Raw genomic sequence first — 72,089 nt, forward strand, 5'->3', positions numbered from 1 at the left:
GTCATAAACTTTGATGTTGACATTAGCCTTTCTGTAAAGTACTGGTGTGATTTAATATTCAGCCATCTTAGAAGTTTTACTTAACCTTAGGAGTTGGTTTGCTATGATAATGGTTGTTATGGCCCCAGGGGACTTTATGCATAGAGGCATTAAAACATGATGGTGCATGATATATGTCTAGAAAATTAATAACAATATTTTATATCTTCTAATCCTGTTAAAATGGTTGTGGACTTAACCTGGGGGGATGCAGCTAGGCAAGAGCTTTAATCTTCATGACACCGCATACAGTACTGATCTGTATTCATGGCCCTCCAGAAAATATAAATTTGATTTATTCATATGTTTTCGCAGCTGAACTATTGAGAATTTCTTATTATATGATGTAACCATATGTGGTTTACCAAAGAGAAATAATATTATAAGAACTGTTCTTACAAAGAACTCAAAAGGAAATGGGTCAGTGCCTAAATAATCATGTTTAGGGATGAAGGTCATGTGCCACAGGTGGCAGGTTCCGGCATAAGCAGAAATTTCAGTGGGTATCCCTGTCCTTTCAGACATGATTTGAGTACCATACTGTAACGGTATGAAACCAACATACTGATCTTTGGTACCAAAAAATGTACCATGCCAATATGGCACCAGTTGGCCAGTATGGGTACCGAAACTGGTACTCAAAGACTTTTCTTTCAGTTTTTTATGTGAGAGTTGTTCACAACATTACGTTGCTATTTGCTAAATACTTCTTTGTGCTCTTCCCTGTGCAGTTAGCATTATCTGCATCTTCTTCCTTTAACCATCAGTGAGATATTTATCTTTTACATTTTGCAATTAATATCTTTTGAGGGAATTCTGCAATTGATATTTGGAGATACAATATATTGAATTTTTTTTTCCATTTTCTGTGCTTTGACATGTTATTGCGTTTTATGCAATTTTTGTAAATAGTTCGTTATTTGACAAAATCTCATAAGAAGAGCAAATTTAAACGTGTTGTCAACACTATAATAATTTTTGCTTTCTTAGGTTTAAAAGTTCCTTCTTTTTTTTTTTTTCCAACTTTGCATGAACTTAAGAAAGTAATTTTGAAATATTAATTTTTTTTCCTTTTTTCAGATTCTTGATGAGTGTTGTCTGGGTTGTTGCGTGGTCCTCTTGAATCCAGGTGAGGTGGTATGAACTTATGGTTATACATTATTGATGCCTTTTGTTATTAACAATCTGCTCATTCTCTTCTTTTTTTTTTTTTCCAAAAAAAATCTGCACCATACAAGTTGTTAGTTTTGTGAATCCTTGAGCATGCAACCATATATTTCCTAAGTTTTACCTGTGCCACTGGTCATTCTGTAGTATTAACGTCAGATTTTTAGTCTTTTGACTTTATTACCTTTTTGTCTCACTAGTTGGATCTCTGTGTCTTAAACCGAGTGTTGAAAATCTTCAGAAAGTTGGGTGCTTCCCATGCATTCTGATGAACGTGAATTCCTATATCATTTGCATTTTCCTCCGGTCTGTACGATGACTGTGCACCCACATCTTCATCCATAATCATTGGTCATCATCTTTTCTTGTAGTGAGATTATTAATGCTTTAAAACAAAAATTCATTTTTCCTATTGGCAGATCTAACTGATGAGGTATTTTGTTTTTCGTTAAAGAAAGCGAAAAGCCATGAATCAAATGGAGGGAACTAGCTTGAGGTTTTTGTGGAGGGGACTCCGCTATGTGTCCAAGTGGTGCTAGTGTTACTGCTATCCCCTGTTTCACTTGTCAATTGCCTCTTGTAAACTGGATGAATGATGAGTATCTTTACTTTTGGGTTGGATTGTCCTAGGTCATCCAAAGGTTTACTGCTTTCTCCTGTGAAACAATTATGCTGTTGAAACGTTGCCCTGCTGTAATGTTTGTCTCTCGTTTGAACATGTACTTTTAGTTGGTGCACACTTGTTACTTGTATAGTTATCTGTTTCTTCCTTATTGCCAAAATGGCTACTGACGATATAGAACCATCTCTTACCGAGCTTTAAATGTTAGATTTCAAGCCAAAGCCTGTATCGGTGAATCTCTTTAAAAATATGCTGAGGTCTATTTCAAACAACGTCCGGAGCTTGCCTGCTGCTGCTTCAAAGTCTCTAGCAGGGCCACAGATAAGGACAAGGGAGATGCATCTCACAGAACATGAAGTGAAACCAATTTACGGAGGACAGTATCTTGGTATCAAGGGAAAATCTTGATGCGAACAATATCGTTTCAGATTGTGATGTAGGTTTGAGTCTATTAAGTTTAGGGCTCTGGAGAGGAGTGGAACGGACAGACCTTAATGTAAGGGATCATTAACAATATGAATTGGCTTTGTTGACCACAAATGTCATCTAAAATGTCCATAATTCCAACTTGCAAAAGGGTCCTGTACTAGACCCACATGTCTCTCTAGCACCGCCAAACTGCCTTCCAGATCTGGCTGGATCAAAGGTATGGTGTGCATCTCAGGATTGCCAAGTCTATTCTGGTATCTGCAAATTTCTGCTTCAAAAATTAACAGCTCTCGTTGACCTGCTTGCTAGCTTGGCGACTGGAGTTTTGAATGGTGCAATCCCTTGAGATTTTACAAAACTTTTCCCAAGTAAAAATCCTGGGTTTGAGACTCAAACCAGTCCGACTCCGCTCTAGCCTCAAAAAGTGAAAAAATTAAAAACTCTCAGTACTGTATGGCGTTTGCCGTGAGGTAATCTTCCGACCGGAGAAGGAGAGCATGTCTGCATGTTGGAGGCAGGGGGACAAATGGCATTAAAGAAGACATGAGCATCAAGGATGCACCAAGGCTAAAGGCTCTCTCTCTCTCTCTCTCTATATATATATATATATAGAGAGAGAGAGAGAGAGAGATGCCAGGATCTCGAAGCCGGATTCGAGCATCAAGAACCGGCAACCAAGAAAATGCCGCCTTAACCCAGCAACAGAAGAGAAGCCTTCTCAATTGGATTGCACAAACACTTCTTCAAAATTGAGATAAACATACCGCGCATTAAATCAATGACCATTGAAGGATAACACGAGCATGACTCAAACTAATAGTCCAGCTATGATTGTTTACTATAACTAATAACCTGATCATTATTCCAAAACATAATAGTAAACCAGAACATTCTGCTAGTTATTCAGCACATGGACATATAAAATGGCTCGCAGGACATCAGCCACTAAAACTAAAGCCATGCATGACTACTCATGGGCATGGCAAAAGAAATTCAGAGCGCTCCCTCACTGGATTCGTTGTATAGGCTTGCTAGACTGCAAGCTTAATAGTTTTCATGTCCATGTTGGGGACATGATCCATTGTCTTGAATCTGGGCACCGATTCCAGCTCGTCGATGGCTTCGAAGGGTTAGTTGATTGACCATGGTTCGATGATGACTTGTGAAGGGCTGCACCAAGGGATCACCGCCCTGAGTTTTTATGTTCTAATCTCATGCTACGATCAACCTAATTAGAGTAAAGTGATCGAGTTGGACTATCCAAGATTTCTTTTGAGCTGCTTATTCTTACTCCCTGCTTGTTGTGGAAAACAAGATGAGGGAGAAGACTTAATAAATATTTTTCAGCTGCTCATCTCCATCATTTTTTTAGGCAGGATAGCCTTCCAGATTTATTGCTTGCAAGGAACCGTGATTATCTTCCAGTTGACCAAGACCTTTCGAAGTAGAGATTTTATTGGAACACAAGTCAAGAATATTCAATTTGAGAAGACGGTGGAGGCCTACAAGCTCACTGATCTTGTTACCAGCTAAAATATAACTCTTTCAAAGAAGAGGAAGAGGCCAGACCTTCAGAAGGTTCAAGATATGTGTGTCCCTCAGGAAAAAACAGTTTTTCAAGTCTATTTCTCCATTTCTTCGCTCCAAGTTTTACCTTTTAGGGTTTGTTCTTTTATAAATAAATATCATAAAAAAATTGATCAACTTTTTTATTGACCAATTTAACCATATTCTTACATTTTTTAAGATGAGTAAGTTATTTTACCATAGGTAATATTTATCTATGAAATGGTAAAAATCTTACCCACCTAGAGAGTGTCTAAATCATTTTCCCATCAACTAAAAAAATAATCTTTCTAATTCATTCTTAATATATCCTTAACCTTATAATATAATATAATATAATATAATATTATGTTATAATATTATAATAAAGTATTATAATATAATATAATCTACTATCTTATAATATATTATAATAATAATAATACTATAATAATAAAATAATATATTATTATATATTAATATATTATAATATAGTGATATAACAATATATTATTAAATATTATATTATTCTATATAATAATATTTATACAATACTATAATAATATAATATATTATATTATTATGTATAATAATTTTATATAATATATATAATAATATATTATAATAATGATATAATAATATATAATAATAAAATAATATATTATAATATTATAATAATACTATATATTATAATATATTATATTATATTATACTATTATATATAATAATATTTATATAGTAAAGGATATTATAGAAAATATGAATAGATCTCAGCAACTTATCTAGGAAACTAAAATGCAAAAGAACATGGGTAATAAATTCTTGACCTATTTTTTAATACATAAAAAAATATGAATAAATTATTTTTCTATCTAAATATTACCTATGAAATATTTATCTAGAAAAATATAGATTTTTAGGTAAATTTTTATCCTCAAAAGAATAAGCCCTTAAGTGATAGAAAAAGAAATAAGCATATAATGCCAGAAGCAATGTCAGGGAGTTGGAGGAAAAACTCAAAATCTCCCTTCCCTCCGATGGTTCCTAAAGTTTTGTTATGAGTTTAGTCCCATATTAAAAATGGACAATCTCTTCTTGATATTTATATACCTTCTTTCCTTACCACCTTTGTTTGGATCGATGGGGGAAGTGGGTCTTACACCTCACACACACATTGGCCTGGTCTGATGTGGCTCATAGGCATGTGAAAATGTGGTGTGATGGTACAATAATTTTTATTTTAAATTATCTATAAGACTAAGAGTTCGGATGGCATGGAGCACTGAAAAGTAGCGATCATAGAAGGTATCCTGATCGTATCTTGAGATATAATTCCTATTAAACACTGACAAGAGAGTTAGAAATTTATCTTAGGATAGTGGTTACGTGCTTCCAAATTTTCTCTCTTTTATCTATATCGTAAATTAACGAACCAATCTGCTATTGGTAAGTCAAATTTATTTTTCTTATCTTTATCATATAGTTAAGATAAATTTGAAATTTATCAAAACTATTATTTAAATACTTCTCTATTTGATAAAATTCTCTCATCGGAAGGATTTCTCCAATAAGCAAGACTTCACTCTTAATTGGGAAAGGAAATTATTGTATACGGCATCACAAAGATTAAAAAGTAGTTATTTTCTCTAGATTGATAAAAAAAAAAGATTAAGAAGTAGTATAAATCTTAACTAGTATATAAGATATATTACAGCTTGATAACTTCAATTTTGCATGGCCAATTTTCAGCATTTAGCATCTCTACTTATCTTGGATTGACTCCTAAGTTGATGCAAGAGCTTTTAATTGTCCTATAGCTTTCATCCACATATAAGATGAGCTACATGGTCACATGTCTACAAGACTGTAAAATCTATACCATTTACATTAGGAATTGCAATGGTTCAGATATGGGTCGGGTTGGCCCATACCCATATCCGCCCTACAATTCAAAAACTATATCCATATCCGTCTTAGGTCGGATCAGGTTGGGCTCCAAGGATAGGTTGGATCGGGTATACTCATATCGTCTTCTTCTCCATTCTCCATCTCTGCCATTGCCCCACATTCACCTGCCGTCCCATCCCCAAACCCCACAAAATATCATGCTTCCACCAAGATTAAGCTCTCAAAACCTCAAGGGACCAACTCACACCGCCACAACTTGCACAAAATCCCATATGCTCAAGAAAAAACCCTAATCGAAATCTAAAAACCCCTCCGATCTCCCTCAGGTGCTCTCCTTCCCCACAAATCATCGAAAAAGAGAATGAAATGAAAAGAAAAAGAAGCAAAAATGAGAAAAAAAAATCAATCTATGTGGGAAAAGGTCTTACCTTTTAATTTTTCTATCTTTCCTTTGTTTTGATTGATTTTCCCTATGTTTTTCACTAGTATTTCCTTTGTTTTTTAGGTCCTCAGGAGTCTCAGTCCGATAGGAGGCTTGAAGCAGCCGAATAGGAAAGCTTAGACAGTGGCTAGGGTTTTGGAGGTGGAGACCCATCGTTACTGTCGCCACCGCCGCCTCCACCACTGCTAGGGGTGGGGGGGACTAGCCGGGCCACCGCTAGGGGTTGGGAGTGAGGGGTGGGGACCTATCAGCCATCGGGCCGCTGCAGGTGCTGGGGTGGTTGGGGGGTGGGGGCACGAGCGGATTTTGGATTTGGGGGTGGGGTTGCGGATAGGGCAAGTGGGTTTGGATTTTATGTAAAGAGGAGAGAGGGAAAGAACTTTAAATATATTTAAATAAGAAAGATATTATTAGGATGGGTTCGAGATGGAGCATATCATTATCCGTATCCGACCAGCATCTACTTTGGATATTTTTTCTAAAATTCATATCCGTTCTGCCTCTTAATCGGATCAGATAAAATCCATCCCGTTTGGATCAGGTCATGTTAGGAATCAATCAGATCAAAAAAAATTATCACCCCTAATTTATATGAGTTAGGCTGACAACACAATGGTTAAAACTTTAGTATGGCACAGCCTCCACCTCAATGTTTGTCAACATAGGTGAAGTCAGAAAATCATAGCAATGGATGAGTAAAATAAATTTTTTTTGGTTTATTAAATTTTTTAATTCAAAATTTTGAGATTTTAAGTATTCCATAAATATAAACAACCTTATTTAATTTAGACTCCCAAATAATTTAATTTTCTAAAAGAGATAAGATGTAGTATTATCTTTATTTCTCTCTCATCTTTTAAAATTCTACAGACGCAACTCTTAGTTATTTGTTATGAGATATCTTAAAAAGTTCTTTCTCTCCATAAATGAAGAGATGCATTTTAACATAAAGATGCATCCAATTTGATGGTGATTCTAAGGGATGTAACTCTTGATGAATAGATGGATTAATGAAGAGATGTATCTAGTAAAAGAATGCTTAAGCATCCAATTATACACATCTTTTCATGTCTATAAATAGAAAATGGATTGTACTTCCAATCCGTGAGAACAACATCCCCTTCTATCTGAATTATATTATTAGATTAGAAGAGAGAGTTGAGAGTACAAATTGAGTAAACTCAAGTGCATCTATTAAGCATTTGAGAAGAGGATTGTGTTCACATAAAAGAGGATTGAGAGAGATTATTTCAATCAAGTTTGCTGATTTGACTAGTTCGGATTCGACCCTGATTCTTCTTCATTAAAGTGTACTTCAAGAAGAACACGAAGCGGTTTGTTGTATCTTAGGAGCAGACCGTCATCAACTATTTTCATTTGAATAGGATGAATTCTACTCTAAAAGAAGCGCCTTCCAAAGTGTGCCTCGAACGGATATATCAATTTTAATTTATATATTTATTATGTGCCGAAAGCTATTAATTAAGTATCAAATATAAAATTATAATATTAAATAATTAAAAATTTTTCCAACAAAATTTTCATCGAAGTCAAGCAGAGACAACCATGTTGTATCCTTATAGGTGTAGAGAGAGAGAATCTATGGCACCTATCTCTATCTCCCCTTTTTGTCCATACTTATCTTTTAATTTTATTCCCTACCATAAACAAATATCTTCAGTAAGTCTATGATACTACTGTACCAGTTATTAATTCCACAAAAGCCACATAAGACTATTGCTATTATTAATATCTTTAAATGTTGGATTTAGGATGCTTCTTTATATTACTTTATTAAAATTTAGGAGTCATCTGGACCCTCCAATAGAATAGAATATAATATTTATGATATTTTATTATTAACAGATTACCAGGCTCTTCACTTTTTTATTATTTTTCTCAAAAATATTTTATTATTTTTATTAGTTATCGGTCTCTATTTTTAGTATTTTTTGAAAAAAATATTTATTATACTATAAAAAAATATACTATTAGCGATGACTAACTAGCCATCGCTAATAACGGTATTTACTGATAAATTATTACAACGAAAATTTTTTTCATCGTAATAAGTTTAAATAATTATTAACAATGGTGATTTGTTATGAGCGATGGTAAAGTCATTGCTAATAATTAATTATTATTAATGATGGCATTCATGGTGAAATAATACCGTCACTAATAATTAAGCCCTAATAATCCCTCCGGGTTCCCAACGGGCTCACATAAACCCTCCCCTTGCTCCCCCGCTAGCTCTCTTTCTTCAGTTGCTATTCTCCCCCGTAGCACCGCTGGAGCCCCCGGCCTCCTCCCACCAACCTTGCGCCGCCATCCCCACCTTGGATCCAACGTCCCCGCACCGGATCGAAGCTTCCAGAGCCCCCACCTGTTTCTTCCCCAGCACTGCCGCTGCATCTCGGAGCCAACATCTCACCGCTCGACCTCCCCTCTTCTTCCCAAAGCCCGCATCCTTGAGCTCCCCCTTCTTCCCGGCCACCTCTCGGAGCCGACGGTGGGCCTTTTCCTTCCCCGCCCCTCCCCTTGTTGGATTAGACCCCCCGCTGCCTCCCCTTTCTTCCCCCGCCGCTCCCCTTGCTAGATCGGACCCCCCGCCGCCTCCTCGTTCTCCCCCCGCCCTCCTCTTGTCGGACCAGACCCGCGATAGCCTCCCCTTTCTCCCCCCGCACCTCCCCTTATCGGATCAGACCGAACCCATGGGCCCACCTCCCTCCTTCTGAGTGCCTAAGCACCGGAGTGCCTCGCTATCGGACCTATGCTGTCAGACCCATGCCGTCGTCACACTATGAGTATTAGCGACGGCGATAGTGACGGCTCTGCCGTCATTGCCACATCCTATTCTCATCTTTTTAAATTTTAAATATTTAAAATTAAATTTATCTGATTATCATAAATTAATAATATTTAAATTTAAATATTAATAATATTTAAATTAATAATATTATTAATTTTAATAATATAATTAATAATATTATTTAAATTAATATTATTCTTAAGAGGTGGAACCACTCTGGAAAGCTCTTTGGTGAGAGTAGCCCTACTGGCTTCGACGATAGGGGTTCGAGATCGGGCCACCGTCGAACTGATTTTGGCTCGTTCATCTATTCTGATGGCGGTCGAAGCAGCTCGATGATTGGATTCTAGGCTCTAGGCCCGACCCGAAGTCCAAAAAAAATTTTTAGGCTGGACTCAAGGAGGGTGTGGCTCGGCCCAGCCTGGCCCATTTCCAGCCTTATTTGTAATGCCGCTCGGTATTTTGAAATCTCTAGAATGGGATTTGCCTAGATGCCATGCTGGTGTGCTTGTGCAGCTTAGTCATCTACCACGCTCCAAATCTGCATGCACGGGATGTGCGTCCCGACTGTCCCCATTTGCAATGATGCTCTTTACTTAGAAACCTACCAATTTAAAAATTTTAAAAATATTGTATTGCATATAGATCTATTTTTTAATTAATGTATATATTCTATAGCATCTATATATTTATATATTTTTGTATGGATGGGAGAATTATGTACATTGATCAATTGATTGTTCAGTATAGATAATTTAAAAAATATAATTAATTTTATAGGTCATTACAGTAATCAAACGGTATGTTGAGGGTTCAAGAGAAATTTCGGACAACGTTTCTTAGACTTCTCTTTCAAGTCCAAGCACCTCTCAATGACTGCCTCTACCTAGGCATCCAAGCTCTTATATCTCACATCTGGAACGCCACCTCCGACCACTCTCATTCTCTCGATTTTAGCCTTGAGAGATTTCTCTCACAAACTCAGAATCGCCATGTCCTTCTGGTATTATTTTATTTCTTATATTATCTTGAATCATTTTAAATACTTATTTTACATCATTTTAAATCTTATATTGCCATCCATAATTATATAATTAATTCATGAATCTATTTATTTTTATTTTTAAAGATTATAGATTATATCTTTTAGAGATCAGAGCCGTCACAGATAAGGAGAGAGCACTCAAGAAGAGAGCTCTCATGCAGCCAACTCGCATGGTTCTGCGACACACATACCACACGGTAAACTCTAATACTTTAAATATTCTTTTTTATATTATTTTATTTTTTATTATCTAATATAACATTCATTATGATGTCTTGATACTCTCATGTTCGGATGACATGGGGTCATCAGTGACCTCACAGTCACACGGAGCAGCACCTGGCTCTCAGAGTCAGCAACATGGTAGAGGACCTGTCTGGCTCACGGCACCTCCAACTCGACTGAAGGATAGAGAAGTTTACATTCAGAGCCGCTCGTAAGTACTATATCTTCACTGAATATGTTTAAAATTTAGTCATTTTAGAGTTTAATATTTATTATTCAAAATCAATTTTGTAGTACATTTAGAGAGCTTGGGGTGCCTCATATGGTTATTGGGATTATCCGATGATTGATGTTGGAACCAATGAACAAGTTCTTCAGTTGGCCATCGGAGGCTCATGATGCAGTCTTGGAGATGTTCCTGATAAGTCAAAGGTGTTTAATTTTTAAATTCACGATAAGTTTATATTCTATTTATTAATATACATTGCTTCTACTTATAGGAGTACTATCGATTCGAGACTTCTCAGTATGAGGAGGCTGGCCATCAGACCTTCAAGAAGGTGGCCACATGTAGGCTCTGAGATGGGCTATACAGCCTTAGGTAGTCTACCATAGAGCACTATAGTTTCGAGTTACCATCAGATTGAAAGTCTTATATAGATCATTGGATGCGGACAGACATATGGGAGGCCCTCTATGATCGGTGCAACACTGAGGAGTACTTTGATAGGTAGCAGAGGGTATAACAGAATCGGACCATCCAACAGGATCCGATCAAGTACACCGGTGGCTCCATTGGCACACATATTATGATCGATAGATTGATAAAAATTTTATATTTAAATTAATTTCATATTGAATTAATCATATATATATTTTAATTAATTTAATTTTATTATTTATTTATTATAGGCACGGCAGCTGGATTGTGCACTAGGGCAGCTATAGATATGGAAGGTCACACACCAATCTAGGAGGACTGATGATTACTTAGATCCTAGATCTTGATAGATTGCAGTAATGACTTAAAATATTATTTATTAAATTTTTATATATACTGATATATATAGACTAATGAATTTCTAAATTGTATAGACAGATTATGCTGAGTATCTCATATCGTGGTATGGTGAGGATCCATCCTCTCAGCCCATCAACCTCGAGGAATGGCTCAGGGCTATCGGAGGGATGAGTAGGAGTCGGGTCATAGGATTCGGCCATAGCTTCGACCATCCAGCAGCTCGATACTCTTTGACATCCTCCTCTCAGGCCTCGATAATCTAGATATGGGGTGATGCACATATGGAGGAGGTCATACAGAGACTTTAGAGCTAGCGACTTCAAAGCTTTTGAGACACTATCTGTAATATGGTTATTGCACGATCAGCTAGGCTCGTTGTCACAGCTATCACAGCAGGTAAGTTTATTAATAATTTTTTTTATTTATTTAAAATTTTTATATTTAGAAGCATCACATGTTTAAGTTTGAGTCTGAAAAGAAGACTTAGAGGGTAAAAATTTAATCTAATTATCCAATTGATGGATCGAAAAAATCTATAGCTCCGTAGCATCGAATGAAATATGTAAAAATAATCTGTTCGAGAATCAGAGTAGTATATTGAAATATACATCTCTGTATCGACATATACACTTTCATATCAAAATTTATTAATAATATTTTATTTTTCTTCATTACAGAATGCTGGAATATTCGGCTCTCATCCACCAGCTACTGGAGAGGACATATAGGAGTAGGAGGAGGATGAGGAGGATCTCACATGATTTTTTTTTGATATGTATATAATTTTGATACTTGTAAAGTAGTATATATTTATAAAATTATATAATTTATATTTTTAATATAATATAATTAATTTTATATTTATGATTATGATAGATAATTATTATTTTATTTATAAGAGATTTTAAAAAATATAATTGCTTATTACTATGATTAAAATAGATTTTAAAAAATTTAATTATGAATTTTTAAAAAAATAAAAAATCTTTGGCGACTGCATTAACAATGCTGATTGCATCGGTAAAGATTATTACCGATGGTATTACATCGGTAATGCCATCGCTAATAATTTTTTAAAATTTTAATTAAAAAAATAAAATAAAAAAATATTAGCGATGGCTATATTGTCGCTAATACCATCGCTAATTATACATATTATTGACGAGCTTATTGTTATCGCTAATAATAGTAATTAGCGATAACTTTATTTTTGATAAACTTTTAGCGACGGAGATTGGGTTATTAGCGATGGCAATTAGCCGTTGCTAATAATATAGTTTCTTGTAGTGTTATTATTATTTTTATTTTCGTTTACTATCCCCTAAATCATCTCCAAAGTCTTTTTCGATAAGATTTTTTTAGAGAATTTTGGATTTATCTTGGACTGTATGTTGTTGGCCTAGGCGGCGAAGTGGTGGTAGAGGAAGAGGAACGCAAGGGTGGCTCTATTAACTTGGGGTGGCTTTGTAGATGGGTAAGTCCAGCATTGAAGGGTTCCAGGAAGGATGGATCAAAGGCGAACTGGATATTGGGATGATCGACAGAGATGGCAACATCGATATCGAAGGTAGCGAAGATCATAATGACGAGGTTGTAGAAGAAGATGATGAAGATCATGGCATGGACATTGGAGAGATAAAGGACCTCATGAGGGTCATTGGAGGAGAAGTTGGATGGAGGGCAAAGGTGGGATGCGATTCAAAGATTTGGGAGTCTTTTCGACATCGTCATTCATGATGATGAGAATGAAGGGGTGAAAGGCTGAGGTGGCCCAGCATTTCTTGGAGGGTCTCTGGAGAAGTGTGGAGGCAGGCTCATCTAGAGCCATGGGGATTTGAGCTGCTTATATTGCTTATCATATTTAGCTGATCAAGAATAAGGGTGTCTTCGAGGCGACATGGCAGATGGTAAGACTTACCCAGGAGCAGATGATAATTCAGGCTGTGGAGGTCATAGGCTGCTCATCTCATGATTTGACCTCGACTATCTGGGACATCTAGGCCCCCCCCCCCGATTGCTTCAATAGTGACTCGAATGGTGTTTATTACTTGAGAGCCCTTACCCTCCGAATTTCTCAAGATCAACTTTGATAGCAGCATTAGATGCAGCAGAGGGGGTGCGGGCTTCGAGATTCATGGATTTGATTCGAGATTCATGGTTGCTAGCGGACACCACCTTATTGGGAACATGGTTTCATTGGCCAAGCTTTAAGTAGTTTGAGCCGGTATTCTTTTTGCTAGATTGAGACTCGAAGCTAAGAGGTTGTTGGTGGATAGGAATTCAGCTACCGTGATCGCTTGGTTTCAACAGTACTCACCTAGGGTGAATGCATACCCTATACTCCACGATATTTGGTGCTTAACGAGGAACTGCATCTCCTTCGACATTCGCCACATTTATCGCGAGGCCAATAGTGCTGCTAACTGAATGGCTTTCTATATGGCTAAACATACTATGGAGACTGTGTCGACAGATATGGGGGATATCTCTCAGGTATTTTGGGAGACTTTTCCTTCTGATGTATTCATACTAAAATTGTATGAGCAATCCATTCTACCAAAAAAGAAAAGACTGAGACGATGGAAAGAAGGGCGGAAGGCAAAAGATGGAGGCCATGGAGAGGCATTGTGGATTATTGGAGAAGGAGAAGGACCGAGAAGAGGGGAGTAGGAGAGGGAGAAAGAAGAAGGGTAAGAATAGGCATCCAAAAAAAAAATCCTTCAACTTTAAAAAGAATTGTCATACCAACGATTAATATCAATATGAAACATCCTTGAACTTGTATGCAATTATCTATACTAGGCTGGCTATAGATAGTTGCCGATATATAGATCTTGACCATCCACGTTGAATCGGATGGCTAGTATTTTTTTTTCCTTCATCAGATGACATTTCTACCCTTTGGAGCATCTTAGCAAACATCTTAGACATTATATAACCAACAAATCATCATAATAAATTATTTTACATGCATCAAGCATTCACATTAGCATCTATGTAAATACTGGATAAAAAATATTTTTCAAAATTAAAAATTAAACTAGCATGAACAATTTTACGTAATACATAATAGATATTACAGAATAGAATAATTACAAATAGTGAGTATTTTTAGGTACAAGTTAACATGTAACACAAATTTGGTGAACAAGTGATTTGCTAAATAACTAGAGGAATATTGTGATAGTAATTATTCATCGTTAAAAAAATAAAAAATTATGAACATTCAATGAAATACAAAAAATATGCAAAAAATAATTTATATTTTTATGATTAGATTCCTTATTTTTTTAAATCTTTCATTGGAATTATCGCATGAAATTATGAAAATAGAGGAATATTAGAAGACTTGACGTCCAACCTTGAGAAATATTAGAGGACTGTTCGTCGATGGCGATATTCAACTGAATCCACCTCTAGTTTGGTTGCTGACTTTTGGGATTTGAAAAAAAAAATTATAGGGACATCATCTCAACTTTAATCTAATTTTATTTATATCACTATATTTTAGAAAATATCAAACTAATCCTTATAGTTATTGATTGTTCCAATATGATCCAGCCATTCATTTTACCAACAAACGATGTTAGGTTTTCTTTTCAATGGATAGATATGCCCCTTGCTCATGGATGAACTTAGAGAAGAAAAAGGATGAAAAAGAGAAGTGGATAAGGAGGAAGGGGAGGAGGGAGAAGAGCTGCCGGCAAAAAATAGATTGGAGGAGAAGAACAAGAAGGAAAAGAGGGTGGAAAAGAGGAAGAGAGAAAAGGATGGGTTGCCGGTGAGAAGAGACAGAGATAGAAGGGGCCGCTATAAAGGAAGATGGCTTATAGGCGGGTTGGACGAGGAGAAGAATGAGGAGGAGAAATGAATGAAGAGGAAGAGAAGGAGCGAAGAGATGGGTGATTTTGGAGGAGAAAAATGATGAGGAGGAGAGAGGATGAGAAGTAGATAAGGAGCAAAGAGATATGGGAGAAGGGCCATCGATAAGGCATAGATTGAAGGAGGACATGAAGGAGAAGAGGATGGGAAGGAAGAAGAGGGAGAAGACAAGAAGAGACAAAGATAGAGGGGGCCGCCATAGAGGGGGTTGGTTTTTAGGCGGTTTGGAAGAGGAGGAGGATGAGGAGGAGAAGTAGATGAGAAGGAAGAGGAGGAGATAGAGGAATGGGTGGAGGTGGAGGAAGTTATTATGAAGAAGAAAAAATGGGTGAGAAGGAAAAAGAGGAAAGAGGAAAAAAGAGGGATGCCGATGATGGAGGGGATTAATCGAAGATGAGGGTGAAAAGAAGAGATGGAGATAAAAATATTTTTATTATTTTATAAAATTTTATTAGATTATTGGATCATATAAGAATATATCGATAATTAAAATGATAAATTTATTTTTTTTTTAAATAAAAAAATAATAAAATTGAGCTGGAGTTGAAGATCTCCCGAGTGCTTTACCTAATTAATATAAAAAAAATTATTTATAAAAATAACTTAATTTTTAACTTATTTATCAGATTGATGCAAACAGAATAAAATATCATTTTGAATGGTATTTTATCATCACCACGTCACCCATCTTTTTCTCCATTTTTCACGTAGACGACGTCAAAAGAAAAAAATTAAAATTACCAAATCAAATGGCATTTTTTAAAACATCATTTGAAATGGTATTTTTAAAAATACCATTCCAAATGGTATTTTTAAAAATATCATATTATTTGACGACTTTAATTTTTTCTCCAAAAAAAAATAAAAAATAAAAAAAATAAAAATTATAATTTTAAATTTATAAAAAAATAAAAATTATAATTTTGATAAAAATAAAAATTATCATTTTAAATTAGTATCCTCATTTCAAATTAACTTTTTAAAAAAATATCTGAATAAAAAATTAGTGTAAAAAAAATTTAAAATACCATAAAAAAAGAATTGAATAAAAAATAGAAATTATAATTCTAAATTTTAAGAAAATATAAATTTTAATTTTAATTCAAATAAAAATCATTATTTCAAATTACAATCTCCTTTTCAAATTAATTTTTTAAAAAAATATCATAAAAGAAGAAAAAAATGAGAAGAAAATGAGAAAAAAATAAAAATTATAATTCTGAATGAAATTTAAAAAATAAAAATTTTAATTTTAATTCAAATAAAAAAGATAATTTTAAATTATTTTCTCCATTTAAAATTAATTTTTAAAAAAAATATCTCAAAAAAATCTTAAAAAATTAAAAAAATAAAAATATCATAAAAAAAAAATGAGAAAGAAATGAGAAAAAATAAAAATTATAATTTTAAATTCTAAAAAATAAAAATTTTAATTTGAATTCAAATTAAAAATATCATTTCAAATTACTTTCCCTATTTCAAATTAAATTTCTTAAAAAAAGATGTCAAAAAAATAAAAAATAAAAAAATAAAAAGTGCCATAAAAAAGCAAAAAATTAAAAAAATGAAAAAAAAAATTTATAATTTTAAATTTAGAATAAATAAAATATTTAATTTTAATTAAAATAAAAATATCATTTCAAATTACTTTTCCCATTTCAAATTAATTTTTAAAAAAATATTTCAAACAAAGAAGAAAAAATGAGAAAACATAGAAATTATAATTTTAAAATTTGATAAAAAAATTCAAATTTTAATTCAAATAAAAAACATAATTTTCAATTATTTTGCCCATTTAAAATTAATTTTTAAAAAAATATCCCAAAGAAAATCTTAAAAAATAAAAAATAAAAAATACCATAAAAAAAGAAAAAAATGAGAAAGAAATTAGAAAAAAATAAAAATTATAATTTTAAATTTAAAAAATAAAAATTCTAATTTTAATTCAGATAAAAAATATCATTTCAAATTACTTTCCCCATTTAAAATTAATTTTAAAAAAAAATATGTCAAAAAAATAAAAAATTTAAAAAAAATAAAAAGTGCCATAAAAAAGAAAAAAATTTTAAAAAATGAAAAAAAAATAAAATTTAACTTTAAATTTAAAATTTTAAAAGAAATAAAATTTTTAATTTTAATTAAAATAAAAAATATAATTTCAAATTACTTTCTCCATTTCAAATTATTTTTTTTAAATATATTCCAAACAAAGAAGAAAAAAATGAGAAAAAATAAAAATTATAATTTTAAATTTTGAAAAATAAAAATAAAAATTTTAATTCAAATAAAAAATATAATTTCAAATTATTTTTCCCATTTAAAATTAATTTTTTTTAAAAAATATCCCAAAAATATTTTAAAAAATTAAAAAAATAAAAAATATCATAAAAAAAATAAGAAAAAATAAGAAAAAATAAAAATTATAATTTTAAATTTAAAAAAATAAAAATTTTAATTTTAATTCAAATAAAAAATATCATTTCAAATTACTTTCTCTATTTCAAATTAATTAATTTTTTTTCCATACCGCACCGTATGTAGCTGTTCGTGTCCGTACCAGATCGAGCTGTACCAGTACGATCTGATTCATCTCATAATTAAATTATTCGATATATTATTATTATTTACATTATAATTTTTATAGCTTTTTAGCATAACTTTTTCTCTCCTAATGTTCGGAGACACATTAGAGTATGTGTATCCATATCCACAAAGCATAATATTCGATCACTTAAAATTAAATAATATAAAATAAAATCAATAATTAATTATATTAAATAGAATAAAAATATCAAGCATATAAAAAATAGTACAATAAAAGTTTTAAAAATACTAAGTACAAATCTTACAAAGACTAAGTCTCACAAGGATGTCGTGGTGCCTGTGGTCGCTTGGACCTTCTCAGGAAGGTCCTCAATGGCTGCTCCTGCTCCTGCTGTGATGGCTCCTCCCCTATATTAGTGGAGGAGGTCTACTGGTCATGCTGCTCAGGAATAACTGATGCTGTCGGATCATCTACGGACTGAGCGACCCGCTCAACCCTCTCATCTGGATACACGGATGGATATGAAAAGAAAGTATCATACTTACGTGGCCAACTGGTACCCGGTGATGTCATCTGGGGGATGTAAGAAGAAGAAGGTGCTGTCATCTATGGATCAAAAGATGGTGACATCTGTGCAGCATCTAGTGATGACATCTGCAGAATTTGTGGTGATGGCATATGTGGAACATATGGTGACAGCGTATATCTCATATCTGGTGCATCGGCTGCTCCATACCAAGGCGCACAGCTATATGGATCAACACCAATCATCACTAATATTTCGAAACTTGTTCTCTCTATCTCACACAGTATCCGAATCCGTTTGTCCTCATCAGTCGTAGATAAAGCACGACGAGCGTCCAACACAAGATCCGACATAGAATCAGTTTACAAAATAAAAATAAAACAGTCAATATACTGTAAAATATAAAATAAAAATATAACATAAATAACATAAATTAATTTTTATAGTCTTACCAAAAGATGCACAGCAGAACTCTCGCCCTCGTATTCGAAAACTGCATACCGAGGCTGTCCAATGACTCACATTGTAATGCTAAAAAATCAAGCCATGTAGTCCTCGGTATATGAACGACCTTCCAAAATGGGATCACCATGAACAATGTGATCCGACGTGCATCCCAAATGTCGATGTACTCTGCATGTCTGATATGCCAGTCAATACGAGCTCTCCCTCGTCGATCAATACGATGAAGTCCCTGGCTGGTATCAAACTGCTCTGGGATACCCTGAATCTGACCAAACTGCCGCAAGACACGATCGAAAAGATGCCACTCTACCACATCAAAATAAATAAGTGGCACCCTAGCAATCCATATATCATGTCCAACTGTACACATCTGCGGTAATATAGCCAATATCTCATCTGTATATGGCTCCCACAAAAACTGATAGTTAAAATAAAAAAAATTAGTAAGCTAAAATTTTAATAGATTATGAATACTGTAAAATGATATTTATAAAAAATTTAAAATTTATCCGTCTATATATATCAACTAATGTATCCAACTAGCACCTATAAACCCGTGCCACTCTCGTCGATACATGATGAATGTTGAATGTAACGTTCCATCTGTTTCATAATCTATTCATATTAAATAAATTTTATCAAATTTAAAATAATAAATTTTAAATAAAAAAATAATATTTTTATATCTATATCTCAATGGTCCGTTTAGTCTGAATGGAACATCAGGATCATGCTGCTCTGATGGGATCTCGAGCAACTGTCATCGTAATGGACTGATAGTCGGCATACGCTCCCATACCCAAATTTGCAAATTTCAAAAAAATCATACATGATATACCCAATATGAAATATAATTGAATATTAAAAATAAAAATTTTTAATTCACATACCTGTAATAATACAAGATAACCACCAATCTCGCTCTGATCAGCATAAGAACCCCGACCCATAGCTCTGTACAGACAAGCTAGTACTGCACTACCCCAACTGAGTCTACGAGCGAAGTCTAAATCCTCTAATAATGACAAAAATATCAACTTCATCTTATTCGATGAAGTATCGGATAATAGGATACTATCTAACAACCACAGCACCTGACCCCTAACATACTGCTGCACCATCTCCTCTGGCGCATCATCCGCAATATGAAAATATCGATAATGATCATCCAAACACTCAATCCTGAGTCGTGAATGATCGAAAAAGTGTGCATCGGGCTCAAACCCTAGCAATCGCAAGCATAAAGCCTACCACTCCAAAATGGTAAGCGTGGGATCAACTCCGGTAACTGGATCGCCATCAACTAGTAGTCCAGTAAGGATGCTGACATCCTGTAAAGTGATGGTCGCTTCACCAAATGGAACATAAAATGTGTGTGTCTCTGGATGCCATCTCTCAAGCAAAACAGTAATAAGACCAACATCCATCTGTATACGATCAATCCGATATACTCCATAAAATCTAAGATATCGTAAATAATCCAGCACTCTATGTGGGATGTCCTCTGTCCTCCAGAAGTCAGCATCGGATCGTCGTAGACGAAGGTGTCTGGACTCCTGCAATAAAATATAATAATTAGATAATGTATATATATTTTTTTTAAAAAAATTAAATAGTAAATAGGATTGGAATGCTTATGCCGCCATCTAAAATAGTCTGTGATCGATGGTGCTCCTGTAATGTGAGAATACTGCTGTCTCGAGGATTGGGATACCGCGGATCGTAAGCCATAATATGCTAATGAATCTAAAATAATGATATTATCACAAGTGTATTAAAAAGAAATATGATATCCATTCATTTTATGAGAAATATATTTTAAACATAATATTGTCACACAACCTCTTTGAAGGTTGAATGCTGTTACTCGATGCTGGTTAGTTTTAATTTGATCTTCAGCAATCTTAATTGCAACATGAGGAGTAAAAAGATTATTTGGATTCTCCTCTACATATCTCAAGGCTTGAGCATACCTCGTATTGAAGTATTTCACAAGACGATAAAATGTTATTTGAACACAAGCTGTAATTGACACATTTCTAGCTCCTCGTAAAATACTGTTAAAAATCTCTGACAAATTTGTAGTTAAGACACCATAGCGCAAGCCATCATCATATGCCAACGTCCACTTCTCCTTTTTTATCTCGGACAACCAGCTCCAAGCCTCTTCATTCACTGTTCTGTTCCTACCCATGATAAAGTTGAACTTGCGAACTTGATGAGTGCTTCCTGCTTGCCATACTGCTCTTTTCAGCTGCACATTTTTAAAATGAGCGTTGAAATTACTACAGATATGTCTTAAGCAGTATTGGTGATAGGCACATGGTAGACTCCATCCAATAGACTCATCTGCGATGGCATTTAATATACCTAGATGCCTGTCAGAAATTAAGCATATTCCATTTCTATCTTTGACGATATGTGTTCTGAGCTGGAAAAGAAACCAACTCCAACTTACAATCGTCTCCTCATCTACAATTGCATATGCTAATGAAAATATCCCATTCTCTGCATCAATTCATGTTACAATTAACATCTTACCTTTAAACTTTCTATACAAGTGTGTGCCATTAATGCTGATTACAGGACGGCAGTGCGTAAAACCCTGGATAGATGGTTTGAAAGCCCTGATGATGCGCATCGTACGGACCATAATTTCGAATGCGACTGAACTACCTTGTATGTCCGATGCTTCATAATATGATAAAGATCAACAGCTCTCCTTACATAATCTTTACTCTCAAACATTAGGCCTTTAAAAAATTCAGTCATCGAGGAGTCCCAAAACTGATAGTCAGAGTTCAATCTTCGACTAGCACTAACACAACCACTATCATCTAAATTTATATCATTAAAAAATTATGGGGGTTCATGCAAATGAGGTTGAGGTTCTCCCACATTAATATTAGCCTGAACATCTTCATCATTGTTCTCATCTTCACCATCATCATCATTACTGCTACTGTCCTCATCCATCCAATAGTCTTCATCTTCGCTTTCATATAACTCAAAGCCTAGATTATCAAAATTTATTCCACCGACTACCCAATCATCGTTTCCTATATGAGTGTCATCTCCCGTACTTACCACTACTTCTAGCAAAGGAGAAGTCACCGTAGCAGAAGACACAGGAGAAATCACCATAGGACTCTGAATAATTGGACAACTAGGGCCGGCAGTAGTGGAATGTTGTTTTGCAAGTACGGCCTCAACACTATCGATTTGCACCATAGGAGTTACGAAAGGTGAGTAAGACCCAACATTATTGTCTGTTTGAGTTAAAAGCCGACTATAGTATCCAAAGCTCAGTATATCTTCCTTTTCAATATATAATTCTAAAAATCGACATTCTGAATATTTCAAAAGAAAGGTCAGTATTTCTTCGACATCTTCATCGTCATCAATTGGAACTAAAATATAATTGCTGGGGCCCGCTGCCGCGGTCCGTCGTTGGGGCTCACCGCTGGGGGGCCGTCATCGGGGCCCGCCGCCGGCCGTCTGTCGCCAGCGGGCTAAGGAAAAAGAGGGAGAGAGAGAGAGGAAAAGGGAGAGAAGAGGGAGCCAGCCAAGGGAAGGGGAGGGGCGGGGCGGCCACTGGCGGCCCACTGACGGACCAACTTGCAGGGGCGCGCGGGCCCGCCATCGGCCGTCTGTCGCCGGCGGCCAAGAAAAAGGAGGGAGAGAGAGAGGAAGAGGGAGAGAAAGAGAAGAGGGGGCCGGCCAAGGGAAGGGGAGGGGTGGGGTGGCCGCTGGCGGCCCACCGGCGGACCAATCGGTGGGGGCGCGCAGGCCTGCCATCGGCCGTCTGTCATCGACGGGCCAAGGAAAAAAAGGGAGAGAGAGAGAGGAAGAGGAAGAAGAAGAGGGGGCCGGCCAAGGGAAGGGGAGGGGGGGCAGCCGCCGGTGGCCCCCCGTCGGACCAACCGATGGGGGCACGCGGGCCCGTCGCTGGCCGTCTGTCGCCGACGGGCCAAGGAAAAAGAGGGAGAGAACAGGGAGAGAGAGAGGAAGAGGAAAGAGAGAGAAGGGAGCTCACCGCCATCGGGAGCTCGTCGTCGTACTGTCAGAGAGAAGAAAATGCCGGAGAAACGTCGGAGAAGAGGGAGAGAGGGGTTATTTTTTTTGGTTTTTACGCTTCAAAAATGCCAAAAGGAATGGCGTTTTTGAAAACGCCATTCCCTTTGGCATTTTCTTTCAATTTTTTTCTTTTTTCCCTTTTTTATGATATTTTTAATTTTTTTGGTTATTTTTATATAATTTTTTAATAAATAAAATTAATTTAAAATGGAGATAGTAATTTAAAATGATAATTTTTTATTTGAATTAAAGTTAATTTTTTTTTTAAATTTATAATTACAATTTTTATTTTTTTACCATTTTTCTCCTTTTATTCACTTCTTTTATGGTATTTTTTTTATTTTTTGGAATTCAAATTAAAATTTTTATAATTTAAAATTATAATTATAATTTTCTCCCATTTTTACCCTTTTTGGCTTTTTTTAGTTATTTTTTCCTTTATTTGGAATATTTTTTAAAAAATTAAATTTAAATTAATTTAGTAATTTGAAATGATATTTTTTATTTGAATTATAATTATAATTTTTTATTTTTTTAAATTTAAAATTATAATTTTTATTTTTGAATTAGAATTACAATTTCTATTTTTTTCAATTCAATTCTTTTTCCTTTTTTCTTTTTCTATGGCGTTTTTTATTTTTTTTACACCAATTTTTTTCTTTTTTCAGATATTTTTTAAAAAAATAATTTAAAATAAAAAAATAATTTTAAATGATATTTTTTATTTGAATTAAATTTAAAATTTTTATTTTTTTATAATTTTATTTTTTTATAATTTTATTTTATAATTTTTATTTTTTTCATACTTTTTTCCTTTTTTTCACTTTTTTTATGGCATTTTTTCTTTTATTTTTTTGAATTCAAATTAAAATTAATTTTTTTTATAATTTAAAATTATAATTTTTATTTTTTCATTTTTATCATTTTTTTCTATTTTTATGAAATTTTTTTTAGGTATTTTTTTCATTTGTTTGAAATATTTTTTAAATAAATTAATTTAAAATGAAGAAAGTAATTTAAAATGATGTTTTTTATTTTAATTAAAATTAAAATTTTTTTTTTTTAAATTTAAAATTATAATTTTTATTTTTTTTCATTTTTTTAAAATTTTGACTTTTTTATGGCACTTTTTATTTTTTTATTTTTTATTTTTTTATCATTTTTTTAAAATTAATTTGAAATGGGGAAAGTAATTTGAAATGATATTTTTTATTTGAATTAAAATTAAAATTTTTATTTTTTTAAATTTAAAGTTAAAATTTTTATTTTTTTCTCATTTCTTTCTCATTTTTTATGATATTTTTTATTTTTTAAATTTTTAAAGATTTTTTGATATATTTTTTAAAAAAAATTAATTTTAAATAAAGAAAATAATTTAAAATTATCTTTTTTTATTTCAATTAAAATTAAAATTTTTATTTTTTAAAATTTATTTTAAATTATAATTTTTTCTCATTTTTTTTATTTTATGATATTTTTTAAAAAATATTAATTTGAAAAAGAGATTGTAATTTGAAATGATGATTTTTATTTGAATTAAAATTAAAATTAAAATTTTTATTTTTATTTTTTTAAAATTTATAATTATAATTTCTATTTTTTTTTAATTTTTTTTATAGTATTTTTATTTTTTTTACAATAATTTTTTTTAGATATTTTTTTAAAAAGATAATTTGAAATGGGAATACTAATTTAAAATGATAATTTTTATTTTTATCAAAATTATAATTTTTATTTTTTTATAAATTTAAAATTATAATTTTTTTTATTTTTTTCATTTTTTTTTGAAAAAAAATTAAAACACCAAATAATATCTTGTTTTAAAAAATGTCATTTGATTTTATGATTTTAATTTTTTTTTGGCATCGTCTACATGGAAAATGGAAAAAAAGATGGGTAACGTAGCGATGATAAAATACCGTTCAAAATAATATTTTATTTTTTTACATCAATCTGATAAATAAATTAAAAATTAAATTATTTTGAAAAATAATTTTTTTTAAATTAATTAGGTAAAGCACTGAGGGTCTCCCTGTAACTTCTTATAGGGCCGAAACTTGGCACAGATTGCGAGATTCTATGCCCAATTTCCAGCTTCGATGCTGGCTCTTTCCTTCTCGAACGCTCTCGCAGTGGTTCATGGCGTTTCCCTTCTCTCCAAGGCTTCTCATCCGACGCCCATTAACCACAGCGCGATCTCGGCTTCCCCCTCTTCTCTTCTCCTGCTCTTCTTCCTCTTGCCTTCGCCGCTGCTCTCCGATTCTCGAAGCTTTCGTAGCTCTCGACCTCGGCGTCCGCGACGGCAGTTTCCTGCCCGTCTCGAGGGCTTCCAGGCTGCTTAGATATCCATCAATTTCTAGGGTTTTCTTATCGACTCGGACTTCGGATATCGATAGAGCGCAGGGGCCGGCCGTCGTAGATTACCGGTGCGTGGTCTTCTTCCCCCCGTCGATTCGGTTCACTGTGTTAACGAGTTTTCTAGGGTTTTCTTCCCTTCCATGGGAACAGGTAACGATTTAGGGTTTGTTGGTGCAATGCTAGGATTTTGCAGTGCAATTACGAGGACTATTATTCTCTACTGAATTAGATGTGATATATGTTCATGAGGCTATTCATCTTCTAATTTGCTCTAAAGGGTAGAGAGATTATGGCTTTTCATGAAATTTAGTTAATTTTTAAACTTAATTCTTAACTTCCTTTTTTTATTTTTTTAAATTTTTATAGCTATGAAAAATTAAGTGTCTTTTGGAAGATTTTTCTTCTTCTGTTTTGTCCAAATATTAGTACGTCTATAAGAAATATGGGTCACGTCTGCATTTCTTTTTTGAAACTGTCTTAACCAAGTTGTTGTCGAGATAATTCGGATTGAGGTTTAAGAAAATTTACACCTTTTAGAAGTTCTTGTATTCTTTTCGTTTTCCCTTAAAAAAGTTCTTTCTTTATTGAGTAATTCTTATTTCTTCATAGGTCTGTTCTGGCGAAGGATGAGTTTCATAGGTTGGCAGATGCGACAATACATGATTTGCAGGAAAAATTTGAGGTAGTTTTTATGATTAAGTTATAATGACTAGCATGTCATTTTTCTCCCTCACCCCTCTCTTTTTTTGGCAATTCTATAGACAGAAATACCCTTCTTTGTTAAAATATTAGCTTTGAATTTTCTAATGTATATTAATTTTAAGAAATTAAATGTCAGACATCCACAATTTGCGATTTTCCCTTGACAGGAAGGAGTATGGTGACTCTGTCCAAATGGATGGTTATGATATAGACTATGGGGTGAGATGAGATAAGTTCCTCTTATTGGTGCTTACCTAGAAGCTCATTTATTCTTAATTTTAATGGTTCAGTTGCTATACAAATGAGCAGAATCAAGTTTTGACATTGAAGCTCGGGAGTTTGGGAACATATGTCATAAACAACCAAACACCAAACAGACAAATCTGGTTGTCGTCACCAGTAAGGTATTGTTCTCTAACCTTTGGATGTTACTGTTGCCTGTTCGATAAGTTGGCATGTAATCACTTGTGTCTTCCAGGAATAAAGTTTTAAAGAAAAGAAAGAGTATTTTGTTGTGTATCTTCCTAGGCTTACTGGTTTGTTTTCAGTTCATGGTGGACCACTATTTTACTTTCTCCATCGTTCCATTATTCTAAACCAAGCAACGTATGCTAAGTGCGTCTGAGGTTTCATGGCTCTCTGCAATGTTTGCAAGCTACCTGTTTTGAAGCATTGGTTTCTCAGAAACTGTTTGAATGATACATGAGGATCCTTTGAATCATGACCGATGACATAGATGACTCCATCAAGTTTGGAATAGGTTTTGGGTACTAGTGCCAAAATTGCAATCTCATCAACCTCTTATTGTTCAACAGATGACATTGAATTGGATGATGGTAGTGATGAGGATTCATGAAAAAATGCTATAAATATTTGCTTTTCATAGAAATGGAACTTGTCGCTGAATAACATGGCTTTTGAGCAAATGAAATTGGAGAGTGGTCTGAGAGAAATGGTCTATGGATAGTTACATTTAAGTATTCCAAGAAGTAGACTTGTACAATATTACTTTCTAAGGAAACAAATATAAATGGAGTGAATAATGAAGAAGATTCATGGGTAGATATTCTGATATTAAAATATGGTGAATGTTGTGGGGCTTATGGGGCCATATGAGGCATTAAGGAGGCTACATAAGGCATGCATAAAATTGATAGATAAAAATATGTTTTGTTAGAGAGACATGAAAGGTGTCCAAGGAAATAAAGTAACGGCATGGAAAGACATGTAGGTTCGGGGCATCAATTTGTGGATGGCCTCTGAGTAACTGGTGGAGTATGGAATTTACTTAGATAATAGAAAAAAAAAATGTTCAAACACCACATCTTTTAAAAGATAGTCTCTTCTTTTTTCCCCCTTCTTTGGTCGGTGAATTGGGTGGGGATGTGGGCTTGTTTGGTTGGGGAATTGAGGGGGGATGGGGGAACAGAATGGTGGCTTTCTGAGCTTATCAATTAGCTAAAATTGTTTTCCCTTTTGAGCTAGGGATTGGTGAACTCCAAGGGCACATGGACTCCGATCCTTCCCGGCTCTCCCTTCATAGTGCATTTGACAATTTTTCATGTTGATCATATTCCAAAATGAGAGGTTTATCCTTGATGAAAAGGTATTCCATTTTGGGGAGAATGAATGGCAAAATCATCTCTTGTTTTATTGTGATGTGCTCTGCAATTTGTGACCTGTTTCATGTTTTTGCATCCTCTGTAGATCTGTCTCAAGTAAAATAACTTCAATTGTTCTATTTTCAGTGGCATAATAGCTAAGAATATTCCACCACTGACAATAAATGAGGTTGCTTGACATATAACATCTTGGTACAAGATGGATCTGGTTGCTGGTACTCTTTATAGAAATGTTGTGGAGCAAGCATGCCTAGAAAGCATCTTTCCCTAACCATGGCAGAAAAACTACTAAGGCTTGGAGAGAGAAATGGAATAGTATGAAGAGTAAAAGCTGTTATGTTTAAAGGCCAACTATGTTTAAGTTTTCTTTGTGTACTCAAGAAACTAAGGAGCTCAAGGGTCATATTTTGATGCTCATTGAACTGGGAAGAGACATTATTGCTCCTTGAATTGATTTTGATGGTTACAAAGCATTTGAGGAGGTTACTAATGATTTTGGCTTAGAAAAAGATTTATTGTATTTCAGGAGCAAAATCGTAATTTTACCAAGTTCTGATTCAGAAGTCTCAAGAGCAAGAACACAAGATTTGTAATCTATTGGAGACAATTTCAATATTTTTGGATGTGTATTTTGAAAGAAAATCATGTTTATAAATTTGAGTCGATCCCATGAGTCGACTCATGGCAAAAGGGGCTGAACGGCAAGTTATTTTTAGCTGGCACACCCAATTGAGTCGACTCCATGAGTCGACCTCTGTGCATGAGTCGACCCTATGAGTCGACCTCTGTTGCTGTGCAAGCTAAAAATACAGAACTGTCAATTTCTATTCTGTGCCATATGAGCTGACCCCATGAGTCGACCCCTGTGACCCCATGAGTCGACTCATGAGCATGAGTCGACCCTATGAGTCGACCCCTGCGACGGAAAAGTTCCGTAATGGCTAGTTTTTAGCTTGTTTTGGCTGCATTTAATGCCCATTTAATGTGCTCTAACGGCTCTATTTCAGTCCAGATTACTCTCCACCATTATTTGAAATTATAAAAGGCACTTAAAGGAGGGAATCAAGATAAGAAAGAGATTTGAAAAAGGTTCTTCAAGCATTCATTTCAACCTTAAGCAAGAGCCCACTTAAAAAGGTCAAGAAGCTTTTATTTCAAATTCACCAACTCCTCAAGAGCTCATTCAAGTCTCCAACCACCTTGAGAAAATCAGAAAGAGCTTCCTTCTAATTGTGTAAAGTGTATTTAAAGCATTATTTGCTCATTAAAGGAGCTACATCTGTACTTTTATGTGATTAACTCCTATACTCTATTTTTGAGTTGTTTATTTTGTTTTGGAAAGAATCCAAAACGTGGAAAGGTTGATCCGAACCTTGAATCGGATTGTATTGGATTGGTTTGTACCTGGAAAACAAGTGTTTTAGCTTGGGATAGCTAGAGTCGGAGGTTCCGACGTTGTATTCAGGTTGAATACAGTCTAGTGGATTTAAATTCCCAAGTAGGAGCTTGGGGAGTGGATGTAGGTGCAAGGTTGGCACCGAACCACTATAAATCTTCTTGTTTGTGTTATGCTTACTTGCTCTCCTTTTAAATTTCTTTATCCTCTTGCATTCTTGCATCCAACTTCTACACCTTGCATAAATTACACTCTCCATACTTATCTTGCTCATTGTTAAATAATCTTCATAATTATAAGTTAAGTTTAAATTTTTTTTAAAAACCCAATTCACCCCCCTCTTGGGTTGCATAGCTGGGCAACAAGTGGTATCAGAGCTCGGTGCTCTAGCCCTACTTTGATTTAACCATCAAAGAGTTAAAAATCTATGGCAACTCAAGTTGGCATTTCTCTAGTCGAGGGGCAGTCCACAAACCGACCTCCACTTTTCAATGGGTCAAACTATACCTATTGGAAAGCTCGGATGAAAATCTTTATTCAAGCACTTGACTATGATATGTGGAGTATCATAGTAAACGGATTACACACACCCACTAAATTAATTGATGGTGTGGAATCAACCAAATCTGAAAAAGAATGGGATGAGGTTGATAAGAAAATGGCTCAACTAAATGCTAAAGCGATGAATGTTTTGTATTGTGCTCTAGATGCTAATGAATTCAATCGTATTTCAACATGCATATCTGCTAAGAAAATCTGGGATAGATTAGAAGTAACTCATGAAGGAACTAACCAAGTGAAGGAATCAAAAATCAACAAACTTATGCATAAATATGAACTTTTTAAAATGAAGCTTGATGAGTCAATAACTGAAATGTTTACTCGTTTTACTGATATTATTAATGATTTAAAGAGTCTTGGTAAGTTTTATTCTAACAGTGACCTCGTGAGGAAGATTCTTAAGTCTTTACCAAGGACTTGGGAGGCCAAAGTGACCGCAATCCAAGAAACCAAAGATCTGAACATCCTACCTTTGGAAGAGCTTTTAGCTGATGACTCACGAGCTGAGTATGAAACAACATCAAGAAGAAGAGTCAAAGAAACAAGCCAACTTGTGCCTTATGGCACATGAAAATGAGGTAAATATTGAAACTCCTATTGACTTTACCTTTGAAGAACTTCATGAAGCTTTTTATGATCTAATTGATGAACTAAAGAAGCTAGGGGTAAAGAACAAAGAATTAAAGTCAAGAAATCAATCTTTACTAAAAGAAATTGAGAGCATTTCAAATGAAAAATTTACCGTCTCAAGAAAATCTGAATTTAAAGAATGAGATTGCCAAGTTGAAATCAATGGTGGAAAAATTCACTTTAAGCTCAAATAAACTTCACATGATACTTGACGATCAAAAAGCCATGTATGATAAAGGTGGTCTTGAATATAACCCTTCAAAGAAACAAAAATTTCTGAAAAATATCTTTGTAAACTCATCATACAACAAGTTTCCAAATATAACTTGCTTTAAATGTGGTAGAGTAGGATACAAATCTTATTCATGTTTCTCTAATAAATCTGAAAATTTCAATGTAAAGAAAATATGAATTTCAAAAGGAACCATTATGACTAACCAAAAAGGATCTAAGAAAATTTGGGTACCAAAAGTCAAAACTTGATTCTTGTATATAAGTGTGTCTTGCATCTCAAGGAGCAAATCGGAGATAGTATCTTGATAGCGGCTGCTCAAGACACATGACTGGTGATGAATCCCAATTCATCACACTTGTTGCTAAAAATGAAGAGATGGTCACCTTTGGAGACAATGACAAAGAAAAGATCATCGGTATAGGTAACATTGGTATCACTCTCTCCAAGTATATTGAAAATATTTTATTAGTAGATGGTTTAAAACATAATTTATTAAGTATCAGTCAATTTTGTGATAAAGGATATAAAGTTATTTTTGAATCTTTATAATTAAATCAAATCTTTTAGATCTAAAAATTAGCATATATGATATGTTTAATTTAGGTTTAGTTCTAAAATTAGAATGATTAAAAATTCACATCAAACTGATATAGGGTTGTCCTGATATAAGGTTTACCCCCTATATTGTAAAGGTTGTCCTAGTTTGATGTGAATCGATTTTTGAAAAGATATTTTTAAAATATTTTAATCATTATTTTAGATTTAATTATATATATATTTGATATGTGTAAATTTAGTTTTAGATCTGAAATTTGATGTCTATGTGATGTATTTTTATTTAGATCTGAAACTATATATATTTGATATATGAAACTAGTTTGCATTGTAACTAGTCCTATTAGTGAAGGCATTAAATTTGTTGGGCATAGATATGGTAATGTTTATATGTTAGATTTGAATGATCTTTCCAAAATAAACATGCAATGCCTAGTAGCCTTGAATGCCAAGATTAATGAGACTAGTTGGCTTTGGCATCGTAGGCTTGCACATATTAGCATGCATTCACTTTCAAAACTTATTAAAAAGGAATTGGTTATCGGCTTACCCAAATTGAATTTTGAGAAGAATAGAATTTGTGATGCATGCCAAATGGGTAAACAAACACGAGTCTTATTTAAATCTAAAAATATTATTTCAACTTCTAGGTCATTAGAACTATTGCACATGGATTTATTTGGACCTACTAGAACTACTAGTCTAGGTGGAAAACGATATGGTTTTGTAATTATTGATGATTTCTCTCGTTTTACATGGGTCTTCTTTTTGGCACATAAGGATGAAACTTTTCATGTTTTCTCTAAATTTTATCGAAAAGTCACAAATGAGAAATGTTTTTCAATTCAAAATATTCGAAGTGATCATGGAACCGAATTTGAAAATCAGGATTTTGAAAAGTTTTGTGATGAAAAAGGAATTGGCCATAACTTTTCGGCACCTAGGACATCCCAACAAAATGGGATAGTAGAAAAGAAAAATAGAACTCTCGAAGAAATGGTCCATACCATGCTATGTGAAAGCAACCTTTCAAGATACTTTTGGACGGAAGTAATTAACACGGCATGTTACATATTAAACCATGCTTTAATTAGACAAATTTGAAAGAAAACTCCCTATGAGCTTTGGAAAGGAAGAAAATCAAACATTGCATATTTTCATATTTTTGGTTGCCGATGTTTTGTGTTAAACAATGGTAAAGAAAGACTAGAAAAATTTGATGCAAAATCCGATGAAGCGATTTTTCTTGGTTACTCTTCTAGTAAAGCCTTTAGAGTTTTTAACAAAAGAATCTTAGTAGTAGAGGAGTCAATACATGTTGTCTTTGATGAAACTAACGATCTTCCTTCAAGGAAGAATGAAGGTATTGATGATGCAGATCTTTTTATAGAAGGGATGAAGGAGATCACTCTAAAAGATTCAACCATTCAAGATGATGAAGAACATGAAGACAAACAGGATGAGGAAGGTGAAGAACAACAAAAACAACCTCAAGGTACAAACAATCTACCCAAAGAATGGAGGTATGATCACAATCATCCCAAGGAACTAATCATTGGTGATCCTACACATGGTGTAAGAACTCGTTTCTCACTTAGAGATGCATTCAATCATTTTGCTTTTGTTTCTCATCTTGAACCTAAAACCATAGACGAAGCTGAAAAAGATCGTAATTGGATTAATGCAATGCAAGAAGAACTTAATCAATTTGAAAGAAATAATGTATGGACTTTAGTATCAAGATCTAAAAATTATTCAATAATTGGCACAAAATGGGTATATAGGAATAAATTGGATGAACATGAAAATGTAATAAGAAAGAAAGCAAGATTGGTTGCAAAAGGTTATAATCAAGAATAATGAATTGATTTTGATGAGACCTTTGCACCTGTTGCTAGATTAGAAGCAATTAGACTTCTATTTGCATATGCTTGCTTTATGAATTTTAAGTTATTTCAAATGGATGTCAAAAGTACTTTTCTAAATGGATATATTGCTGAAGAAGTTTATGTAGAACAACCCTCAGGTTTTGAAAATTATGCTTTTTCTAATCATATTTTTAAGTTAAATAAAGCTCTATATGGTTTAAAACAAGCACTCAGGGCTTGGTATGAAAGGCTAAGCAAATTTCTACTTAATAATGATTTTTCAAGAGAAAATATAGACACAATTCTTTTCATTAAAAGAAATCAAGATGATATATTAGTTATACAAATATATGTTGATAATATTATTTTTGGGTCTACTAATGAAACTCTTTATCAAGATTTTGCAAAGCTCATGCAGGGGGAGTTCGAGATGAGCATGATGGGAGAACTTACATTTTTCCTCGGACTCCAAATCAAACAAACAAAGGAAGGAATCTCTATCACCAAAAGTAAGTACACAAGAGAATTACTCAAAAGATTTGGAATGGAGAACTCCAAAGCAATTGGCACACCCATGAGCCCATTATGTAAGCTTGACAAGGACGAAGAAGGTAAAAGTGTAGATTTAAAATTTTATAGAGGCATGATTGGTTTTCTATTATATTTAACTACTAGTAGACCTGATATTATGTTTAGTGTTTGTCTATGTGCTCGTTTTCAATCAAATCCAAAAGAATCACACTTGAATGCAGTTAAAAGAATCCTTAGATATTTAAATGGTACACAAACTCTAGGATTATGGTATTCTAAGGATTCATTAATTGACTTAATAGGATATTCAGATGCCGATTTTGCTGGATGTAGATTAGATAGAAAAAGTACTAGTGAAACTTGCCAATTTCTTGGAGTTAACCTAATTTCTTAGTTTAGCAAGAAACAAAATTCGGTAGCACTGTCTACGGTCGAGGCCGAATACATTACAGCCGGAAGTTGTTGTGCTCAAATCTTGTGGATTAAGCAACAACTCGAAGATTTTGATATCAAACTCAATGAAACTCCCATAAGATGTGATAACACTAGTGCTATAAATCTCACTAAAAATTCAATTCAGCATTCTAGGTCAAAACATATTGAAATCAGGCATCATTTCATAAGAGAACATGTCCAAAATAAAGACATAATTCTTGACTATGTTAGTACTGAAAAACAATTGGCTAACATCTTTACCAAGGCCTTAAGTGAAGATAGATTTTGTGAAATTAGGAGAGAACTAGGAATTCTTGATCCATCAGCTTAAGTATCTCTCTGATTCCAAATTCTTAATGCCAAAAATTTTTTGAACCAATTTTTGAGAGCTCAATTTTCTTTTTGTTTTAAGCTCAAAAGCTCAAATTATCATTCATATGATCAATATTTGGGTAAACATCTCTCCTAAAGTTTCAAATTTTTTTTCTTCGAAATTGTTTCATCATTTTTCTGAATTTCTCTGTGCCATGAGTTAACCCCTAGGGTCAACCCTAAGGTAAACTTGTAATTATGATAAAATCCTTCGGGCGCTTTCTTTTTGTTGAAAATTCTCCTTGAGCCGACCCAACTCTCCGCCTTCTTCCTTCCGCCGAACCAAAGGTCTCCCTCTCTTCTTCCTCAAACCCAAGATTTTCCTCAAAATTCCTCTCCTACCGACTCTCACACTCCAAATCGCCCACTTAGGAACCAAGTTCCTCTCCTTCTCCTTCTTCATTTGGAGCGATTCGAGCTTATCCTAGACTCTACCCGTCTTCTCCAAATCGGCACATCACTTCTCCAAAATCTATCTTTTCATTAAAAACCCTTCATCTCTCCCTCACATTTGCTCTCCTAAGTTTCGTGCTAGTCTTGCCTGTGCAAATGGCTCCCAAGATGAAGCTTCCACAGAGGAAGAAATCTGTTCGCGGGTTAGAGGAAAGTGTGCGCCGAAAGAGACTAGCAATCGAGACCACTTCTGCTTCAAATCCTGCTCATGGTTCAGCTTCAGCTTCAACCCGATCACCAATCAGCCCTAGTAAGGTACCCCTCTTTGATAGGAAAGTAGAATCCGGAAAAAAATATTGATTTCAGGTTTTTTGAAAAAGAAGGGTTCACCATTGGATCAAAGATTAAGGACCAAGGATGGAAATTTTACTGCTCCTTAAAAGAAAATACATATGTCGATCTTGTCAGAGAATTTTACCTAAATTTGGGGTACAGCAATGAAACAGTGAAATCCACAGTGAAGGGTGTAGACATTAGCCTAGATTCTGTGCTTTTGGGGCAGATACTTCATTTACCACGTGAGGGGTATACCAACATGGAGCTCCCAGTTAAAGAGGAAGGAATAAATGTTATTCTAGGGAGAACCTTAACTGGAAGTCTGAACAAATTAGAGGCAAAGATTCTTTCTATTGAGATGAGACTGCTACACCACATGGTAACCAAATTATTTTTTTCTAGAAGTGGTAGACACGATCTTCTTTCTGGTAGGGACATCTGTATTATGTACCATGTGATCACACAAACCCCCCTGAACCTCCCTGCATTGATGTTTGAGGCCATGAGAGAGACCTTGAACAGGTCCAAGGCACACTTGCCTTTTGGTATGGTTCTCACCTTAGTTTTTAGGAAGTTCAGAGTTAGTTTTGAGGGGGAGGCTGTAGCTAGACTATCCCACTCCGACACTATCAACCGCCACACATTGCACTGCATGGGATTTTCTAAAACTGATGGTGGTTGGATAAAAGGTGTGGAATAGAGTGCTGAGGATAGAACAAAGGAGGAAGGACCATCCTCACCCCTTCGTGATCACAAAGCAGCATTACCAGATATTCAGTTTATTTCTGATCACGAGGCTGGTCCGTTAGAGTCTGCGAGGAGACATACTTCAGTTCCACAGCCGGACAGCAGGGCATATCCTTCAGAGCTCAGATTGGCAGATGATCAAATTGAGATGATATCCCAGCGTGTATCCTCCATTCTATCTCGACAGTTTGGTACTTCAGTCTTTGCACAGGGATCGACATCTCAGGATGTATCTGATCAGACACCGATCCCTTATATTTCTACTGTTTTTCAGATGCTCACTGATCAGTCGGTACGTATTGAGCAGCTTGAGGGATGTATTCTGAGATTGACAGGCAGATTTTTGGATTTGCAGGGGCAAGTATTAGCTTTAGCCCATCTCCAGCCGCATGAGAGCATCATAGAAGTCTCAGACCTATCTGCAGAGGCAGCCAGACTTCAAGGAGTCCTAGAGAGTGGTTTTGACTTCTTGAGGAGAGAGATCAGGGACTCTAGTAAACATGCTTCTACTCAGTTCAGTGTCCTGATGCAGTCTGTATCGAGAGCCTTGGATCTTTTGGACACTGTCAGACTTTCTCTTATTGCACAGTCCGTAGCTTCTCAGGCTCCAAGATCTTCTCACCCCTCTACCCGTGCTGGTACCTCTACCCATGGCTCAGGCAGATGTGGTCGAGGTTGTGCCCATGGACTTGATCCTACATCTCCTCACCCCATCTCTGATTCTTCAGACACTGATCCATCCAGCCATGACATCTATTAGATCTAGATTAGTTAGACTTCTAAGTCTAGGATCTATCTTTTGATCTTTGTACTTTGTTAGCTGATTGACTCTTGGATAGTTTCTATCCATGACTTTTGTATTAACTCATATGTAACATCTTTGTATTCAGTCATTTTTGAATATATATATGTATATATATATATATATGTATATATATATATGTGTGTGCGCGCGCGCTTTGACTTTCAATGAATGTCTATGAATGTGATCAAATTGAATCGTTTTAATTATGAGATATGAACAAAAACTCATATTAGTACTGAGAAATACTATGAATTACAATATCTTCTAGTTGAGCAAGTTGATATATCCTTTATGTTTGCTATGTTGAGGGGGAGTAGAAAAATAAGCAATCAAAGAAGGGGGCTAAAGAAGTAAAATATGGTATCAAAAAGGGGGAGTAAAGAAAATATGTCTTTTTTGTCATCTTTCTTTTCTTTTCTCTATCCTTAAAATTCCTTAAGATCTTAATTGATGCTATCAAAAAAGGAGAGTAAAGAAAATTTATCCTTTCAAGATCCCTTAAAAAGAGGAGTAGAAAATCTTAATTGATGCTGTCAAAAAGGGGAGTAGAGAACTAATAAATCGAATTTGAGCAATAAGCAATAAGAGAAATGAGCAATAAGCAAAATTGTTAAGCAAATGTGTCAAAGAACCAAAATTATCAGTTTTTTTTTTAATTTTCAAAAAAAATGAACTTATAAGCAAATTTCAAATTGATCTTCAAACTGCTTATGATGTATTTTGTTCAAATACTTGGCTATAATATTGAAGTAATGCATCTTCATAAATTTAAAATTCATGTTCAATGTTTTATATATGCTTTTGCTCAGGTGTTTTGACATCATCAAAAAAGGGAAGATTATTGCTCCTTGAATTGATTTTGATGATTACAAAGCATTTGAGGAGGTTACTAATGATTTTGACTTAGAAAAAGATTTATTGTATTTCAGGGGCAAAATCGTAATTTTATTAAGTTCTGATTCAGAAGTCTCAAGAGCAAGAACACAAGATTTGTAATCTATTGGAGGCAATTTCAATATTTTTGGATGTGTATTTTGAAAGAATATCATGTTTATAAGTTTGAGTTGACCCCATGAGTCGACTCATGACAAAAGGGACTGAACAACACGTTATTTTTAGCTGGCACACCCAATTGAGTCGACCCCATGAGTCGATCTCTGTGCATGAGTCGACCTTATGAGTCGACCTCTGTTGCTGTGTAAGCTAAAAATACAGAACTGTCAATTTCTGTTCTGTGCCATATGAGCTGACCCCATGAGTCGACCTCCGTGACCTCATGAGTCGACTCATGAGCATGAGTCGATCCTATGAGTCGACCCCTGCGACGAAAAAATTCCATAACGGCTAGTTTTTAGCTTGTTTTGGCTGCATTTAATGCCCATTTAATGTGCTCTAACGGTTCTATTTCAGTCCAGATTACTTTCCACCATTATTTGAAGTTATAAAAGGCACTTAAAGGAGAAAATCAAGATAAGAAAGAGATTTGAAAAAGATTCTTCAAGCATTCATTTCAACCCTAAGCAAGAGCCCACTTAAAAAGGTCAAGAAGCTTTTATTTTAAGTTCACCAACTCCTCAAGAGCTCATTCAAGTCTCCAACCACCTTGAAGAAATCAGAAAGAGCTTCCTTCTAATTGTGTAAAGTGTATTTAAAGCATTATTTGCTCATTAAAGGAGCTACATCTGTACTTTTATGTGATTAACTCCTATACTCTATTTTTGAGTTGTTTATTTTGTTTTGGAATGAATCCAAAACGTGGAAAGGTTGATCCGAATCTTGAATCGGATTGTATTGGGTTGGCTTATACTCGGGAAACAAGTGTTTTAGCTTGGGATAGCTAGAGTCGGAGGTTCCGACGTTGTATTCGGGTTGAATACAGTTTAGTGGATTTAAATTTTCAAGTAGGAGCTTGGGGAGTGGATGTAGGTGCAAGGTTGGCACCGAACCACTATAAATCTTCTTGTTTGTGTTGTGCTTACTTGCTCTCCTTTTAAATTTCTTTATCCTCTTGCATTCTTGCATCCAACTTCTACACCTTGCATAAATTAGACTCTCCATACATATCTTGTTCATTGTTAAATAATCTTCATAGTTGTAAGTTCAGTTTAAATTTTTTTTAAAAACTTAATTTACCCTCCCTCTTGTGTTGCATAGTTGGGCAACAGACATCAAGTCTCCCATTTTAACTTGGACTTTTTTTGGCCTGCATTACGCTCTTTTTTAGATGTATCACCTGGGATCTCTTTGTACCTTCTTATATCTGTTATGCGTCATGAAAGGAAGATGGATGGAAGTCAATTTATGATAAGTGGTCCCATGCCTCAATTACACTTAAACTAAAACCATTACTTTGTTACATGGTTTTGTTTCAAATCTATTCTTGTTTCATATTTCTTCGAATTTAATTATGATCTTTTGCTTTGTCAGTGCGAGGTCTTTTTCTGTGCAAGTGCTTATGCATGAGTGCATAAATGCACAGACATGTCAACTCTGCATGCATCTTATATATTCATTCACATTTGTTTTGTTTTATAATGTAGTGGTGACTTGTTTTCATATTAGGCATTTCATATTCCTCTATTACGATCCTGCATGGTTATGTATATGCTGTTGTGGATGATAATTGATATGTGTCGTAGCACACTAAAATTAATTCTACTCACTACTATGTAGATAGGGTGAGTCGGGATCGTATCCGTAGGGATCTTAGTTGATTGTTTCAAAAATACAAAAAAAAAGAATAATATATTACAAGAAATTAAGAAAGAAGTATAGAAATTACAAAAATTATTTTTCATTAATCAAATAAAGAAGAATATATAAAAAAAAGAAATAAAATTGCGATACAAGACAACTAAACCAAGTTGATCTTCTAGCTGTGTCCGATATTGGATATGTCTTCTTGAATCCTTCGTCTTCCTCTGTGCAGACAATGGCAGGATGGCTGGAAGGCTTGATCTAGGAATTCCAAGGAAGAAAGGTAAATGAAAGAGGGTATGTGGAAAAGAAAGGGTAGCGATATTAGGATTAGGACCTCTCTTTGATTTCTTGGGATGTAGAAAAGAGATCTGTGGAGGAATATGATGTCGTGTTAGGATTAGTATCTCTTCTAGACTTATGGAGAAGAGAAAGAGGGAGAGAGAGAGAAGCTTGAAGAGAACTTAGGGTTGGCTTGATTGGAAGAGAGAAAGGGAAGAGTTTTGATGGAAAAGAGGAGGAAGAGAGAGGGGAGAAGATGAAGAACCCCACAAGGGGGCTGATGGATTGAGAAAAGAGGGTTGGTGTGTATTTATAGAGAGGAGGCTTAGGTTTTATGAAAGGAGAGGTGGGAGTGTGAATAAAGACATCGTTGGATTTTCATATTGCTTCTACTCCATTGATCAATAAGTCACGTTCATACTGGAATGGAAGCTGGTTGTTTGGTTCACTCAAATCTGATCCGATTTGAGTCCAATTTGAATCGTATGAATCCAAACTTTCAATTACCTATAAAATAGACTAAAGAGCATCAAATTTTTAATAAATAAAATGCAATTAAATAGAATTATATACCTCTAATAACTTAATTCAAGTGTTCATCAATAATCTATCGGTAGCTTGATCAGATAAATTTCTTGTCAGATGTTAAAGCCACCTGAATATCTGATGGTAATAGATCTCATAGAGGCCACAGAAGCTTCTTGAGCAACTTGAATGGATGAACTTTCTTATGTTAGTTTTAAACAGACACATTAGATATTCCATTGGACAGATAAAATAGAGCATCATGCATAAATTATGTAAACTGCATGTTCATTTTTCTATGTCACGCTGGACATGCAAGATATGCGTAAGTTACAGGTTTTTTTTTCAGATTTGATATGACATGATGTTCCTGTTTTAAGTCCTATGTTGTCATTCTTGTGCACTTTTTGAAATTGTTTTGTTGTGCTCCACTATTGTGATGTCACGGTACTTATGCCAGTCAATACTGCTTGTAAGGCCAACATATTAGACAGGTTCCATGTGAATCAAAGTGAATGCCAGTTTGAAACGTACATGAGTACATATACAAAGCATCTAACTTTTGCCCCCTCGAATTCTGCAATGTCAGGTGTCTCCTCATCTGTCATTATGCTACTTTATCTAAAAGAAGCTTATTGTAGATTTATAGATAACCTAGATGATAGATATGAAGGTGGATTACTTGAGCAGGGGGGGGGGTGGTGTAAAAAAACACTATCTAATCAAAAGCAACTAAAAAATTCATTGCTTTAAGTCTATAACATAGACTAGCATGTATATTTGAGATGAATTTTTCTATACTTCAAAAATATTTCAATAATTTCTTCCACCTTGAACTACCCTATGAATTATATGTTGGTGTCTTTAATATTGATACAAGAATGAGATAAACAATCTAAATTCTCATAAGAACCAAGGCATGTGTTAAATGATAGTGCTAGAGTTCCTTTTTCCTCTTCCACCTTCCCCATTCCCCTCCCCCAAAAAAATAAAAATAAATAAATAACCTCCAAGGTTGCTGGTCCTTGGGTCTTAAAATTATCCGGCAAGAGAATATTTTTCATAGGAATTCCAATTTTGTAAGAAGACCTTGTGAGTTGGCAACATGGTTGATTTGGGTATGTCAAAAGGAGAAAGAAGAAAATTTAAGATAATGTGATTTGATGGTGTGTATTTAAAAATATAAAATCCATGAAGTTAAGGATCAAGTGGAGGCAAGTTTGAAAGTTCTAATGGACTTTTTAGTACCAGAGTGTTAGCTGAGGACCTTTGCTAGATTATTTTAGTTTGTATGACAGAGAAGGAAAGCAAGAAATACAAAGTGGAATCATTTTCTAGCATGCCATTTCCTCTCTGGAATATGCATTATATATATTTTCCACATAATTCTGTAGTATTTTTTAATATATACAGGAATGTTCAGGATTATTTGTGTTCCTTTCCATTTTGTTCATTCTTATCTTCTTTCTTCAGTTCTTCGGCTATTTCCTTTTCACATGGCTGATGATGGTAGGATATGTTTTTCATCTTTGTCCCCTGCAGTGGACCAGCAAGGTTTGATTGGGATGTGGCAACTAAATCCTGGATATATAGGCGCACTAAAGCGAATCTTTTGCAACTTCTAGAAGAAGAATTGCAGCAGCTATGTGCTAAGCCCATTGATCTTTCTTGACTAAACAATATCTACCCAGAAGACGCGCATAAATTCATGAGACTTTTCTGGCAATAGACACACTTGTACAACATAAAAATGCCTTAATTTTGAGTTAAATATTTCATCTTTCATTGTTTATTTATTTCTAGCAACTTTTCAATGAAATATATATTGACATGGTCATCAGACTGGATTGTTATCATTTCGGAGCAAACAAGTTGTCAACTAACATACTTGGGGAATATGAAGTCACTGCCCAGCAGTACTTTAAATGAGGGCATGGAAAAAATCTGATTTTTGTTCATCCAGTCCTCAAAGATCCAACTGGGGATATTGGCCAGTCTTTTGTTAACGATTCTTTGACAGCCTGAGAAAATGAAGGATCAGAAATTTGACCAGATTTGCTGGATGCCTGTGCTGTAAATCTCTGTTTTGTTGGGGTACGACCAATGTGGTTTGAACCAATTATTCCTTGTCATTATGTGGGACCAACATCATTGCTGTAGGGTCATTACAAGATATATTGGAAATTTGGAGGCCGTTGACCAGTCTTTTGTTAACGATTCTTTGACAGCCTGAGAAATGAAGGGTCAGAAATTTGACCAGATTTGCTGGATGCCTGTGCTGTAAATCTCTGTTTTGTTGGGGTAGGACCAATGTGGTTCGAACCAATTATTCCTTCTCATTATGTAGGATCAACATCATTGCTGTAGGATCATTACAAGATATATTGGAAATTTGGAGGCTGTTGACCTTCCGTGCAGATAAATTACCATATAAAGTCCTGGAAATGGTGCCGAGCATGACAGATATTCCAATGCCAGTTAGGCTGATATTGTTTCAGCTGATGTATTCTTGTCCAGGATATATTCAAGGTTTTATGGTTTATCCTCAGTTCTATTTCTTCGGTAGTTTCCAAAGAGCATTGAGATTTCGGCTCTGTACTGGAAAAGGTATTCAGTGGTGGGATCAAGCGGCATTTAATTCCATGCTTTGTCCCTGTATGTGCATGCCTAAGAAGTAATCCTTACTGGACAGCGTAAAATAGACGGACGAATACACCATGTTTGATTGACTAATATTGGAAATTCCACCCGTTGATTTTTGTTTGCTTGGGGAGGGGGGTTCCTTATGGTATTATCTGAACGACCACGTACGAGTCATTAGGAAAGATGCATTCTTGTAAACTACAATTGCTGTAGTCATGGTGGCCAATATACTTGACAGTGCAGAAAATATTCATTCATGCTGCAAGGTGGTGTGCATAAAGAATAAAAGCTTGCAACACCACTTTCGCAGCAGTTTATACAGATCATGTGAATAGGGACAAGCCTAATAAGATCGTTCAAGCCATTTGGTAATAGTTTGGCCCTTATGATTTATGAACAATCCCAAAACCTCCTCTTTTTTTTTTTTGTGGATGTAAGGAGAGAAATTTTGCTCTCCTACACTAAATCTGCCGTCTCACAAGTCAGACAAAATAGTATGCTAGTTTCAGGAGCCTTGTTTAACTCCAAGTCTATATTCCATCCGTTGACAAAGTGATAACCGAGTGATTGTGTTTAAATTACACAAAGCTTCTAAATGATATGATCTTGTAAAGGGCAAGTGGAAAGGACGAAAATGGAGTCATTAACATCACAAGCACTCCCATTCTGTCATTGTGTCTATTTCCGGTACACACACAACCTTTGGATGTACAAATTTACCCCACATACAAGTCTCTCGGCACCACTGGGACATGAGAGCTTTTAAGCGAAGCGGTGGCTAAATAAATATGGTCAGTAGCTACATTGGGGGCGTGACTATTTTTTTTTTTTTTTTTCGCGAATTGAAATGTGTCAGAGAGAACTAGCGAGCAGCAGCAGTCCTCAGTGTTTATAGGATATAGGAAGGCCCGTCACCGGCACCATCTGCATCAAAAAAAAAAAAAAAAGGGAAAAAGAAAGGAATGTGAAAATCAACTTCAGACTGGAAAAATGATAGAGAAAAAAAAAAAGTTTGAGACTGGCACTGGTCATAAGTCATAATCGACTCAGGTAGACAGTACAGGATCAGCGAATCCAATACTACTAGGTTGATCGGGGGTACAAGTTTACAAGTTTAATAAGTACTCACTACAGTCATATCTATGAACCTCACAGATTGTCCACAAAAGTTCTTCAATAGTCAAATCTAATATAAACTGATGGTAAGAGACTCCACGTTGCTGCCCAACCCAAATCCCTCACTAAATTAACTAGACCCTAATACAAATTTAATTTCATATATAGTTCTGATGCAAGTGCACCTCAGCATTAGGTCAGAAACTCTAGTGAAGGTGGAGGATCGACATTGCATGGACCACAAGGCCCCAAATGTCCACCAGCGTGAATGATGAAACCTACGTGCCTACTAGAAATTCTGGACCCTTGTAACAAAAAAGTTACTACAAAGTAATCTCTGCCGCTTTTGCTGCTTTTTAGTGGGGACACCAGCCATATGCTCGATGAACCATTAATCAATTGGTCTTTTCTAAACGAAATTTTTAGCAGATAGATCTTCTCCAAAACTCCTATCAAGTTTTCCATCAAGATCAGATAACTCTTTGCAACAAACCGGGTAAAGTTAATCTCACTTCTCCTCTTTAACCTCAGATGAAGGACATACTGAGAACTCGGCTCTTGCTACAGAATGTCTGGAAATCTCTAGCTCTAATGGTCGCTCATTTTTTAGGACGTAGACGTTCCACTGACTTCTGATGGCGGTCTAAATTTTGTACAATAATTTGCTTGATTATCTTTTGGCTCTTATTTGTCTTATTGCTTTTATATGGTTCAGCAATTGATGCTGCCGGTATCCTCACTGACGTGCAAGAAGGCAATGAATGAGACACCAAGCTTGATGTAGTTTTTCCACTCAAGTATCTCAATGAAGTGGAAACTTTATTGAGATGCTTTGCATCTCTCACCAGCAAGGACCACAGCGGCAGCCACAAGAAAAGAAACAGTCCTCTATCTACAGCAAACCTTCGTTTACCATACCTGAAATTGATGATCCATTACAAGTGCCCTGTGAGTCCTCTCATTGTCACTGTGATTTAAATTTATCATATGAGCACCTGACCGAATCAACCAGTGCAGATATCCATTATTGCAATGGAAACAACTAAAGAAGATCATCCTGGCTCGATGTTTTCAACATTTCTAGATCTCAGTTTTGATCATATCCAACTTATAACCTCAATTCTGGTGATTCTGTAAAACCTCTCTACCTCTTCCTCTCATGAATCCTAATCCATTCAAAGACACTAACAATTTAGCATAACAAATTTGCCATGTACATCAGATCTCTCCTCTCATAAATGATCAACAACTCTCAGCAGGAGATAGCAACCATCCATCAAGCATCTATTGATATACCACAAAAAAAAAATCATCATTACTAATCAGGATTACTTCACGTGCCCGTATAAAAATCATCATTAGTAATCAGGATTACTTCATGTGCCCATATTTTAATGCTCCATGACTCCATTCACCACAGCCACAATTTTTTTTTTGCTTTTTTCCCCGATTAAAACATGACAACCAGGATTGGACTGCTGTGCTCAATACAAGTAGTTCATTGCTCCATCACTCCATTCAGCACAACCACCCAAGGATATTTATTGAGTGACATATAGGTTCATCTCCTCTTGCTTACAGGTTTTTTTTTTTTTGTTATTAAGATCACATGCATCAAACATGCCACACCTTGGTCCCCAAGGCCTTGTGGCCAAAGTTAGCTACCCCACCCACCTCATTTGTAGCCTCCTCCGCTCTCTCTCCCCAATTTAACCTCTTTAAGGCTCTGTTGGGTTGGGTACTCTCATGCTTTGGTCAAAAAAGTAAGATTGCTACATTAATTTCCCATAGGCAGCATTTATTGGTAAAATAGGCAGAAACATTAACTAATCTAGGAGATGGATAAAGTGGCCTTATTTTTTTCTAAAATACTTCCTTATGTTGATACACTAACAAATTCTAATCTCTCACTCGCTCTTTTTGTCTTTAACGAACCCTAACCTAGGTTGCATCATTGCAATCCTCAACCAATTTCTAGTTAAAAGATAGGCAAACTTCAGTGAGTCTTTCATATTTCTCATTTAAAATCTCCTTCTCTTCCTTTTAAGCCATGAGTTTCACGTTTTTTTTTTTTTTTAGCCGATGATTATGGATGTTATTGACATATGTTTCTCAAGATGTATTTGAGCCAGAAGCATGAAAGGTATTATGGGAAAGATGAATAAATCTTAGCAATTTATATGGAAAGTTATAATGTAAAAGAACAGGGTAATAGATTTCGAAGTTGTTTTATCAAAGAATATAGACAAATTATTTTTCTATCAACATGTTATAACATGATAACAGAAAAATCCAAAGCTTTTTAGGTAAGTTTCGTGCGACGGCCCCTCTCCCATCACACACACACACACACGCACAAAACAAAACAAAAAAAATTAAAAAAACCAAGAATGAGCCGTAAAGGAAGGAAAGAAAGAGAACGGTCATCCCTCTTTACAATGCCTTAAAAGAATAAAATGTACGGCAACCTGCTGCTACCATCAATTACTCAAACGCCAAATCATTTGAGAAAACAACAGCAAAAACTATGTTAAAATCCGCAAAAGAAACATAACATACACAGCATCGTCAAATTACACAACTTCCCTATAAATAATCTATGGTAATATTTTAAGTCGAGTGCCTCCGGCCGAATTCCAGCTGAAAGATGTTATTTTATATATTTTATAACCCATACCTCACCAAATACTTTCTCTCTCTTCAGGTGGTCGTTGGCTCGTCGCCACAACCACCACCCCGAATAGAAAAGAACGCGTTACGTTTACGTTATGCCCTCCTGTCCCGACCAAAACGGGTCCATCAGGCGCAAGTTAGACCAGGCATCGTACAAAGCCTCGTTCAATCACCATCCAGTGGTCCACCTCAACGCAGAGGAATAATTGCCACGAGATGGAGCAGGGTCCATCAGATCCACGGCTGCTACGTGTACAGCAGCCACCGGAATGAACTGACACCACCCAATCCCATCACATCCGCAGTCCGCACGAAATTTCCCAAAAAGAGGAAAAAAAATCGGAGCCCCAGATCCATTACAATTTACAACGGTTGTTTGATTTTTCCTTTTTTTTTTTAAAAAAAAATTAAGATTTCGACTCCACGAGTTATAAGGAATAAAATTAATAAAAAGAAATAAAGGTTAATAAGGTAAAGAGGCCTCACTCAGATTGGAGGGCTGGGGGAGTTGGAGGGAGCGAGATCGACGGCGCGGGGATTTCGACGACGACGCAAAACCCGGACGGCGGCCGCGGAAGAGTCGGTGGAATTGGGATTGACGGGCCGAGATTTTGCGGAGGCGGCGGCGGCGGCGGCTTGAGCCGAAGGAGCCTCGCCGAGGGAGGTGGCCTCGTCATCGGCGACAGCTCGAGCCGGCGCCGACGCGACGTAGCTCCGCTGGGGGGACGAGCAGGGGTTGTCGTCGTCCTGCGGAGAGGTTGTTAAGGGATATCCCTAAACAGAAGGCTCGAACGAAGCAACGGATTATTTAGTTCCAAAATTTTCTCCAAATTAAGATATTTTCGTTTCGACTTTTTTTTTAAAAAAAAAGAAAAACTTTATTTGATAGATCGAAAGGAAATAGAAAGGAGATGAACATTGACAGCTATGGTTGGATTTTTTTTTGTGATTTTCGAAATAATGTAATTTCAGGAAAAACGAAAAATGAAACTAAAGAAAAATTCAAGGGAAAAAACACGATTTAGCCACATTCTTGTGAATTTCTAAAAGATCTATCAAACAAGTTATGGAACAAGAAATGATTCCAATTACCGTATGTAAAAATCTTAGAAAAATCGAAGAAACGGTTTTTCTTCTTTTTCTAATCGATTCAAGCGAAAAGAAAGAAAATAAAAAAGAAGGGGGTTAGAGAAGAGAGAGCCAAGGTACCCAGGAGGCGAGATCCGCGTTCTCCCGGCTCCGCTTCAAGAACCCATTGTAGATCCGGCCAGACGACTCCTCGCTGCTGGAGGAGCTCGCCACCGGGGGCGGCGTCAGCGATAATGGCACCACCTGGTTATCCCCGTCCTCCTCCTCCTCCTCCTCCTCCTCATCCCCTTCGTCTTCTCCTTCTCCCTCTTCCCCTCCGTCGTCTTCCTCCATCTGATCGTCTCCTTCGTCCTCCTCCGCCTCCTCATCTTTTCCCTCCCCGTTCTCATCATCATCCGCCACGTCTTCTCGCCGTCGCTTGCCTTGGAGGCAGCAGCGCTCGCAGACGGAGACGGTGGGACCGAACCTGACTCCGGAGGCCCTCCATGGCGTGGGGGCCTGGCAGCCCCGGCAAAGGAGGCAGCGGGAGTGGCGGGCCACCAGGAAGTTGGCGCCGTGTACCTTGGCGTCGCACTCCCAGCACAGGCTCGCCTGGTCCGACTCGCAGTATATCCGAGCCGCCCTCTCGCACAGCTCGCACCCCTTCATCTCCCTCTCTCTCTCTCTCTCCCCCCTTCCCTCCCTCACCCCCCACCTCTTTCTCTCTTTCTGATGGATGGCTTTTGATGAAATCTTCCTGATGGGTAGTTGGATTGATAGATCTCTCTCTGGTGTTTTCTTGTCCTCCAAATCCCAAATCCTCCACCCGGATTGGTAAAGAATGGTAAAAGACCACGAAATCCGAGCAACCTGTTTGGGCTTATAGCGTCCCCTCACGCTCCCTTCCCTTTCTTCAAAGGTACAAACTTGCCCCTGTGACTGTCGGATCGGATCACTCGCAGTGCACACACCTCTATCAATAGCAAAGTGGTATAGTATGATGACGTTGTTATAGCTCATATGTTTACCGGATTCACGAGTTTTTTTTTTTCCCAACACAACAACATGTTTTGTTAGAAGCATGCATCATCCGGCATCCAGACTACCATGAAAAAATATTTTTATATAAATATTAGTGCAGTCAATGACTCAGATGATCGATCTATACGTCTATCTTAATAAAATATTATCCATTTTAACTTCTGATATATCAATATGCCATCTCAAATCTCATAATTTTGTCCTGGATAAAAGATATATCGTTGGTGGAGAGAAGATCTTGATGCTATGTAAGCCAATATCTTTCTTAACTTATGATATTGGATCAGATGCCAGCGCACCCCTCGGAGATCTCATTCCGTCGTCCAACGATTGTCGTATTCTTCTTTGGCTCCAGTTCAACGATTTAAACCAGATTAACTCTCCAACGATAACAAATTAGTACTAGAGATAGAATCATCTCCTACGTATATTCATGTACAGAGTCTCTTTTGACTAGAGGGCTATTGTTATGGAAGAACAGTATTTTTAGTCTCACATCGATTATCAGTCAAGAGAGATTCTAATTTATATAGGATCGAAGTCTTCTTCTCTTAACAAGACAGCTTCTATATTGGACAAAACTGTGAAATCCAAGACGATATATTGACATGTTAGAGACTAAAGTGGACAATAATATCTCATCAAGATGGATACAGCGGCCGATCAATCCGAATCATTCGAACCTCTGATCACAACAATTATAATCTTATACTATTGTCATTAATTTATAGTATTTATGATAGCTAGATTGGTTTTTTCATTGATAAATATTTTTTGATAATAAATGAAAATGTAAGTGGCATGAAATGGAAAAAACATCTAGAGATTTTTTAATGCAAAATTGGCATTTTAAAACTAAAATATATCTTAAAAAATTAATTTTTATTACTTCAAAATAAGATTGCTTTTAGATTATAAATGTATGTTAGTAAAAATAATGATATAAAAATCCTATCATTTTCTATAATTTATTAAATAAAATTATACTTTTTGTACTTATGTACTAAATAATAATAGTACACATAAAATTTCAAATAATAATAAAATATTCATACAAACGACATATTTATACTATTAATCAATGGCTATGGCTATACATGCTGTACATTTATAAAGAATCCAGTCACAGATAAAACAAAGAAACATACTTTTCTAATTTATATAATATAATATTTAGCAAAAGTGTGAAAAATAATATTTTAAATACTATTTTAAGATATAATATTTATTTCCACATCAAAAGCATTTTATACAGCAAATATGAAGTGGAAGATACACTGTCCGAACCTCCAACTTTTTTCATTGTACACGCAGGATAATAAGAGGGACAGCGTCACCGGAGGTGCTTCTTACTCGAACCAATGGTGAAGCGCAGGCTTGCGTGGAGGGCTAATTTGGTCATTAGGCCCTCTCATAGAAAAATGAGCTCTTCTCTGGGCCTTGGGTTTTGTTCCCCTCGCCGGAGCCAACAGCTACCCCCGTTATACTGCCACGTGGCATGCTCTCAGGCCCTGGCCCTCCCGCCTTCTGCGGTCACGCTCGCCTTGTTTCCCCCGGGATATTTTCGTCCGACACGACTGCGCTGACGTGTCACCCCGAGATTCCCTATGTCAGATGTGGCAACATCTCCACCACGCGCGAGGGGCCTCGACACGTGAGCCACACCTAGCCAGGCGTTACGGTGGGCCCCAGCAAGCGGCGAACTCGCCGGTGGAATATATCTATGTGAAGTATAAAATAATTTAAATATTCCAATAGATCAATATTTAAGTAATTTTTTGAGAAAAAATAAAGAAAAATGTAGGGCGGAGGAGCGTCATGCCTCGTGGCGCGGCCTCGACCACGAGGCCCATCTGGGGCGCGGCAATGATCCGATTGGCGGCCCCACAGACGTGCGATGCCCACGTGAAGCCTCCGACGTGGAATCCAGAAGGGCCTGCTGCTTCCTTTCCACCTGGGTCCGGGTTTTCTTCCCGTGGATCCACCGACCTTCCGGTAAACCATTTGAATAGAGTTTCAAAGATTGGGCTTCCAGCGGTCTTTTTCTAGAACAAGAAGCGGTAGGGTACTCCCCAGTCCCCACTCGTTACTGTATCACGATCTCATCCCATCCCGGCCTCCGGGTAAAATAATGAATTTTTTTAAAAAAATTTAAAATATTATTCTCAATATATTGATGTCTAAAAAAATAATTTTAATATATTTAATTGATCATTGAAAAAAAACTTATTTGGGAGTGATTTATCTTTGATCTAACATCTATTTTTTTTAAAAAATTATAAAATTTTTATTATATCATTAATATAAGAAAAATTTTATACTATTCTACATATTATCATGATTTTTAAATAAAAAATTATAATAATTAATGATATTTTGACTGCAGCTTATGGTGGAGGAGTGTTTAAAGCACTGTGATGGAAAGATATTCATTTTTGGCATAGATCTTTTGATGATTTCAAAAGATTTTTTCAAAAAAAAAGTCTCTAATTTTTATTTTATCGAAAAGTCAAAAATTCATATCCGAAATAGATATTTTTTTCTCATGAAAAATATAAATTATATATCTATAAAAATATTTTAATTTCAATCTCTCTTTTTTAAAAATTTCAATGAAAAAGAAAAAATAATTTTCTACTTTCCACTATATTTTCTTTCTCCACTTCTCGCTAACTAAACATGCCTTTAGTACAATTGAAGATCAAAATGAGAGAATGTCTTATGGAATCCAATTATCAAATCCTCCCCTCTCTAAAGAGGTGAAGTTGCATTATCCAAACTAAAATTTGGAGTAGTCTTTCTTGGAACTTCCAAATACGAAATTTTTTACTCAGTTTGAGATGATCCAATTAAAGCTACTTTATGATTAGTGTTTGGAAGAGTTTCCAAATACTAATTTTGAAACTCTTCGAAATTAGTATGTTCGTTATTGACTCTTTTTATAATTTCATCAATTTTGATGGTTTAAAATGTCCGTATAATGAAATCATTTAGAGGATTGTAATTCCAAAAAAGATGGAAATTTTTCTATGGCTAGCATTGAGAAATAAACCGCACACAGAAGTTCTCAAAAAAGAAGGGCCGGCATGCAAGCTCTAGCTATTTATTATGTGGATCTAAATTTGAGTGGATTGATTATTTGCTTATCAGATTGTTGTGGATCTCCATCTCGATCTCGACTGAATAAATCTTTGGTGCTGGTCGAATTACGGAAGATAGGTACTGGTCAAATCATGTACATACAATAGATCCGAAGGTTGCTGAACACACCCCATCGAGCTAGCAGTGGTTGTTCTCAGTCCTCGATCCTTATCGAGGATTTCACTTTGGCTCCAGATAATTTATTTTTGATCGTCTATGTCTGAGCTACAGTCTCTCTTGATAGAGTCTGTCTCTCTCCTAAATTGAAAAAGTCTAGATAAAAAAGGATTGCTTCATGATTAAGTCTCCCAAAAAAAGAAACATGCGAAATCCGAAAAGCAATCACGACTCCAAAACATATATGACTCTGATTTCTCTCCTATAAATAAAGGGACATAAAGACCCTCAAAGTAAGTTCTCCGCTCTCACTCTCTCCTTCTCATTATTTTCCATCTACTGACTTGAGTATTGAGGGTCTACATCAGAGAACACCTCGGTAAGGACTTTTTGCAGGTATTCGGATAGAGCTCCAGCAATAGCGTCACTTCAGCCATCCTCACCTCAACTATCCGACCTCAGGTGCGAAGATTAGGAGCAACACTTGGTACTAGAAGAAGGGCCCTGACTAACTTCGGGGTTTTGTTCTGAGAGGAGAGAGTTCACCGCAAATCACCATGAAGACATAAAGGGGTGTATCAAATGCATCTCACCACTCTAATGGCAGGAAGGCTAACAATGTCCCATCGAAGAATGCACCGCCACCGTCGATCTAAGAGAATCCTCCATCCACTGCATCAATGATCTCTCAAGATCAATACAACAGTCTCGTCCAGTAGGTGCAAGCCCCTTCAGCCACGTTAAGGGGGATGCAGCAGAATATCGAGTCTCATCCCACTCCAGAGATTCCACAACCTGATCGGAGGATGCAGCAGAATATCGAGCCTCATCCCACTCCAGAGATTCCACAACCTGATCGAGGAAGGTCGGCTGACCGACCTCCCCATAGCCCAAGGGTGGATGCCAGCCATCTTAGTCGACCTAACAGTCTGATTCGATAGAGGCATAGACGATGGCCCACTCCAATTTTAAGAAGAGACTCAATATCGGGTCATCTTTCTCCTCGATATCCTCCAACTCGAGAGAATGATCTGGAAAGGAGGCTTTGGGAGATACAGCAATGGATCAACACGCTATAGGTACTACAATGGCAAGATGCTGATTTGAAATTCAATATAGACCATCGTTCACCTAGAAGATCATGAGTGAACCATTGTCATCTCGATTCAAGATGCCATAGTTGGAGCCGTACGATGGAACTATCGATCTGGTAGATCACTTTGAAAATTTCAAATCTCTTATGCTCCTACAAGGAGCAACTAATGTGACCCTCTATCAAGCTTTTTCTTTGACCGTGAGGAAGCCTGTCCGCCACTGGTATTTGAGCCTATAACCAAACACTGTGGACTCCTTTCATCAGCTAAGCCGAATGTTCGTTGCATACTTTATCAGCAATTGTCGGTGGTGACGCAATTCAAACTTCCTCGTCAGTATAAAGCAGCAGGAGAACAAGCCACTTCAGGATTATATCAACCACTTAAATACTGTGATTTTAAAAGTGCAGAACTTGGATCAATCCATAGCAATGACCGCACTAAAGGCTGGATTTCTTTAAAATGACCTCCTCTTTTTACTCAACAAAAAATATCTGAAAGACTTCACCGAATGTTGGAGTGGACGGAGAGGTATGCTCAAGCAGAGGAAGCTTAGGATCAGCAAGGGGAGAACTACGGTGGTGGATTATGGTTGAATACTGAATAAGAAAAGAAGAAAAATTATTGGCGAGTGCAACATCGATGCATTGAGCAAAGGCCTCATCACTCTCAGACTCCATCTCGAGGAAATCGAGCTCGACCTCCTACAAGACAATACCAATTTAGAGCCCCCCATGAAGATTTCACTACTTTACTCCATTGAACACCTTCTGAGCCTAGATACTAATGCACATAGAACACCAAAAAGAGCTCCCCTGATCGAGGAGGATGACTGCTCCGATGTGAGCAAAGAATCCAAGTAAGTATTGTAGGTATCACCAGAACCATGGGCATGATATGGAGGAATACTGGCAGCTCAGAGAAGAGATAGAAGCACTCATCCGATGGGGATGTCTTCGATGCTATATTGATGAATGGCAAATCCTGAAGAACCCATGCGGTGAGCTTTCACGACAAAAAGACCTCTATAGGAAGCAACCAATAGCAAAGGAGATCCGTACTATTTCTGGATGACAGCTCAGCCATGATACCTCCAAACCAAGATGAGCTAAAGAAAAAGAGCCAAAGAAGAGAAAGATCAGCGATGAAAGCACCTTCTCCAAAGCCGATCTGAAGGGAATAGAATGTCCACATGATGATCCCATAATGGTATCCTTAAATATTTCAAATTATGATATACATCAGGTCTTGATTGATAATGGAAGTTTAGTAAATATTTTGTTTTACAGTATATTTATTTGAATGAACCTAAATTCTGAGCGACTGGTGAAGAGGAACTCATCTCTAATTGGATTCTTGAGTAGTACGATCCCTATAGAAGGAACCATCTCCTCACCACGATAGCCGGACGAGCTCCAAAATAGGTTGTTATTGAAATAAACTATTTCATAGTAAAGAGTTCGATAGTATGTAATGTCATCTTAGGTCAGCTTGGGTTGAATATTCTTTGAGCTATAGTGTCGACCTACCATTTGACGGTAAAATTTTTTACTCCTTATGGGATCGACGAGCTCCAAAAAAATCAGTAATTAGTAAGAGAATGCTATATAGCAACTTTGTGTGGAACATCACCAGTGGAATAATCGACAGATGAGCTTGACGTGCAGGATGAGCTAATTAAACAGAGAGGCCAACTAGTGAAGACCTAATCCCAGTGCCAATTGACAGAGATCCAAGCAAAGTTGTTAAGATCGGCTCAAACTTATGTGAAGAGCATAGTCAGCGCCTCACCTCTTTTCTTCAAGCTAATGCAGATGTATTTACTTGATCAGCTTCTGAGATGCTAGGCATTGACTCAGAGGTCATAGTACATCGCCTCAATGTAGATATGAAGCACCATCCGATCAGACAAAAGAAGTACAGCTTTGTCCCCAAGTGATAAAAGGCCACACAAGAAGAGGCAATAAGCTTCTAAAGACAAGATTCGTTTGAGAAGTCTACTATCCAGAGTGGTTAACCAATATTGTGCTGGTCAAAAAGGCAAATGAAAAGTGACACACATGCATCAACTACACTGATCTCAACAAGTTGTGTCCCAAGGATAGGAATTCTTTACCTCAGATTGATCAACTAGTAGATGTGACCTCGAGGCATTAGCTCTCATCTTTCATGGATGCATTCTCCGGATACAACTAGATTTGGTGGCCTCCGAAGATGAGGAGAAGAGCTCTTTTATCACTAACCTAGGTTTTTTCTGCTACAGAGTCATGTCGTTTGGTTTGAAGAATGCAGGTGTGACCTACCAATGGCTCGTCAATAAAGTCTTCAAGAAGCAGATCCATAAGAATATGAAGATATATATGGATGACATGCTCGTTAAAAGTAGAACCACCAAGCACCATATCATCGATCTTGATGAGACATTCAACACATTACGACATTTTCAAATGAAGCTCAACCCTAGCAAGTGTGCATTTGGCATCACCTTTGGTAAATTTTTAGACTTCATGGTATCACAACAAGGGATTGAAGCAAACTCTAAGAAGATTCAAGCTCTCCAAGAGATGAAATCCCCAAAGACATCAAAGAGGTACAGTTTCTAACTGAAAAGATTGCGGCTCTCAGTAGATTTCTTTCGAGGTCGGTCGAAAAAAGTCTTCCTTTCTTCAAAGCTCTCAAACAAGCTAGGAACTTTCAATCGTCAGATGAGTGCCAGGCCGCATTCGATGAACTGAAAAGATACCTCAGCTTACCGTCCATTTTAAGTAAATCAGAACCTAGAGAAGTACTGTACATATACCTTGCAGTTTCACCCTCAGCGATTAGTTCAGTCTTCATCCGAGAGGAAGCTAAAGTGCAAAAGTCGGTCTACTATGTTAGTCGAGTTCTCCATGATATCGAGTTGAGATATATGAGATTGGAGAAGATGGTTTATGCTCTCATGATATCCTTCAAGAAGTTACGTCCGTATTTTCAAGCACATACAATTGCTGTCCTTATCGATCAACTGATCAGATCTGTACTTCACTGGCCTGATACCTTAGGGTGGCTGGCTAAATGGGCCATTGAGTTAGGAGAATTTGATATAAAGTACCTCCCGAGGCCATCCATCAAAGCTTAGGTATTGGCCGATTTTATCTTGGAATGCACCATCCCGGATGAGGAACAGAACGATGTGGGGATAGATCCGACATCCGAAGAATGTTTGGTTTTTCACATAGATGGTTCCTTGAATACCACAGGTTCAGGAGTTGGATTGATTTTAACTAGTTTAGATGGAGTGATTGCAGACTATGCACTACGTTTTGAATTCTCCACCTCAAATAATGAAGCTGAGTACGAGGTGCTAGTGACTGGTCTGTGAATAGCAAAAGAATTGTGGGTTCGACATTTAAGGGTTCATAATGACTCTCAACTTATCGTCAGATAGGTTCAAGAAGAGTGATGTGCAAATCTTAAAATTTGTAAATAAAATCGCAAGCGCACAGTGTGCAGAGTAGCACGACCAACGAGTACGGGTCGATCCCACAGAGACTTGGTTTAAAAATGATTTTCAAATCTATGCTCAAGCGAGCTTTAACGAAAATCGAAAATCGAAAGTTGTTTGCTAAAGACAATAAGACTAAGGATCTAGGATTTTTGAATCCACTAGATCTAGATTAGGGAATTCTACCTAGAATTTTTCTTATTGATCCTAACGACTACTCCTCTTGTCTTTCCCAAGCATAGATTATGAAGGGACTAAGGCCTAACGATAACCCATCAAGATTCTTTACAGGGGAGTAGTAATTAGGATCCCTTAGGGTTTTCTCCTCCTATGCACTGAATCAAGCATGAACTATGAAGGGACTCTGACCCAACTGTAGTTCATCAAAAATTCTTGACAAAAGAAGAAGAAAAAGAAACTCTAAGAAAAAGAAAGAACCCTATGTAAAACCCCTACTCATGATCTAGCTTCATCGCAAACTCTAGAAGGGATGCTTAGCTAGACATGATCTAAATCTACTTGCAAAATTTAAATACAGAAAAATAAACTACCCTAATTTCATAAACTAAACTAACCTAATTGCATAAAATTAAATTGCATAAATTAAACTATCCTAATTGCAAGAAAAATAAATTGCATAATGTAAAGAGATAAAATTACATAAAAATAAGATTTTATATAAAAAAAATTTATTACAAAAACCTCAAAGCTCGAGACTTGAGAAGAAAGCTAAAAAACCCACTATCTAGGGTTACAAGCTTGATCGGAAGGAAAGAATCCTTAAAACAAGGGCCTTTGGAGGCTTTTTATAGGCATTTGGGGGTTATAAGGTTTTCAAAACTTTAGACGTGGGACTAAGAGGTTTTAGAGGACTGTTAGGAGGGTTTAGGGGCTCAAATCTCACTCAAAAAGCACTTAAATCCATCAAGAAACCTTAAAAATTATTTCAGCCGTCCGATCTTCATCTAAAGGACCCAATTCATCTAATAAATCAAGCCGGAAGCGATTCTGGGCCGTCGGATCACGATCTGGGTGAAGCGCTGCCGTTGGATCACGCTGTAGAGATGGGATCAGGTCGGATGCATCGCGGACCGTCCGATCAAGGCGCTGGAAGATTTCGTCCGTTGGATTGCGCTGCAGAAGGATCCCGTGTTGTCCTAGTGTTTATTGATTCTTGCAATTGCCTTGATTACGGTTGGATCTTGACCGGCTGCGATGGTGGCCGTCCGATGGCGCAAAAATATGGAGCGTTGGATCTTGATCAGAGAAGATCGGACCATCGAGTGATGTGAAGTTACCAGATTGCCCTTCGGACCTTCTTCTCTCTCCTCTTGAGCCCTGGACCGCGCGCGTGGATCGGGCTCGCGATGCGTTGCGGTGAGCCGAGACTCGCTGATTGACTGGTTTATGGTGCGCCGATGGGTCCATGGTCCAGGCGCCTGTTGCTGTGGACCAGGCGGCTAACCAGATCACCAAATCAGTTGATTTTTGACCAATTTTGACCTGATTTGACTCGGATTTGATCCAATTGAGTCTTCTTTCTTCATTCTTCAATTTCTGGATCAATTTAACTCTGTTTTGCGTAAAATTTATACCGTTAGAATCCTCTTTCCTTGTTCTTTCTATTGATGACCTCTTCTTCTACAAAATATAATAACAAGTATCAATTTCCTAATAAAGTTAGATAATTTAGATATTAATTGATACTTTTTATGTCAATTTGTGACATAAATCACACCCCCCAACTTAATCATTGCTAGTCCCTTAGCAATGTACCAAAATAAGATTATATTCTAAAAAGATCCTTCCTTTGTAAATTAATTTAAGATCGAAATTCAAGAAGTTTTCTAGTATTACTAAGTAATGAGCTTCGAATTAGAATCGGTAGTCAGTCTACTTAGGAGCTTTCTTAGAGTACACTTAAAGTTTTATAGCACTTGTGTGAGTGATAACTAACTTAGTATTTCAGTATTAACTTGTACAAGCCAATTGTATCATTTTTCATAACTTAGTTCGATTAATTTTCTATACACCCCAGATTAAACAAAGAACTAAGGTAGCTTCCACACTGTTCTTTTTTTTTTTTTTGCTGAGCATCCTGGCCTTCCCACCACCGTTTGATGCGAATCTCAATACTTGACTTAGGTGAAGAGATCCGGTTACTAGGCTTAGGGCAATCCACATTTACTCTGTGTTTTGCATTTTATTTCAGGCAGGTAGCTCTTTTCTTAAATTCAAATTTCTTCAATTGGGGTGTAGAGAAAATTATCTAATTTAAATAATACTCAAATCCTTAATTGGCCTTACAATTAACACCTACTTTACCTTGTTAGTGTGCATGTGCAATTGAAAGTGCTAATAGTCTTTAAATGACCTAGGCCACCAAGAGTCTAACCAGCTAATCTTCTTCGTGACTCACTACATTTATTAGCAAATACTTTCTAACTTACTCTTATTTCTTTTCTAGATTAATTTATTTCAATTTTTTTTTTTAATATATTAAATGCAAGAAATAACTCATAGTGGAAGGAAAAGGAAATGATAACACCTGATTTTGTTCAAGCTCTCCCCCCAACTTGACCGACATTGTCCCCAATGGAGTTTATCTAATTTATTTGTCCTAAGCAAACTGAAAACAAAGAAAGCATTAGAAATTAAATAAGCTGGGTTGCCTCCCAGAAGCGCTAAGTTTTATGTCTTCAGCCAGACCAAACCTTGAAGTAATTTAATCAGAATAAGTTGGTTCATAAAGAACCATGGCATCTTCAACAGTCTCGACAGGTAATTTCAAGAATGATTTTAATCGTTGACCATTAACTTTAAAGATAATACCATTACTTGAGTTTTCTATCTCAACAGCTCCGTGTGAAAAGACTTTCTTTACTAAAAATGGTCCTGTCCATCTAGACCTAAGCTTTCCTGGAAACAGATGTAATCTAGAGTTATATAAGAGCACATTTTGTCCGATATTGAAAGTTTTTCTCATAATTGATTGATCATGAAATGCTTTGGTTCGTTCCTTGTATATCCTTGCATTTTCATAGGCTTCATTTCTAAGTTCTTCTAATTCATTCAACTGAAGCTTCCTATGGTTTCCAGCGTCGTTCAAATTTGTATTTAGTTGTTTGATGGCCCACATGGCTTTGTGTTCTATCTCAATAGGCAAGTGACATGGTTTACCAAACACCATCCTATAAGGAGACATTCCTAGATTGGTCTTGAAAGCGGTTCGGTATGCCCAAAGTGCATCAATTAATTTCAAAGACCAATCCTTTCTATTGGCACTAATAGTTTTTTTCAGGATCTGTTTGATTTGTCGGTTTGACACTTCAACTTGCCCACTAGTTTGAGAATGATATGGTGTGACCAATTTGTGGGTGACATTATACTTTTTCATCAATGTTGCAAAAGGTCGGTTACAAAAATGGGTTCTCCGATCACTAATGATTGTCCTAGGAATACCGAAACGGGAGAGAATATTTTCTTTAAGAAACTTAATGACCATTTTGCTATCGGGTGTTCTACATGCAATTGCTTCTACCCATTTTGAAACATAATCAACTGCTACTAGAATATATTCATTTCTAAAGGAATTTGGAAATGGTCCCATGAAATCGATCCCCCAAACATCAAAAACTTCAACTACCAAGATTGGGTTGAGTGGCATCATGTGTCGCTTGGTGATTCGATCCATTTTCTGACATTGAGCACAACTTTTACAATATTCATGAGCATCCTTAAACAAATTGGGCCAATAAAAATCACATTGGAGAACCTTAGCAGCAGTTTTCTTAGACGCGAAGTGACCCCCACATGCTTGATCATGACAAAAAGATAAAATATTCATGACTTCGTTATCTGGGATACACCTTCTAATAATTTGATCAGGACATTGTTTAAAAAGATAAGGATCATCCCAAATGAAATACTTTACTTGGGCAAAAAATTTATATTTATCCTGCTTAGTCCAATGAGAAGGTATCTTACCTATGGCTAAATAATTTACAATATCAGCAAACCAAGGTTCAGTAGACACAGACATGAGTTGCTCATCTGGGAAAGATTCATTGATGGGTGGTTCACTAGATGGTGCGACTGGAATTCGGGACAAATGATCTGCTACAACATTCTCAGTGCCTTTCTTGTCCCTAATTTCTAGGTCAAATTCTTGAAGGAGCAAAATCCATCTGATTAAGCGTGCCTTGGCATCCTTCTTTGCTAGGAGATGTCTAATGGCTGAGTGATCGGTGTAAACAATGGTGTGGATCCCAACCAAATAAGATCTAAATTTTTCTAAAGCAAAGACAACGGCAAGGAACTCCTTCTCAGTTGTGGTGTAGCTAAGCTGTGCATCATTTAAAGTTTTACTTGCATAATATATCACTCTAGGCAGCTTATTTATCCGTTGACCTAAGATTACGTCCACAACATGATCGGATGCATCACACATTAATTCAAATGGTTCAGACCAGACAGGAGGATGAATGATTGGAACTGATACAAGTGCTTTTTTTAGAAATTCAAAAGATTCCAAGTACTCATGAGTAAATTCAAATTTGGTATCCTTTGCCAAAAGATTAGTCAGTGGACGTGCTACTTTGCTAAAGTTGACAATAAACCTTCTATAGAATCCAGCATGACCTAAAAATGAACGTATTTCTTTCACAGATTTAGGTGGTGGAAGACTTGCAATTAGATCTATTTTGGCCTTGTCTACTTCAATCCCCTTTTTAGAAATGACATGGCCAAGAACTATTCCCTGTTTGACCATAAACTGATATTTTTTCCAGTTGAGAACTAAGTGCTTCTCCTTACATCGTTCTAGAACTAATTGCAGGTGATTCAGACACTCGGAGAAGGTTAGGCCAAAAACAGAAAAGTCATCCATAAAAATTTCTAAAAATCGTTCTATCATATCTAAAAACATGCTGATCATGCATCTCTGGAAGGTTGCCGGTGCATTACATAGTCCAAAGGGCATTCGTCTATAGGCAAAAGTACCAAATGGACAGGTGAATGTAGTCTTTTCTTAATCTTCAGCGGCTATGGGGATCTGGTTGTAACCGGAGTATCCATCAAGAAAACAGTAAAACTCTTGTCCGGCTAGTCTTTCCAACATTTGATCAATAAATGACAAATAAAAGTGATCTTTCCTTGTCGCAGCATTCAACTTTCTATAATCTATACAGACCCTCCATCCCATTTGGGTCTTAGTTGGGATAAGTTCGTTTGCATTATTTTGGACCACAGTTACCCCAGATTTCTTGGGTACTACTTGAACTGGGCTTACCCAAGAGCTATCAGAAATAGGATAAATTATTTTACTATCTAGAAGTTTCAGAATCTCTTTTTTAACTACATCTTTCATAGCTGGATTAAGCCTTCTTTGGGCTTCTCTTGTTGGTTTAGCCTCTTCCTCTAAGTATATTCTATGTTGAACTATAGAAGGACTTATTCCTTTGATATCTGCTATGGTCCAACCTATTGCTTCTCGATTTGCTTTTAGAACTGACACTAACTCCTCCTCTTGCTTGGGATCTAGGTCTGATGCAATAATACAGGCAAAGTTTCTTTGGGTCCTAGATATGCATACTTGAGATGTTCTGGGAGGAGTTTCAGTTCTAAAATGGGTGCTTCCTCTATCGATGGTTTAGGTGATGATTTCACCATCTCAATGATTGGTTCAGTAGGAAGTGTCGATTCCTGATTAATCTGATTTTCTTTAAGTATTTCATTGACATCCTCAGACTCATGGATTAATCAGGGGTTAGACTCTAGGTCGACTTCATCATCACTAATGTCAATGGATTCATAAATACCATCTTGGACTACATTGACATCAGCATGAGAAGAGGATTCCTGTTCTAAGTTAAAAACATTAAGCTCAATGGTCATATTCCTAAAGGATAACTTCATTAAACCATTTCGACAATTGATTTCAGCATTGGCCGTAGCTAAGAATGGTCTTCCTAAAATGACAGGTATATGTCTTTGAGGATTCACAACTGGCTCAGTCTCTAAAATAATAAAATCTACAGGAAAAATAAAAATTTCAACCTTTATCAGAACATCCTCGACCATTCCCTTAGGGATCCTGAGAGATCTATCGGCTAACTGTAATGTGATCCCAGTAGGTTGAAGTTTTTCTAATCCTAGTTGCTCATACACCGAATATGGAAGGATATTCACACTAGCTCCTAGATCTAGCAAGGCCTTTTTTATATTGGTTTCTCCAATAACACAAGAAATTGTTGGAGCTCCAGGGTCCTTATATTTAATTGGCACATGGCTAGATAGGTATGAACTGACACTTGCAGTCAAAAATACTTTCTTTGGTACATTAGTGGTCCTTTTTCTAGTGCAAAGATCTTTTAAAAATTTGGCATAAGTTGGAACCTGATGGATTATATCTAAAAGAGAAATATTAACTTGGACTTGTTTAAATACCTCTAAAATTTTGTCTAAATATTCAGATTTATTGAATTTCAGTCTGTTTGGAAAAGGAGCTCTAGGACTTTTAAGTACGGGACTAGGTGAATTTTCAGTTTCTGGTGCTTGAGATTGAAAGGTAGTAGTTTTAGAAGGTGACTCGGTAGATGAGTCCTCTATATCATCAAGTGCAACTACCTTATTGTCTATTTGTTTTCCTGATCTTAAGGTATGAATGGCATTTACACCATTAACTTGGTTTTCTTGTTGGGGTCGTGGACCATTTTGGTTCCTAAGATTTGGCTTAGGTTGGCTAGGTAACCTACCATGTTCTCGTTCACTAATGGTCGAAGCTAGCTGACTTACTTGCATTTTCAGATGGGCTATAGCTTGGGTGTTATTATTTATGAGTTGACCCGTGGTTTGCATAAAGCTGGTATGTGTCTTCATCATGGCTTCTAGACTTTTCTCTAAAGAGGAAATTTTTTTATCATTATCATGGAAGCCTGGCGGGTTGTTCATCACTGGGTTGGACCTTAGATTTTGCTGATTGAAATTTGGATTGCCTACATTAGGATTCTGGAACCATGAGAAATTCGGGTGATTCCTCCAACCTGGGTTATATGTGGGTGCATAAGGATTGTTCAATGGTCCTTGATAGGTGGCATTCACCTGTGCACACTCATTCGAGTAGGAACATTCTTCTAAGACATGGTTTGGTGCATTGCACCCTTTACACATGGGTGCAGATATTTGATTTACATTGGCTGGTCTCTGTAATTCTAAGGCTTCCAATCTACGTGTTAAGGTTGCAATCTTGACCTCTGATGCTAGGGTTGGTTGAATTTGATGCATTCCTCCTCTTGAAGGTGTAGCCTTATCAGGTTCCCTAGTTGTTTCCCACTGTAAATTTTTCTCGGCTAGGTCTTCTAAGAATTGCCAAGCTTCAGTAGTTTCTTTGTCCATAAATTGGCCTTGGCACATGGACTCTAGCATGATTTTTGAGTTTGAATCTAACCCCTCATAGATGATCTGGCATAGTCTCCAAGTTTCTATTCCATGGTGTGGGCATTGGGTCAAAAGATTCTTGAAACGATCAAAGTACTTCCAAAATGATTCACCAGCTAGTTGGTAAAATTGATTTATTTCATTCTTAATCCTAGTTGTTTTATGATGGGGGAAATACTTTTTCAAAAATATTCTCACAAAGCCCTCCCAGGTAGTGACAGAATAGTTTGGCAGACTATAAAGCCACTTCTTAGCATTATCCTTAAGGGCAAAGTTGATTAATCTAAGTTTGACCTCATCCTCTGTTAATTGTAGTTTCATGGTTGCACATACCTCCTCAAATTTTCTAATAAATATATAAGCATCCTCTAATCCTGTGAATTTTGAAAGCATATTTATGATTTGAGGTTTGATTTCAAAATTATTAGCTGTGGGTTATGGCAACCTGATACAAGATGGTTGGATGGAGCCAACTGGATAACACAAATCCTTAAGGGTCATGGGTTGGATTGGTTCAGCCATTGAAACAACAGGAATTGACTCAATTCTAACTAGACGACCCGACACTTTTCTCCACACACGAGGTGTACGGTTCTCGATGTTTATACAATTTTTTTTTATAAAATTTTTATGTATAAGAAAAAGAAAGAAAAGAGAAAAAGTTCTAAAGAAAAGATCCTAAGGAGTCCTAAATCTAAAGAAAAGTAACCAAATTAATTTAAATTTTAATAATTTTTTTTTTTTTTTCAAACAAGTGAAATAATAAATTAAACTCAATCTATCATAGGGTTAACCTAAATCTAGACAGCTCCTAACTGTTTCAAGATGACCCTTCAAGCCTTCCAAGTGGAGATTGATCAACTAGTTAGCCAGGTAAGTATAAGAGGTGGGAGGTTCACTCATCGTTGCCTTTCTAGACACCAAACGAGTTGGTCAGGCCAGCATCTGAACCAATTTAACAAACCACCCTCAGGGACTTGCCTAGACACCAACTAATCAAACAACTCAAACTTGGTAGAACTCTTAGGGTTCCTTGTCCTATTGAGCTCGAATTCCTTAAGGTTGACGTCTAATTGATTTTAAGATTAAAGGTCTAGGTAATGCAATATGATGGAGATGGTTTTTGGGCTAAGGAAGGGTAATGAAATCCCCACCTTATCTTGTTAATGGGTTGATGCCCTTAGATTAATTATGAAAATGCAAATGCAAATAAACAAGATGACCAAGAATGTAAAAGATTTTAATTTAGAATTTTTTTTTATTTTGATATTTTACTTCACGATTATGAAATATCTTTTATTTTATTTTATTTTATTTTATTTTTTTTTATGATTAAGTAAATTCAAATGATTAGGTCTAAAAGGAAAAATAATTAACTAAAAATAATAAAAGAGAAATTAGAAGTGTACCTGAGTTTTTCAGCAATCACCAACTAAATCTAGAAACCTAAAGAAAAAAGAAAGAGAGTTATAAAGTACGAAGAACAAATATTTGAAAATAATTTAAAATGCCAAATCCCCGGCAACGGCACCAAAAACTTGATGTACAAATCTTAAAATTTGTAAATAAAACCGCAAGCGCACAGTGTGCAGAGTAGCACGACCAGCGAGTACGGATCGATCCCACAGAGACTTGGTTTAAAAATAATTTTCAAATCTATGCTCAAGCGAGCTTTAACGACAATCAAAAATCGAAAGTTGTTTGCTAAAGACAATAAGACTAAGGATCTAGGGTTTTTGAATCCACTAGATCTAGATTAGGGAATTCTACCTAGAATTTTTTTTATTGATCCTAACGACTACTCCTCTTGTCTTTCCCAAGCATAGATTATGAAGGGACTAAGGCCCAACGATAACCCATCAAGATTCTTTACAGGGGAGTAGTAACTAGGATCCCTTAGGGTTTTCTCCTCCTATGCACTGAATCAAGCATGAACAATGAAGGGACTCTGACCCAACTGTAGTTCATCAAAAATTCTTGGCAAAAGAGGAAGAAAAAGAAACCCTAAGAAAAAAAAAAACCCTATATAAAACCCCTACTCATGATCTAACTTCATCGCAAACCCTAGAAGGGATGCTTAGCTAGACATGATCTAAATCTACTTGCAAAATTTAAATGCAGAAAAATAAACTACCCTAATTTCATAAACTAAACTAACCTAATTGCATAAAATTAAATTGCATAAATTAAACTATCCTAATTGCAAGAAAAATAAATTGCATAATGTAAAGAGATAAAATTACATAAAAATAAGATTTTATATAAAAAAAAATTTATTACAAAAATCTCAAAGCTCAAGACTTGAGAAGAAAGTTAAAAAACCCACTATCTAGGGTTACAAGCTTGATTGGAAGGAAAGAATCCTTAAAACAAGGGCCTTTGGGGGCTTTTTATAGGCATTTGGGGGTTATAAGGTTTTTAAAACTTTAGATGTGGGACTAAGAGGTTTTAGAAGACTGTTAGGGGGGTTTAGGGGCTCAAATCTCGCTCAAAAAGCACTTAAATCCATCAAGAAATTCTAGAAATTATTTCAGCCGTCCGATCTTCATCTAAAGGACCCAATTCATCTAATAAATCAAGCCGGAAGCGATTCTGGGCCGTCAGATCACGATCTGGGTGAAGCGCTGCCGTTGGATCACACTGCAGAGATGGGATCAGGTCGGATGCGTCGCGGACCGTCCGATCAAGGTGCTGGAAGATTTCGTCCGTTGGATCGTGCTACAGAAGGATCCCGTGTTGTCCTAGTGCTTATTGATTCTTGCAATTGCCTTGATTACGGTTAGATCTTGACCGGCTGTGATGGTGGCTGTCCGATGGCGCAAAAATATGGAGCGTTGGATCTTGATCAGAGAAGATCGGACCATCGAGTGATGTGAAGTTACCAGGTTGCCCTTCGGATCTTCTTCTCTCTCCTCATGAGCCCTGGACCGCGCGCGTGGATCGGGCTCGCGATGCGTTGCGGTGAGCCGAGACTCGCTGATTGGCTGGTTTATGGTGCGCCGATGAGTCCATGGTCCAGGCGCCTGTTGCTGTGGACCAGGCGGCTAACCAGATCACCAAATCAGTTGATTTTTGACCAATTTTGATCTGATTTGACTCGGGTTTGACCCAATTGAGTCTTCTTTCTTCATTCTTCAATTTCTGGGTCAATTTAACTCCGTTTTGCGTAAAATTTTTGCCGTTGGAATCTTCTTTTCTTGTTCTTTCTATTGATGACCTCTTCTTCTGCAAAATATAATAACAAGTATCAATTTTCTAATAAAGTTAGATAATTTAGATATTAATTGATACTTTTATGTCAATTTGTGACATAAATCAAAGAGTATGAGGTACGAGAGCCAAATATGATGAAGTATCTATAGAAGGTCAAGGATCTTGTCTTTAATTTTATCACCATGAACATCCAACAAATATCGAGATCAAAAAATATGAAGTCCGACCTCTTGTCTAAGCTCATGATGCTCTATACAGTCGACCTAAAAAGAAGCTTGTATCTAAAAATCCTTGAGAAGTCGACTATTGAGGAGTGTTCAATTATGCAAACAGATCCTAAGCTGAGCTAGATAGATTCGATTTTTCAATATCTATAAGATGGAGTGTTGCCAGCTGACTGAGACGAAGCCAAGAGGCTAAGGCATCTTGCACCTCAATACTTCATAAATGATGTCAGGCTATACAAAAGGTCCTTCACTCTACCCTTGCTTCGTTGTCTTCGTCCCTCGAAAGCGAAAAATACCTTACGAGAAATTCACGAGGAGATTTGAAGCAATCACTTGAGGGACATGGCACTTACCCATAAGATACTATGGCAAGAAATTTTTGGCCAAACATATAAAAGGATGCTGCCAGCCTAGTGAGCAAATGCGATCAGTATCAGAGGACCTCAAATATCCAGCACTAACCTTCCACCCTTCCGGCTCTGATCACTATATCCTGGCCCTTCGTCTAATGGGGGATGGACATCCTCTGACCTTTTCCCATTGCGGCGGCACAAAAGAAGTTTTTGATCATTGCGATCAACTATTTCATCAAATGGATAAAGGTGGAAGCATTGGTGACCATCACTGAGGCCAAAATTTGCGACTTCATATGGATGTCAATCATCTGCTGATTTGGCCGACCTCAAGCCATCATCACCGATAATGGGCATCAGGATTTTGTAAAGAGTTGGACATCTCCCACGAGCTGACTTTGGTAGCTCATCCACAAAGAAATGATGAGGCTGAGGTAACAATAGGACCTTGCTACAAGGTCTCAAGGCTTGCCTAAGCCAAGCTACAGGGTTATGAGTCGAAGAACTATACCACATACTTTGGGTGTATCACTTGACTCCGCGAGTTTCAACTGGAGAGACCTCCTTTAAACTGACTTTCAGGATTGAAGCTATCATACCTCTTAAAATTGGTTTACCCATGCTATGGGTGGAAGAGTTTGATAAAGATAGCAACTCCATTGGGCTGAGAGCGAACTGGACTTACTGGAAGAAACCCAGGAATGAGTGCGGATTCAGATGGCCAACTATCAATAGTGGATAGTCCAGTACTACAACTCAAGAGTCAAGGAAAAAGCCTTCCAAGCCATAGAACTTATTCTTCGTAGAGTTGAAGTTTCATACCCAATCGAACGATCAAAGCTTGCACCAAACTGGAAGGGCCTGTATCGTGTTGATGAAGTAGTTCGATTAGAAGTTTATTACCTTCGCCGATTGGATGGAAGTCCAGTTCCCAATACTTAGAACTCCGATAATCTAAATATTTATCATCTTTAACTTGTAATTTTTACTAAACTGAATAATAAAGAAATATTTTTGTAGATCTGCATGTTTTTCTGAAATGATGCACGCTCCTCGTTTATGGACGAGCTGAGTGGAACGCATCTCTAAACGATCTCCATGGTCTCTAACGTGCGCTCTTCGTCTATAGATGAGCTGAGTAGAATGCATCTCTCCAAATGATCTCCATGGTCTCTCCACAGCAATGCGAGCTTCTCATTCATGGACGAGTTGAGTGAAATGCATCTCCAAATGGTCTTCAATGTGTACTCATCCATGGACGAGCTGAGCAGAATGCATCTCTAAATGATCTCTAAACGGTCTCCAACACGTGCTCCTCATTTATGGACAAGCTGAGCAGAATGTATCTCTAAACGATCTTCAAAAGGTCTCCAATGCATGCTCCTCATCTATGAAGACGCTGAGCGGAACACATCTCCAAACAATCTCCATGGTCTTCAACGTGCGCTCCTTGTCTAAAGATGAGTTGAGTGAAATGCATCTCCAAACGATCTCCAAATGGTCTTCAATGTGTGCTCCTCATCTATGGATGAGCTTAGTGGAGCACATCTCACGATCTCTAGTGTATGATCCTTATCCACGAATGAGCCAAGTGGAACGTGTCTCGTTCATTTTCGAAGGACAACCTATGGGAGTTGGAGAATGGACGTAATTCTGATTAATGACTACCTACAGGGACATCTAACTAAAGTTGGACACCGAACTCAACTACATCTCATCAGCTGACCTCCATAACTTGACAATGTGATATGTGAAAAAAATAAATTCATTGAGAGAAGATTTTTACATAATTTTGGTCAGTCTGGTATAAAATACCTCGGCTAATACCAAGGTTCTCAAAAAAAGACTGACCAATATTGGAGCCCAAACATGCCCAGGCTAAGGTACAAAAAATTGTTTAAACTCTATTAGGAGCATGAGACTCGCCGGCATCACCAAGGTCCGAGAGGATGATGATTGCAGAAGGCTGAGCCGATGCTACATCTTCGGCCACCTGATCTTCACAAGTCGGGCTGAAGATTTTCTCGACATGCACCCCCTCGTCCCTGACTTTATCGACTTCCTCCTCATTGTCTGACTCCAAGGGCCTGAGGTTGAGGTCGAGAAAATAATTTCTAACCTTCTCTTTGAAGTCTGCAACCCCTTGTAAGTAAGAGTCCGAGCCGAACTTTGTCTTGATCATCTGAAATTCATCTGAGGAGCGGAAGGCATTGATCACGGCAACTTTAGCGTCCTCTAATTTCTCCCTCTATTTATTGTTCTCGATGGACAATCGGGCCTCGGCATCACCTTAGGCCTTGGCAAGCTCAGACTCGAGCCATTTCACCTCAGCCTTTAGTGACTTGGCCTCCTCCTCGACCTTGAGCTTTGAGAGTTGGGTGTCGTCTGCCCTTCTGTTGGCCTGACTGGCCTTTTACTCAACCTCTTTAGAGATCCGTCGAGCTTCTCAGACCATCTTGATATAATGATCCACGTGATGGATGAGCTAAAAAAAAGAAAAAGGAGAGTAAAATAATGAAACATCATACTGAGGAAGAACTGGAAGAAAGCTTAGTGAAAGATCGTTGCTTACCTAAAAAAGAGAATCGTATGAGTCTTGGACTCGAAAGATGCCCCCTTTTGCATCAAAGGCCTCGATGTTACAAGTGTCATCACCGATCGAAGAAGGTTTCGAGCAACCCGATAATCCAGCACCTCCTGCTATCTTAGGCCTCAAGTTTCGATGGAGCTCCCAATGGAGGAGAAACCTCGACCGATAAGTCGATCGGGTGTAATGACATACACACCAAAATTCGAAGACTCCAAGCTCCATTGCGATGAAGAAATGGAAGGCTGGGGGATTGAATCCCCTGGAGCGGCAGATCTGAGGGGTTGGGCATCTCACAGCATCGAAGACTCCTTCCTTGGAGGAGCACAATTGGGCCCGAGGAACCACCGGCCATGGGTTGGGCGAGAATGGCTTTGGTTCGGCCACACTTTGAAGCTGGGGCTGTGCTCACCTTCTTTCTCTTGGTAGTCCGATGAAGAGCCTCAACATCCTCAGGCATCATAGCTGCACAGAAGATGAGGTTAGCTGAAAGAAAAGGGCACCGAACTAGAAAAAAATCAAAACTCACATACTTGCATGATCGATCGGCCTCAACCTAACCTTGAACAAGTTCTCCTCAGTAAGGAGCTTGGATAGTGGAGAGGGAATGAGATTGAAGATTTATGCCAATGTCTCCTCCTTGGCATCTGAAAGATTGAGAGCTCTAACCGCCGACATCTAAGGCTGGCCCCACAGCATATTGAAGTCCTAGGGTTGCTCGATCGAGATAAAGAAAAACTACTCCTTCTAGTATGTACTGAGAAAGAAGCACCTTAGAAGAGACACCATCCCTTCCAAGGAGATGCATACCACCGCCCCATCTCCTTAGGGTGCTCTTTCAGTGTGAAGCAAGCCTTAAGGAGGCAGGAGGTCGATTCGACCCTAAGGAGAAGACAGTGGACCAAAAAGGCTAAAATTTGATGCTATGAGTTCAGCACTATACTGCAGGGACTGACTCGATATGTGTTAAGTAGCTCTACAACCAAGTAATGAAAGGATAGCCTAAGGTCAGTGTTCAGTGATTCCTCATAAAATCCTACTCGATCTTGATGCGGAAGAGCTATGCACTCCTCAAGAACAGTAACCTGTAGCTTGAACTCGATCGGGATTTGGTACCTTAGTCTAATGACCTCCAAATCCTCTAGAGTGAGGATGGAGTTTATCCAAAATGGACCAAAGTTAGGCACCTCAGTCACTTTGGGTCTATCTGAAGAAGAAGCCACATCGGACCCAAGGTTCCCATCTCTTGGGTCATCACTTGAGGTCCAGACAGAAAGGGACAAACTCGACACACTCATATTTAAAAGGCAAGAGACTGACCTATGGGGTTGACATGGTCGAGCAGAAAAAGGATGAAGATGGGAGCCAATCGTAGGTCGACTTTAATTGAGCAGAATCACTGAAAGACAAAAGTGCTAGAGCTCCCCCTCTCTGAACAGCAAAAATAGTAAAAAGTAAAATTGTAACAATGCCTATTTATAGGAGCTTAGATGGTTCTGATCTACTGGCGAACCACCTCCCCCCATCGATTATGCACCAAGTGGCAATCCGTGATTGGTTAGAACATAGCTCTCGTGGATCCAGTGATTCAACGATTCAGATTTGAAGATAGTTCGCCATATGGAGCCGATTCTTGACGCATATCAATCAAAATTAAGTAGTTCGACAAAATCAGCCTCGATCTCATACTGATATTCTCTTTGATCGATCTTATTCAAGTTTGGACTTGAGAGTGGGAGGCATCTATTGTGGATCTTTACCTCAGCCTCGACTGGATGAATCCTTGGCACTAGTTGAAATATGGAAGATGGGCACTGATCAGATCACGTACATACAATAGATCTGAAGATTGCTGAACACACCCCATCGAGCTAGCAGTGGCTGTTCTCAGTCGTCGATCCTTACCAAGGATTTCACCTTGACTCCAGATGATCTATTTTAGGTCATTCGTGTCTGAGCTATGGTCTCTCTCGATAGAGTCCGTCTCTCTCCTAAATTGAAAAAGTCCAGATAAAGAAGGATTCTTTTGCGATAGAATCTTTCATAAAAAAAATAGTTTCTTCAAATCAATCTGCATTCCAAATCCGAAAAG

General features: G+C 36.7%; 3 protein-coding genes and 1 non-coding gene across 6 annotated transcripts in view; 3 read left to right on the plus strand and 1 right to left on the minus strand.

Annotated features, from left to right (window-relative positions):
* The window catches only part of LOC105046969 (universal stress protein PHOS32), an 11,093-nt gene extending 9,135 nt beyond the window's left edge, over window positions 1-1,958 (plus strand). Inside the window, exons 2-3 of one of the 3 annotated variants that reach the window (XM_073259358.1) lie at window positions 1,120-1,168; window positions 1,626-1,958. In XM_073259358.1, the coding sequence (XP_073115459.1) occupies window positions 1,120-1,127 (8 nt within the window). In that variant the 3' untranslated portion in view covers window positions 1,128-1,168; window positions 1,626-1,958. The remainder of the gene's footprint in view (window positions 1-1,119; window positions 1,169-1,625) is intronic. The other 2 variants (XM_073259359.1, XM_073259357.1) reach the window with 2 other exon arrangements.
* A 22,894-nt stretch (window positions 1,959-24,852) lies between these two features.
* LOC105046968 (frataxin, mitochondrial) lies at window positions 24,853-41,726 on the plus strand. Its single transcript, XM_073259360.1, has 5 exons — window positions 24,853-25,176; window positions 25,718-25,790; window positions 25,982-26,029; window positions 26,120-26,214; window positions 41,343-41,726. Exons 1-5 carry the CDS (start codon window positions 24,890-24,892, stop codon window positions 41,470-41,472), a joined length of 633 nt encoding a protein of 210 aa, XP_073115461.1. The 5' UTR covers window positions 24,853-24,889; the 3' UTR covers window positions 41,473-41,726.
* A 1,337-nt stretch (window positions 41,727-43,063) lies between these two features.
* LOC105046967 (uncharacterized) lies at window positions 43,064-48,144 on the minus strand. Its single transcript, XM_010925719.3, has 3 exons — window positions 47,442-48,144; window positions 46,719-46,979; window positions 43,064-43,367 (listed from the first exon to the last, which is right to left on the minus strand). Exons 1-2 carry the CDS (start codon window positions 47,967-47,969, stop codon window positions 46,719-46,721), a joined length of 789 nt encoding a protein of 262 aa, XP_010924021.3. The 5' UTR covers window positions 47,970-48,144; the 3' UTR covers window positions 43,064-43,367.
* Window positions 48,145-63,663: 15,519 nt separating this feature from the next.
* Window positions 63,664-63,770, plus strand: LOC140858964 (small nucleolar RNA R71). The gene has a single exon (XR_012142367.1). It is a non-coding gene; the product is annotated as a small nucleolar RNA R71 (small nucleolar RNA).
* The last annotated feature ends 8,319 nt before the right edge of the window (window positions 63,771-72,089 follow it).

This window comes from Elaeis guineensis, chromosome 6 (genome assembly GCF_000442705.2).
Source record: "Elaeis guineensis isolate ETL-2024a chromosome 6, EG11, whole genome shotgun sequence".
NCBI classification, from domain to species: domain Eukaryota; kingdom Viridiplantae; phylum Streptophyta; class Magnoliopsida; order Arecales; family Arecaceae; genus Elaeis; species Elaeis guineensis.

What these genes read in the sequence shown, in the direction of transcription:
- LOC105046968 (XM_073259360.1), top strand. Translation starts at nt 24,890, where the DNA reads ATGGCGTTTCCCTTCTCTCCAAGGCTTCTCATCCGACGCCCATTAACC. An exon ending in ATTTGCAGGAAAAATTTGAG is followed by an intron (nt 25,791 to 25,981) that starts GTAGTTTTTATG and finishes CTTGACAGGAAG; the next exon opens with GAGTATGGTGACTCTGTCCA. An exon ending in GTTATGATATAGACTATGGG is followed by an intron (nt 26,030 to 26,119) that starts GTGAGATGAGAT and finishes ACAAATGAGCAG; the next exon opens with AATCAAGTTTTGACATTGAA.
- LOC105046967 (XM_010925719.3), bottom strand. Translation starts at nt 47,969, where the DNA reads ATGAAGGGGTGCGAGCTGTGCGAGAGGGCGGCTCGGATATACTGCGAG. An exon ending in ACGCGGATCTCGCCTCCTGG is followed by an intron (nt 46,980 to 47,441) that starts GTACCTTGGCTC and finishes ACCTCTCCGCAG; the next exon opens with GACGACGACAACCCCTGCTC.